Source organism: Acomys russatus, chromosome X, assembly GCF_903995435.1.
Source record: "Acomys russatus chromosome X, mAcoRus1.1, whole genome shotgun sequence".
NCBI lineage: Eukaryota > Metazoa > Chordata > Mammalia > Rodentia > Muridae > Acomys > Acomys russatus.
The window spans coordinates 53,707,906-53,779,994 of record NC_067169.1 but is presented as its reverse complement, the minus strand read 5'-3'; the positions used below and the strand labels follow the sequence as shown (position 1 = coordinate 53,779,994).

At 42.0% G+C, this 72,089-nt stretch overlaps 1 protein-coding gene, 1 non-coding gene and 1 pseudogene across 2 annotated transcripts; 1 reads left to right on the top strand and 2 right to left on the bottom strand.

The window, feature by feature from the left end:
- Window positions 1–29,642: 29,642 nt before the first annotated feature.
- LOC127186058 (small nucleolar RNA SNORA17) lies at window positions 29,643–29,774 on the bottom strand. The gene has a single exon (XR_007830310.1). It is a non-coding gene; the product is annotated as a small nucleolar RNA SNORA17 (small nucleolar RNA).
- Window positions 29,775–40,442: 10,668 nt separating this feature from the next.
- Window positions 40,443–41,423, bottom strand: LOC127184548 (polyadenylate-binding protein 1-like 2). Its single transcript, XM_051140875.1, has one exon. It carries the CDS (start codon window positions 41,304–41,306, stop codon window positions 40,617–40,619), a length of 690 nt encoding a protein of 229 aa, XP_050996832.1. The 5' UTR covers window positions 41,307–41,423; the 3' UTR covers window positions 40,443–40,616.
- Window positions 41,424–71,943: 30,520 nt separating this feature from the next.
- The window catches only part of LOC127184552 (60S ribosomal protein L27-like), a 446-nt pseudogene continuing 300 nt past the window's right edge, over window positions 71,944–72,089 (top strand).

Genomic DNA, 72,089 nt, shown 5'->3' with positions numbered 1-72,089 from the left:
AATGTCCTCTGAGAGTCTTCGCTCAGAAGGGGGATCAGGATAGATACTGGAACTCATTATTGGACTCCAGGTGAGAGTAGTATGGAAGAATGGAGAGATAGAAGGATCCAGAATGTCCAGGAACCCTACAAGAATACCATCAAGGCTGGCATATCTGGACCCACAGGGGCCTTCATAAACTTCTGTACCAACCAAGGGCAATGCATGCAGTAAACCTAGACCCTCCCATTCAGATCTAGCCAGTGCATAGCTCATTCTCCATGGTTGTGTGGAGAGCAGGGACAGCCTCTGACATGAACTCTGGTGCCCCCTATTTAACCACTTCCCCTTGGTGGGGAGGCCTGGTGGCACTCAGAGGAAGGGGAAGCAGGCTAATCAGATGAGACCTGATAGGCTGTGAAATCTTAAAATTTTCAGGCAAATGGATGGAACTAGAAAAGATCATCATAAGTGAGGTAACCCAGACCCAGAAAGACAGGCATGTTACATAGTCACTTATAAGTGGATATTAGTCATATAATACAGGATAACCACACTGCAGTCCACAGACCTAAAGAAACTAAATAACAAGGAGTAACCTAGAGAGGTTGCTTAACTTAATGCTCATTCAGAAGGACAATCAGAATGGACACCAGAAGTGCTTGAAAAGAAAGAGCAGGATGGGAGTCTACCATAGAGGTCCTCTGAAAGTCTCCACCCAGCAGGGGAGCAAAGCAGATGCTGAGACTCAGCCAAACTTTGGGGCAGAGCGCAGGGTGACTTAGGGAAGAGTTGGGAGATAAAAGGACCTGAAGAAGACAGGTGGTCCAGAAGGACAACAAAATCAACAAGGCTGGCCCAGGGGGCCTACAGAGACTGATGCACCAAACATGTACAATGCATGGTAAGGACCTAGACTCCCTGCTCAGATGGAATTGGTAGGCAGCACAGTCTCCATGTGAGCCCTATAATATGGGGAGTAGGGACTGACTCTGACATGGACCCTGCCCACTTATTGATCACTTCGCCTTGTTGGGGAAGACATGGCAGCCCATAGAGGAAGAGGATGCAGGCAGTCCAGAGGAGACTTGATAGGCTGAGGTCAGGTGACAGGGGAGGAGAGCTTCCCTTTCTGAGGACTAGGGGAAGGGGAGATGGGGAAAGAAGGAGGGAAGAGGCTACACTAGGAATGTAAATTGAACAAACTTAATTTAAACAAAGGTCTTAGAAAAAGTGAAATTATACAGGGCCATTATGGTGTCAATGACCAAGGAACAGAAAATACCAAGATTAGACATAGAAATAAACTCTAAAAATATATAAAGTATAAACATTTTTACTATGCTGGAAATTGAACAGTAATTACAGCAGCTTTGGCCTGAAGATTTTTCTTGGGCCTAATGACAATTAACACCTGACTATTAAAAGTTGATAACACACTGTTTGGGACATGACATTCTGCTTAGCCTGGCTTGGAGGGTTTTTGTTTGTTTGTTTTTGTTTTTTCTGTCTAATGCCCTTGAAACCACAAGCGCTACAGCATGGGAACAGGCTGTCATGCTTTGGCAAAATATGTCCTTGAAACTGCAAAATTGTTAAAAGTTGGGTTGTGGGATTTATGAGGGAAAATGATTGTAAAAGATAATTCTGTTCTGTCATGGTTTATCGATGATGACTAAACTTATGACTGAAAGGAAGCTAAAACATGTGTCTGGGACAAATGATGTGATCTACGCTTTCAAACAACATGCATCTATCTCTGCCTACTGAGTCCTGTATAAATAAAGAGGCACTCTGACTGCCAGTCAACCAGGCTACAAATTTCCACTGGATGCAGATCCCCGATCCCATACCTGACTCACCAATCCCGTGTCTGATTCACCCCTCTCTTGCTGCTCTTGCGTCAACCCCTCTTCAGGCCCTGATCTCAGCTGGAGCTGGACAATGGCAGCACTTAGTGCTATGAAATTCCCTCTTAGCACTAGTTTCATTGTGACCCATAAATTTGGTAGGCTGTGCCTTCGTTTTCATTGAGTTCTAGAAAGTCTTTAATTTCTTTCTTCATTTCTTTGCTGACCCGGTGGTCATTGAGTAGAGAATGATCCTACCAATTGTCAGGTCTAGACACAGTCTACCTTGTTACCATTCTTTTAGCTAAAGGACAGTAACTACTTACAGTTTCACCTATTGCTTAAAGCTTCCAAGAAGATGTTTTAAGAAAATGTTTTAAGTTGGTAAATGCAAGTTATGAAGGTTAAAATGTCTAAAAAGGTGTTTTATCTCATCCTGTTGCTTTGCTGTTGTTGTATTAATTGTTCAGAGCATTGACACTGATGAATGGAACTCTAGTTTATTAATCTAACTATAAAAAACATTCTACTATATGATCCTATCATAGTTCCAAGCTCAAGATTTTAAATTTCGTTCTGTTTGCCTTTCTCTTAAAATGTCTCTCATTGTGCTTAAATTATCCAGTCTTCTAAACAGAGGGAATGATTCCCTCTTTCATGGTGTGTACTGATGCTAAACTGAGTTTTTGCCTTCTGCTCTACAGGAGATGTTCCACAGAAGCCAAAAAGGCTTCTGCCTTCCCTAAGCTAACCTAAGCAGATTTATGCTTTTAACACAAAGTTCTTTTCCCAAGCCTCTGCTATATACTGTATGTTTACTGCCTTTTCCTACAATGTGTACATGTCTAACAATGTATGTTTCACTGCAGATTACAGTGATGATGCTAAATTTTTCTCCCCTTATGAATTCAAAAGGATTCTTGTAAGCTACGGAAATCCATCTCTCAGGTCAAATGGAATCCAGACAAGTACTGTCAATACAAAGCCTAAGTTTTTCACCTTTGGCCTATCTCTAAGGGTAGAATTCCTCCCCCTTTTCACTGGTTTTGGGACTCCCCTAAGCACCTGATAGCCACCTTTCTGCACCCAACACCAGCTAAATTACTCCTTCCTAGTTGCATAAACGTTTCCCTTTGTCCGAGAGACTGTCGACAGCTCTCTGGTTCACTGGGAGCTGAGGTACCCAACACCAGTCCTCCTCGTTGACCTACAACTAGGACCATTCCCATTGGGTGATCTTTCAGATGTAGTTTCCTTCCCTCCCCTGTCCTCACTGTCCACAGCCTCTGTCATTGCTGTCTGCAGCCGCTGTCCAAATCCCAGTGCACTGGGTAGCTATGTCTCCGGGCCAGCTCAATATGCCATCGAGCTACACTCTTGGTCGCTGGTCAGGACTGATGAGCAATTGACCAGTCTGTACCTGTTTTGGGGAGATGCCCTAACGGGTTACTGACCTCACCTCCCCATGCAAAACATCCAGATGCCTGTTCCTCCAGGATACTCTAGGATGCCTTCTGAGAACTTCAAATCCCTGAGCCCACATTAAGGGCTTCTAATCTTACACGCCTCTTAACCAAACTTGGACAGATCCAAAACTAAAGCCTTTTAATTATTGCCAGCAATCAGGTAAACTGAAAGGAAGTTCCCATATCCAGACCTTTTCTTTGCTCTCCCAAAACTTTTACACCATTGTCAACATTGTCTCAAGCCTTTTCTCTTTGTTGTCCCAAGAGTTTCAAATGTACACCTAAAGAGAATTTTCTCCCTGACCTACTAACTTTGTCTTCTGCCCCCATATATGTTCCACTATCCTGCCAGACCTCCTACATCTGGGACATCGTCAAAGCAGCTACCCACAAGGTTTCCTGTCCAACCTCAAAAATCATGCCCGCTGAACCTGCATAGTTCCTCATAGCTGGACCTGCATTGCCCGTCCCAGCAGCAGATGTTCTCAAATCCTGGACACCAAATGCAACAACCTGTTTTTCCAGAAGCTACCCCCAATGTCAGCAGGTAGTAGTTGATAATTACTTTGCCCCTTACCCATTTTCTTTTTTTCTAATATATTTTATTAATTTATTCATATTACACCTCAATTGTTATCCCATCCCTTGTATCCTCCCATTCCTCCCTCCCTCCTATTTTCCCATTACTCCCCTCCCCTATGACTGTGACTGAGGGGGACCTCCTCCCCCTGTATTTGCTCATAGGGTATCATGTCTCTTCTTGGTAGCCTCTATCCTTCCTCTGAGTGCCACCAGGCCTCCCCATCAAGGAGACGTGGTCAAATATGAAGCACCAGAGTTCGTGTGAAAGTCAGTCCCCACTCTCCACTCAACTGTGGAGAATATCCTGTCCATTGGCTAGATCTGAGTAGGGGTTCGAGGTTTACTGCACAAATGGTCCTTGGCTGGTGCCATAGTTTGAGCAGGACCCCTGGGCCCGGATCCGCCTGTCATATGTTCTTCTTGTAGGTTTCTAGGACCCTCTGGATCCTTCTATTTCCCAATTCTCCCATGCTTCTCTCATCTAGAGACCCAATAGGAAGTCTTCCCCTCTGTCCCACTTTCCCGGTAAGTGAAGACTTTCATGGGACATGCCCCTTGGGCTAGTGTCCAGATATAAGTGAGTAGATACCATTTGTCTCTTTCTGCTTCTGGGTTAACTCACTCATTATGATCATTTCTAGTTCAGTCCATTTGTCCACAAATTTCAGGAATTCCTTGTTTTTAATAGCTGAGTAGTATTCCATAGTGTAAATGTACCGCAGTTTCTTCTACTGAGGGATACTTAGACTGTTAAGGCTGAAAGCATGTGCTCCAGGCCCAGGACAAACAACTCTAGGTTCTCTCAGCACTCCTTGGTCTCTATCTGCTGCAGGACATGGCTGACATAGCCTCACTTCTACCTTAAACTTTCAGGGCAAAACTTTTCCTTCCCTTTCACTATATAATGTGGACATTTTGTTGCTACTGCTTTTTTTCTCTCTTTTCTCCTTACATGGCAGCCAAAAGCTGCTTCCAATGAACCTACATTTATATACTTAAACTTACCTTATATAAAAAGAATCTAACATTCCTCATTTTTTAATTATAGGTAAAGGTAGGAATGTTAGAGTTCTTCAGTCTGCCTACCTATGATGTCTGCCATGGGGGCGTGGCCCTGTCCAGGGCTATATAAAAGGACAGTCCTACCTCGCTCCTCCCTCTTACTTTTCCTCTCTCTCCCCCCTCTCTTACCCCCCTCTCTCTCCTTCCTCTCTACTCTCTCCTCTTCCTGTCTCTGTCTCTCTCTGGGCTACCCCTCCCACCTTTCCTTCTCCCCCATGCCCATTAATAAACTCCTCTACAACATAACATATGCTGTCTGGTACCTTATTATACCTTATTACCTTATATCTTACTGCATCAATTTTTAAATATAAAACCAATGATGTCATATTATTATCATTTAAATGCTGATATGACATAATAAAGGAGGTACTTAACCTCTGTGGTATTTTTTTAAACAAAGAAACCAGTGGTAATCTCAGGATAATCAGAAATAATAACAAATCCAGAGGATTATTCCACATTATATGAGAACTATATTTCTTCAGATTTTTAAGATCATAAGAAATAAAGACTTAGAGATGGGAAGAGATCAAAGGAAGAGGATAGATATGGTAGTTAAACATATTGTGCAATTCTGGGTTGAATTCTGAAATCTAAAAAAGACAATCATTAAAAATGAGAAATCTGAATAAAGACTGAGTTTGTTCATTTAGTAGTAATACATTATTAATGTTGAAGTCTCAGTTCTGGTAAATATAACATGTATGATGGTCAGTGTTGATTGTCAACTTGACATGGGCCTCTAGGCATATTTGTGATGGCTATATTGATTACATTAATTGAAGTGGGAGGGCCTGCTTACAGTGGGTAGCATCATTGTCTAGCTGGGATCCTGGCCTGTATAAGTGAAGAAAGGGAGCTGAATGGCAGCATGAAGCATTGCAATCTGCTTCCTGATTGAAGATGTGATGCGACCAGTCTCATTAACTTCCCCACCATAGTTGGATGTACCTTGAACTAAGCACCCTGAGGCTGTTTTTGTCAGGGCATTTTGTCTCAGCAATAAGAAAAGAAACAAAGACATATGGTAATATGAAAAGATGACATTGGGAAAACTAGAAAATCAGTGGTGTGAATTTGGAAATTTTCTGTTGCTGTATTATTTCAGAAAACATATAATTATTTATAAATAAAATGCATGTATTAAATAAAACAAGTATTAATAATTTCAAGATAACTTCTAGTTGAGACTCTGGTATGTAAAGAGCTTGAGAACTACCTGTCTCAACATCAAAACAAGGAAGCAGATAAACACAATGAAAATAGAGAGATGTAAATTATTTGCAGTGGATAATCAAACACTTACAATAATCAAGGTAGATCTCTAAGTAAAGATACCAGGTAGGTACTTGAATATCCATGTTTATTGTAGCACTAGTCACAATAGTAAGGCTACAGGATCAGCTTAGATATATGTCAATCAACAAATTAATAAAGAAATTAGCAGGTATATCGAGTAGAGTTTTATTCAGTCATAAGAATGAAATTATGTTGCTTGTTGGAGAACATATGCAAGTGTAGATAATCATATTAAGCAAAATAAACTAAATCCATATTGACAAATTTTGTATGTCCTTTCATTTGTGGATCCTAGCTTGTGCACAGCTGTGCAAAGCTTATAGACAAAGAGAAAAACATAGATATAGATGTTAATGCTACATGAAACTAGAAGAGGAGACTAGGGGGAATGGGTAGTCTCGTGGAAGTTGGGGAAGGGAAAAGGAGAAAAGCATAATATTATGGAAGGCGAATATGGCCAAAGTTCATTATATACTTAAATTGTTTTTAGGGAATCCATCACTATTTTTAGTTAATTCATGCCAGTACAAAGGGCAAGTGACTATAATATTTGAATACTTTTGGAAATACCTCTCACTATGCCATCAGAAGTGCCCTCAGCCCTAGAACATCAGTCTTTCCATTTCAGTCTAAAATGATCAACTCTTTACTGCCTGATGAAATGATAATGGCTTCCCTAGTGGTGGTTGCCATGCATAACAATACTGACTCTCTTCAGGATACTACCATGAATCATTATTTCTAGACCTACAGTTAAATTCATGCCCCAGCAGGCTTCAAAAGATGAAGCAGTATGTGTGAATCCTAAAGAGTTGCATTATACTCAAAATGACCTACAGTGAGCTTCCTAACATATTCAAACAGAAACAAGCCAGCATAGCTAAAACAACCCTGTACAATAAAAGATCCTCTGGAGGAATGTTCATCCCTGATCTCAAGCTGTACTATAGAGCAACAGTAATTAAAACAGCATGGTACTGGCATAGCAATAGGCTGGCAATCAATGGAATCTAATCAAAGACCCAGAAATAAATACACATGCCTATGGACACTTTATTTTTGACATAGAAGACAAGTTTATCTGTGGGAAAAAAACCAGCATCTTCAACAAATGGTGGTTGTCTAACTGGATTTCTACATGTAGAAAAATGTAAGTAGATCTGTATTTGTCACCATGCACAAAACTCAAGTCCAAGTGGATTAAAGACCTCAACATAAAACCAGATACATTAAATCTGTTAGAAGAAAAAGTGGGGAAGAGCCTGGAACTCATTGGCACAGGGGACAACTTCTTGAACAGAGCACCAACATCCCAGGCTCTAAGAGCAACAATTAATAAATGGGACCCATGAAACTGAGAAGTTTCTGTAAGGCAAAGGACACAGTCAGCAGAACAAAGCAACAGTCAACAGACTGGGAGAAGATCTTCACCATTTGACAAAGGGCTAATATCTGAATATATAAAGTTCTCAAGAAACTAAACACCACCAAACCAAATAACCCAATTAAGAAATGGGGCTCAAAGCTAAATAGAGATTTCTCTACAGAGAAATATCGCATGGCTGAGAAACACTTAAAGAAATGCTCAACATCCCTAGTTACCAGGGGAATGCAACTCAAAACAACTCTGAAAGTCCATCTTACACCTATCCAAATGGCTAAGATAAAAAACTTCAAGTGACAGCACGTGCTGGCAAGGATGTGGAGAAAGGAGAGCTCTCTTTCATTGCTGGTGGGAGTGCAAACTTGTACAACCACTTTGGAAATCAATCTGGAACTTTCTCAGAAAATTGGGAATAATTCTACCTCAGGACCCAGCCATACCGCTCCTGGGAATATACCCGAAAGATGGTTCACCATACAACAAGGACATTTGCTCAGCTATGTTCATAGCAGCTTTGTTTGTAATAGCCAGAATCTGGAAACAACCTAGATGTCCCTCAATTGAAGAATGGATAAAGAAGCTGTGGTACGTTTACACTATGGAATACTACTCAGCTATTAAAAACAAAGAAATCATGAAATTTGCAGGCAAATGGACGGAACTAGGAACTATCATCCTGAGTGAGGTAACCCAGACCCAGAAGGACATGCATAGTATGTACTCACTCATAAGTGGATACTCGCCACATAATACAGGATAACTAGACTGAAACATCAACTAAGGACTATGTATGATGTGGACTTTGATCCTCTGCTCAAATGTAGTAGCACAGTCTCCTTATGGGTCCCAAAATGTGGAGAGTAGGTAATACTTTGGACATGTACTCTGGCCACTGAACTTTGAGCACTTCCCCCTGGCATGGTAGCCTTGCTAGGCTACACAGGAAGAGGACACAGGTAGTACAGATGAGAGTTGATAGGCTGAGGTCAGATGTTAAGCAAGGAGAGCTCTCCTTTCTGAGGACTAGGGAAAGGAGGGAGGGTAAATAGGGAGAGTATAAGGGAGGGGGATACAATTGGGATGTAACGAATTTAAACTGAAGAGCAAGCAGGTAACTTATATTGCTAATCCCAGTGTATGGGAATAGCTCTGAGACTGGCTGAGACATTGATGTCTAGGCATAAACAATGCTTCTTGTTGGCTACAGAACCTCTATGAACTATTATGAGATGATATTCTTTGTATGGCATGAATGAAGATTTACAGATGTCTTTTTTCCTGCTCATACAAAGAGCAGAAAACTAGCTTTAATCGTTCTGTGCATCATGAACACTTATACATTTATAATTTTAGGACTGTATAATGCTTGTGAGAAACTATGTTTTCAGAACAAAAGAACCGGACACTGACATTGGATCAGACCTGACAGGATGCATTCCTCACAGCGTGCTGGACACTGACATCCTGCATCCTTCATGTTCCAGCACTAAGTGCTTCAGTTGCTGTTCCTCATCAGAACAAGACAGTTCCCAGGACCCCTTCGAATAAAGCTTCCAATCCCAATTGGTCCAGCATTTCAGACCTTCTCACACAGGACTCTTCAGCCTGGAATTTCTCAACAGTTAGAAACTGGACCAAAAATGCAATTCCTAGCTTGTTTAACCATTTCCCCTATTTTATTTATGCCCCTTCAAAGGTATTATTTGTTCCAAAACAGCCAGAAGAAACCTTAAGAGAATGATGCCCCATTTCCTTTAAGGGGGGTTGAGTAGTTTTTTTGTTGCTTTCTTGGGCTATAGAGGGTTATTTTCAATGGGAGTTGGTTACAAGTTATTATTGGTCTTATTTAGAGAGAAAACAAGTTTGTACTCAAGGATGTCTCTCTTTTCCTTTATGATACATTCTTAGGTTTGGAGATAGATATTGAAAAGAAAGAAGGGGGAATATAGAAATATATAGGGAAGATAGAACTCCTCAACTAAATGCCTCAATTGTCACTCACAAGGTTATTTTTAATTCACTGGTATAGAATTTGTATATAGATGCAAAATAAGTTTAATTTTAGATACAGTGGTATAGAATTCAAATGTAAGATTATTCTTCACACACATTATATATATTTATACTCTAATATGAGGTATTGTACCCATATAACTCTATTATAATACAAGGTTTACTTCCAATACTTTTAAAGTGCTATTGCAGGCTGTTTAGGATAAATAAGTTATACAAGTTAATTGTTAGTTGATTAAATCATGGTCATCTCAATTACTACTCTATTTTTATTACAAGACTATACATCTTATGTGCAACAGATAGATATGATTGTAAAGAAAGATAAGGTAAAATAGTTAGACAAGGTATTCAAAAACCTCAGAGACATACAGATTATGGCATTTTAAAGTGTTTTTTATTATTTTAAAAACTCACTGACAATGAGACAGGTTAACTGCTGACACCACCCATCCTACCTCAAAGAGGATGATGAGCATCAAAGAACCTCCTTATGGAGATGGCTTCAAATATGACAAACAAACCACTGGGGAAAATGTCCTCATTTCTACCACAGAGAGAATTCTGCCTAAAAAGGGGCAAACTTGGATACAGGCAGAGCTGATGGCCAAACTCTGCCAAGACAGGGTAAGCAAGTCCTCAATAATTCCTGCCTCACAAATATGTCTGTCAGATACATTGGGCCAGAAGGCTGAAGATGATGTTTCAACATTATAGAGAGATTTGAGTGGCTCCTCAGGTAGCAAACTGTCTCTGTTACCTTCTCATTTGGAAAGCTACTAACCTGCACTCCCGCTATACTCAGGTAACCAGTTTTATTCCTTCTAGAGTCTCTGATGGTGTTGAAGACCAGATAGTTTAGTTTTACAATTAAGCTTAGTTGTTTAGGGGTTAAGAAGTTTTTAGGTCTAGATAGATGTTTTAAGTTGATAATGATAAAATATGGTATATATTGATTTACATTCAGAATTTTAGACTCACCAAGTGAGGAAAGATGTTTTCTTCAAGGCTTTCAAATACAAATAGCCAAAACAGTAAGAATGTAGCATTTATGTAATTCCTGATTGTGTCATGGTTCTTGCTATACGTAGTTTATTGTATATATGTGTAATAGTATAAAAATAAAAAGTGTTTAATTAAAAAAAGAAATGCTCAACATCCTTAGTCACCAGAGAAATGTAAATCAAAATGACTCTGAGATTCCATCTTACATCCATCAGAATGGCTAAGATAAAAACCTCAAGTGACATCACGTGCTGGCTAAGACATGGAGAAAGGGGAACACTCCTTCACTGTTGGTGAGAGTGCAAACTTGTACAACCACTGTGGAAAGCCATTTGGCTTTTTCTCAAAAGCCAGTTATTCCACTCCTTGGCATAAACTCAAAAGATGCTCTACCATACAGTAAGGACATTTGCTCAACTGTTTTCATAGCAGCCTTAGTCATAATAGCCAGAATCTGGAAGCAACTTAGATGTCTCTCAGTCAAAGAATGGATAAAGAAACTGTGGTACATTTACATAATAAAATACTTCTCAGCTGTTAAAAACAAGGAAATCTTGTAATTTTCAGGCACATGGATGGAACTAGAAATGATCATACTGAGTGAGATAACCCAGATCTAGAAAGACACACATGGTATATACTCACTTATAAGTGGATGGTAGCCCAACATAGATGTCCTCTGAAAGTCTTCACTCAGCTGGGCATGGGGATAGATGCTGGGACTCACTATTGGACTCCAGGTGAGAGTAGTATGGAAGAATGTGGAGACAGAAGGACTCAGAGGGTCCAGGAACCCCACAAGAAGACCATCAAGGCTGGTGGATCTGGACACAGGGAGGTCGGCACAAACTGCTGTACCATTTAGATCTAGCCAATGGATAGCTCATTGTGTGGAGAGCAGGGACTGACTCTGACATGAACTCTGGTGCCCCCTATTTGACCACTTCCCCTTGGTAGAGATGCCTAGTGGCACACAGAGGAAGGGGAAGCAGGCTACCAGGATGAGACCTGGTAAGATGTGGTCATAATGGTAGGGGAGGAGATACCTTTCTTCCAGAGATCTAGGGGATGGGAATAGGGTGAAAGAGGGAGGTATGGGGAAATGGAAAGATACAAGTGAGCAATCAGGATGTAATCTGAATAAATTGTTTTTAAGATATAATTAAATAAAAAATAAACATAAAAAAGAATCACCTGTCTCAATTCTATGTAAACACTGCTCCCCAGTTGCCTCCCTGATAAGCCAATGAAGCAGCTTATAGCCAATTGCTGAGCAGGGGAGCTAATAGGGTGCTCTGGCCCTCCAGGTAAGGAGGAGATAGAGGAGGAAGTAGGGGATTCAGCCAAGGGCAGAGGTTCGGGAGACAGCAGGAGAGATTCAGCTCAGCAGAGAAAGCCACAAAGTGAAAGTCTCTCTGGGATTTATGCTGTGAGGAAGCCAGACTAATTGAGAGGGTTGAGACTAGAGTAATAACTGCTCAGTATTGTGCTGTAAAGCTTTATAAACAAATAATATAATAGAGGCTTAATTATTTGAGTGATAGCCAGGTTAAGAGAGAAACTGAGTAACAAACACAATTTTATAAAAATTACTTTAACAGAAACCATTAGTATTTTTTCCATTTATAAAACTAATAAATATAACACTCATTCTTAGAATGACTGTCATGATTATTGCTTCCTCAAGACTTTTAATGATTCAATGGTAGGGATTCCCAAATCTCCATTAAACTCTCCTATTGGCTGTATAAAAGGCAATTATACCTGGAAGAATAACAGTGGATTATCACAAGCTTAACCAAAGGGTGAATTGGTTACCAAATTGTAACTTCTCTGTAGGAGCATGGGTTCATTGATTAAACAAATTAACATATTCTCTGTACTCAGTACACAGCTACTGATATAGCAAATGCTCTTTACTCTCTGACCATAAGGCCTCCCAGAGGCAATTCGATTTCATCTTACAAGGCAAGTAATAAGCACCAGTTTTTCTCAGATTACATCAGCTGTGAAGCTGTACAAGCAAATTTAGGTTTTTAAAATTATTTCTTTCATCTTTTGAGTTATATGATTACATCATTTTCCTCTTATCTTTTCTCTTTACAAACCTACCCACATACACTTCTTTTCTCCTTTTCAAGCTCTTGGCTTTTCTCCCCCACTAATATTTCTAAATAAATAAGTACAATGGGCTCAAACTGTATAATGTTACTTGTAAGTATGTTTTCTGAGCTGACAGCTTGGTATTAGATAACAATTTGCTGTGCTCCATTGGGGAAGATTATTATACCCATTCCCAGATTTATTTAGTTGTCCATAGTTCTTTGTATAGTGTTGAGGCCTCCTGAGCTTCCCCCATCTACTATAACATGTCTATTGTTTTCCTTGTACAGTTCATGCTTTGGCATTCATGTTGGTGAAATTTTACAGGTGTAGCTTCTGACATGCCTAGGAAACACAGCCTCACAGCAAATTTCCTGTTCCTCTGACTTCTATAGTCTTTCTTCCTGTTCCACATGATTGTCTCCATCCATACAACTCTGGAGTTTGCTTGGTTCTGGTTTTCTATAATGGTCTCCTTCTGTTGCAAAGAGAAGTTTCCTTAATGAGGGGTAATGATTTATCTGTGCTATATATGTGGGTATTGGGATAAATATTTAAAACGCAGTTAGGGACTATGCTGGTTTACTAAAGCGATGGTTCTCTGAGATCTATGATTTCACTAACCCTGGTTGGTTGACTAGCTTTCCAGTATCACACTCTTTGTTGAATGTGTCTTACATCTAATTAGAGAGCTCTTGTTTACCACTGAAGTACCTGTGCCATTACTGCACCTTTACAATTATCAGAGGTGTCATGGTTTAGTAGGAGTGTTGGTTGCTTCCCTTCATTGGAAGCATGCATAGTGCTTTCTGGCCAGTTTCAGCTCAGGGGCATTTGAACCCTGTGTCTAAAGTGCATGGTGTTTTCAATAATTGGGACTTATCTTCCATCTTTTGGGGGTAAATCAAGGCCAGTAGCAATAGTCTGTGATGCTTTGGTACTCTCCTGGCAAACACTGACCAACAACTCAAAAGAGGGCTTTTCATGTTTGCTGTTGGGTTTTTTTTTTTTTTTTTTTTTATTAATTTATTCTTGTTACATCTCAATGTTTATCCCATCCCTTGTATCCTCCCATTCCTCCCCCCCCCATTTTCCCATTATTCCCCTCCCCTATGACTGTTCCTGAGGGGGATTACGTCCCCCTATATATTCTCATAGGGTATCAAGTCTCTTCTTGGCTACTTGCTGTCCTTCCTCTGAGTGCCACCAGGTCTCCCCCTCCAGGGGACATGGTCAAATGTGAGGCACCAGAGTATGTGAGAAAGTCGTATCACACTCTCCACTCAACTGTGGAGAATATTCTGACCATTGGCTAGATTTGGGAAGGGGTTTAAAGTTTACCTCCTGTATTGTCCGTGGCTGGTGCCTTAGTTTGAGCGGGACCCCTGGGCCCAAATCTGCCTATCATATTGTTCTACTTGTAGATTTCTAGGACCCTCTGGATCCTTTTATTTTGCTGTACTCCCATGCGTCTCTCATTTAGAGTCCCAATAGGATGCCTTCCCCTCTGTCCCAGTTTCCTGGTAAGTGAAGGCTTTCGTGGGACATGCCCCTTGGGCTAGTATGCAGATATAAGTGAGTATATACCATTTGATTCTTTCTGCTTCTGGGTTAACTCACTCATTATGATCATTTCTAGCTCAATCCATTTATCCACAAATTTCGGGAATTCCTTGTTTTTAATAGCTGAGTAGTATTCCATAGTGTATATGTACCACAGTTTCTTTATCCACTCTTCTACTGAGGGACACTTAGGCTGTTTCCATGTTCTGGCTATTATGAATAAGGCTGCTATGAACATGGTTGAGCAAATTTTCTTGTTGTGTGCTGGAGCATCTTCTGGGTATATTCCAAGGAGTGGAATAGCTGGGTCTTGAGGAAGCCCTATTCCCATTTTTCTGAGATAGCACCAGATAGATTTCCAAAGTGGCTGTACTAGTTTGCATTCCCACCAGCAATGAAGGAGTGTTCCTCTCTCCCCACATCCTCGCCAGCATGTGGTGTCGCTTGAATTTTTGATCTTAGCCATTCTGATGGGTGTAAGATGGAATCTCAGAGTTGTTTTGATTTGCATTTCCCTGATGACTAAGGAGGTTGAGCATTTCTTTAAGTGTTTCTCAGCCATTTGATACTCCTCTGTTGAGAATTCTCTGTTTAGTTCCAAGCCCCATTTCTCAATTGGGTTATTCGGTTTGGTGGTGTTTAATTTCTTGAGTTCTTTATATATTTTGGATATTAGACCTTTGTCAGATGTAGGGTTGGTGAAGATTTTTTCCCAGTCTGTAGGCTGTCGCTTTGTTCTCTTGACAGTGTCTCCTGCCTTACAGAAGCTTCTCAGCCTCATGAGGTCCCATTTATTAATGGTTGACATTAAGGCCTGGGCCGTTGGTGTTCTGTTCAGGAAGTTGTCTCCTGTGCCAATATGTTCCAGGCTCTTTCCCACTTTTTCTTCTAAGTGAGTTAGTGTCTCTGGTTTTATGTTGAGGTCTTTAATCCACTTGGATTTGAGTTTTGTGCAAGGTGACAAATATGGGTCCAGTTTCATTTTTTTACACATAGACCTCCAGTTAGACCAGCACCATTTGTTGAAGATGCTATCCTTTTTCCATTGAATGGATTTGGCTTCTTTGTCAAAAATCAAGTGACCATATGTGTGTGGATTCATATCTGGGTCTTCGATTCGATTCCACTGATCAACCAGCCTGTTGCTGTGCCAGTACCATGCTGTTTTAAGTACTATTGCTTTATAGTACAGTTTGAGATCAGGTATGGAGATTCCTCCGGAGCATCTTTTATTGTACAAGATTGTTTTAGCTATTCTGGGTTTTTTGTTTTTCCATATGAAGTTCAGAATTGAACTTTCAATGTCTTTAAAAAATTGTGTAGTTATTTTGATAGGGATTGCATTGAATCTGTAGATTGCTTTTGGTAGGATGGCCATTTTTACTATGTTAATTCTCCCGATCCATGAGCAAGGAAGATCACGCCATCTTCTCAGGTCATCTTCAATCTCTTTCTTCAGAGTTTTGAAATTTTTTTCATACAAGTCCTTCACTTGCTTAGTTAGGGTAACTCCTAGATATTTTATATTGCTTGTGGCTAATGTGAAGGGTGTGGTTTTCCTAATTTCTTCCTCTGTAAGCTTGTCATTTGTGTATAGGAAGGCTACAGACTTTTTTGAGTTAATTTGTATCCAGCCAATTTGCTGAAGGTGTTTATCAGCTTTAGGAGTTCTCTGGTGGAGTTTTGAGGGTCACTTATGTACACTATCATATCATCTGCAAAGAGGGATAATTTGACTTCCTCCTTTCCCATTTGGATCCCCTTGATCTCCTTTTGTTGTCTTATTGCTCTGGCTAGAACTTCGAGTACTATATTGAAGAGATATGGAGAGAGTGGGCAGCCTTGCCTTGTTCCCGATTTGAGAGGAATTTCCTTGAGTATCTCACCATTTACTTTGATTTTGGCTATTGGCTTGCTGTATATAGCCTTTATTATGTTGAGGAAAGTGCCTTGTATCCCCGATCTCTCTAAAACTTTAAACATGAATGGGTGTTGAATTTTATCAAATGCTTTCTCTGCATCCAAGGAGATAATCATGTGGTTTTTTATTTTCAGTTTGTTTATATGATGGATTACATTGATGGATTTCCGTATATTAAACCATCCCTGCATGCCTGGAATGAAGCCTACTTGGTCATGATGAATGATATCTTTGATGTGCTCCTGTATTCGTTTTGCAAGTATTTTATTTAGTATTTTTGCATCTATGTTCATAAGAGAAATTGGTCTGAAATTCTCTTTCTTTGTTGAGTCTTTGTGAGGTTTAGGTATCAATGAGACTATGGCCTCATAGAATGAATTTGGTAATTTTCCATCCATTTCTATCTTTTGGAGTAGCTTGAAGAGTATCGGTATTAGCTCGCCCTTAAAGGTCTGGTAGAATTCTGCACTGAAACCATCTGGCCCTGGGCTTTTTTTGGTTGGGAGACCATCGATGATTGCTTCTATTTCTGTAGGGGAAATGGGACTATTTAACTTGTTTATCTGTTCTTCACTCAACTTTGGCAAGTGAACTTGATCAAGAAAATCGTCCATTTCCCTTAGATTTTCAAATTTTGTGGCGTATATGCCTTCAAAGTAGGATCTTATGATTCTTTGAATTTCTTCAGTGTCTGTTGTTATGTCTCCCTTTTCATTTCTGATTTTGTTCATTTCAATACTGTCTCTCTGCCTTTTAGTTAGTTTGGCTAATGGTCTGTCTATCTTGTTGATTTTCTCAAAGAACCAGCTTTTGGTTTTGTTGATTCTTTGGACTGTTTTCTTAGTTTCTAATTTGTTAATTTCAGCCCTGAGTTTGATAATTTCCAGGCGTCTACTCCTCTTGGGTGTTTCTGCTTCTTTTTTTTCTAGGGCTTCCAGTTGTGTTGTTAAGATGCTTATGTGCGATGTTTCCAATTTCTTTTTAAAGGCACTTAGTGCTATGAATTTTCCTCTTAGCACTGCTTTCAATGTATCCCACAAATTTGGGTATGTTGTTTCTTCATTTTCATTGAATTTCAGAAACTCCTTGATTTCTTTCTTTATTTCTTCCCTGACCCAGGTGTCATTTAGCAGAGAGTTGTTTAGTTTCCACAAACGTGTAGGCTTTTTGTTATTTCTGTTGTTGTTGAATTGCAGCCTAAGAGCATGGTGATCTGATAGGATACAAGGTATTATTTCAATCCTCTTGTATCTGTTGAGGCTTGCTTTGTGACCTACGATGTGATCAATTTTGGAGAAGGTTCCATGGGGTGCAGAGAAGAAGGTGTATTCTTTCTTGTTTGGGTGAAAGGTTCTATAGATATCTGTTAGATCCATTTGACCCATGGCATTGGTTAATGATGTTATTTCTCGGCTTAGTTTCTGTTTCAATGACTTATCCTTCAGTGAGAGTGGGGTGTTGAAGTCTCCCACTATTATTGTGTGGGGATCGATGTGTGGTTTAAGCTTTTTAGGAGATCTTTTACATATGTGGGTGCCCTTGTATTGGGAGCATAGATGTTCAGAATTGTGATGTCATCTTGGTTGACTTTACCTTTGATGAGTATGAAGTGTCCTTCCTCATCCCTTTTGATTAATTTTGGTTGAAAGTCTATTTTGTTCGATACTAAAATGGCTACACCTGCTTGCTTCTTGTGACCATTTGCTTGGAATATTTTTTTCCCCAACCTTTTACCCTGAGGTAATGCCTTTCATTATGGGTGAGATGTGTTTCTTGGATGCAGAAGAATGTTGGGTCTTGTTTATGTACCCATTCGGTTAGTCTGTGTCTTTTTATTGGAGAATTGAGGCCATTGATGTTGAGAGATATTAATGACCAGTGACTGTTAAGAGTCTTAATTTTGATGTTGTTTCCAGTCGAGCGTTTGTGTAGTTGTGTTTTTGCCATGGGATAGTTATCTATTTCCTGGGTAGTTTTGGTTGTAGCTTGACCCTTTGGGATGGAGTTTTCCTTCTAGTACCTTCTGTAAAGCTGGGTTTGTGGATAGGTACTGTTTGAATTTGTTTTTGTCATGGAATATTTTGTTTTCTCCATCAATGGTTATTGATAATTTTGCTGGGTAAAGTAGTCTGGCCTGGCATCTGTGTTCTCTTAGGGTTTGCAGGATCTCTGTCCAGGCCCTTCTGGCTTTTATGGTCTCTGCTGAGAAGTCGGGTGTAATTCTGATAGGTTTACCATTAAATGTTATTTGGCCCTTTTCCCTTGCAGCTTTTAATATTTTTTTTTTTTTTTTTTTTTTTTTTTTTTTTTTTTTTTTTTTTTTATTAATTTATTCTTGTTACATCTCAATGTTTATCCCATCCCTTGTATCCTCCCATTCCTCCCCCCCCCCCATTTTCCCATTATTCCCCTCCCCTATGACTGTTCCTGAGGGGGATTACGTCCCCCTATATATTCTCATAGGGTATCAAGTCTCTTCTTGGCTACTTGCTGTCCTTCCTCTGAGTGCCACCAGGTCTCCCCCTCCAGGGGACATGGTCAAATGTGAGGCACCAGAGTATGTGAGAAAGTCGTATCACACTCTCCACTCAACTGTGGAGAATATTCTGACCATTGGCTAGATCTGGGAAGGGGTTTAAAGTTTACCTCCTGTATTGTCCTTGGCTGGTGCCTTAGTTTGAGCGGGACCCCTGGGCCCAAATCTGCCTATCATATTGTTCTACTTGTAGATTTCTAGGACCCTCTGGATCCTTTTATTTTGCTGTTCTCCCATGCGTCTCTCATTTAGAGTCCCAATAGGATGCCTTCCCCTCTGTCCCAGTTTCCTGGTAAGTGAAGGCTTTCGTGGGACATGCCCTTGGCTAGTATGCAGATATAAGTGAGTATATACCATTTGATTCTTTCTGCTTCTGGGTTAACTCACTCATTATGATCATTTCTAGCTCAATCCATTTATCCACAAATTTCGGGAATTCCTTGTTTTTAATAGCTGAGTAGTATTCCATAGTGTATATGTACCACAGTTTCTTTATCCACTCTTCTACTGAGGGACACTTAGGCTGTTTCCATGTTCTGGCTATTATGAATAAGGCTGCTATGAACATGGTTGAGCAAATTTTCTTGTTGTGTGCTGGAGCATCTTCTGGGTATATTCCAAGGAGTGGAATAGCTGGGTCTTGAGGAAGCCCTATTCCCATTTTTCTGAGATAGCACCAGATAGATTTCCAAAGTGGCTGTACTAGTTTGCATTCCCACCAGCAATGAAGGAGTGTTCCTCTCTCCCCACATCCTCGCCAGCATGTGGTGTCGCTTGAATTTTTGATCTTAGCCATTCTGATGGGTGTAAGATGGAATCTCAGAGTTGTTTTGATTTGCATTTCCCTGATGACTAAGGAGGTTGAGCATTTCTTTAAGTGTTTCTCAGCCATTTGATACTCCTCTGTTGAGAATTCTCTGTTTAGTTCCAAGCCCCATTTCTCAATTGGGTTATTCGGTTTGGTGGTGTTTAATTTCTTGAGTTCTTTATATATTTTGGATATTAGACCTTTGTCAGATGTAGGGTTGGTGAAGATTTTTTCCCAGTCTGTAGGCTGTCGCTTTGTTCTCTTGACAGTGTCTCCTGCCTTACAGAAGCTTCTCAGCCTCATGAGGTCCCATTTATTAATGGTTGACATTAAGGCCTGGGCCGTTGGTGTTCTGTTCAGGAAGTTGTCTCCTGTGCCAATATGTTCCAGGCTCTTTCCCACTTTTTCTTCTAAGTGGCTTAGTGTCTCTGGTTTTATGTTGAGGTCTTTAATCCACTTGGATTTGAGTTTTGTGCAAGGTGACAAATATGGGTCCAGTTTCATTTTTTTACACATAGACCTCCAGTTAGACCAGCACCATTTGTTGAAGATGCTATCCTTTTTCCATTGAATGGATTTGGCTTCTTTGTCAAAAATCAAGTGACCATATGTGTGTGGATTCATATCTGGGTCTTCGATTCGATTCCACTGATCAACCAGCCTGTTGCTGTGCCAGTACCATGCTGTTTTAAGTACTATTGCTTTATAGTACAGTTTGAGATCAGGTATGGAGATTCCTCCGGAGCATCTTTTATTGTACAAGATTGTTTTAGCTATTCTGGGTTTTTTGTTTTTCCATATGAAGTTCAGAATTGAACTTTCAATGTCTTTAAAAAATTGCGTAGTTATTTTGATAGGGATTGCATTGAATCTGTAGATTGCTTTTGGTAGGATGGCCATTTTTACTATGTTAATTCTCCCGATCCATGAGCAAGGAAGATCACGCCATCTTCTCAGGTCATCTTCAATCTCTTTCTTCAGAGTTTTGAAATTTTTTTCATACAAGTCCTTCACTTGCTTAGTTAGGGTAACTCCTAGATATTTTATATTGCTTGTGGCTAATATGAAGGGTGTGGTTTTCCTAATTTCTTCCTCTGTAAGCTTGTCATTTGTGTATAGGAAGGCTACAGACTTTTTTGAGTTAATTTTGTATCCAGCCAATTTGCTGAAGGTGTTTATCAGCTTTAGGAGTTCTCTGGTGGAGTTTTGAGGGTCACTTATGTACACTATCATATCATCTGCAAAGAGGGATAATTTGACTTCCTCCTTTCCCATTTGGATACCCTTGATCTCCTTTTGTTGTCTTATTGCTCTGTCTAGAACTTCGAGTACTATATTGAAGAGATATGGGGAGAGTGGGCAGCCTTGCCTTGTTCCCGATTTGAGAGGAATTTCCTTGAGTATCTCACCATTTACTTTGATTTTGGCTATTGGCTTGCTGTATATAGCCTTTATTATGTTGAGGAAAGTGCCTTGTATCCCCGATCTCTCTAAAACTTTAAACATGAATGGGTGTGAATTTTATCAAATGCTTTCTCTGCATCCAAGGAGATAATCATGTGGTTTTTTATTTTCAGTTTGTTTATATGATGGATTACATTGATGGATTTCCGTATATTAAACCATCCCTGCATGCCTGGAATGAAGCCTACTTGGTCATGATGAATGATATCTTTGATGTGCTCCTGTATTCGTTTTGCAAGTATTTTATTTAGTATTTTTGCATCTATGTTCATAAGAGAAATTGGTCTGAAATTCTCTTTCTTTGTTGAGTCTTTGTGAGGTTTAGGTATCAATGAGACTATGGCCTCATAGAATGAATTTGGTAATTTTCCATCCATTTCTATCTTTTGGAGTAGCTTGAAGAGTATCGGTATTAGCTCGCCCTTAAGGTCTGGTAGAATTCTGCACTGAAACCATCTGGCCCTGGGCTTTTTTGGTTGGGAGACCATCGATGATTGCTTCTATTTCTGTAGGGAAATGGGACTATTTAACTTGTTTATCTGTTCTTCACTCAACTTTGGCAAGTGAACTTGATCAAGAAAATCGTCCATTTCCCTTAGATTTTCAAATTTTGTGGCGTATATGCCTTCAAAGTAGGATCTTATGATTCTTTGAATTTCTTCAGTGTCTGTTGTTATGTCTCCCTTTTCATTTCTGATTTTGTTCATTTCAATACTGTCTCTCTGCCTTTTAGTTAGTTTGGCTAATGGTCTGTCTATCTTGTTGATTTTCTCAAAGAACCAGCTTTTGGTTTTGTTGATTCTTTGGACTGTTTTCTTAGTTTCTAATTTGTTAATTTCAGCCCTGAGTTTGATAATTTCCAGGCGTCTACTCCTCTTGGGTGTTTCTGCTTCTTTTTTTTCTAGGGCTTCCAGTTGTGTTGTTAAGATGCTTATGTGCGATGTTTCCAATTTCTTTTTAAAGGCACTTAGTGCTATGAATTTTCCTCTTAGCACTGCTTTCAATGTATCCCACAAATTTGGGTATGTTGTTTCATCATTTTCATTGAATTTCAGAAACTCCTTGATTTCTTTCTTTATTTCTTCCCTGACCCAGGTGTCATTTAGCAGAGAGTTGTTTAGTTTCCACAAACGTGTAGGCTTTTGTTATTTCTGTTGTTGTTGAATTGCAGCCTAAGAGCATGGTGATCTGATAGGATACAAGGTATTATTTCAATCCTCTTGTATCTGTTGAGGCTTGCTTTGTGACCTACGATGTGATCAATTTTGGAGAAGGTTCCATGGGGTGCAGAGAAGAAGGTGTATTCTTTCTTGTTTGGGTGAAAGGTTCTATAGATATCTGTTAGATCCATTTGACCCATGGCATTGGTTAATGATGTTATTTCTCGGCTTAGTTTCTGTTTCAATGACTTATCCTTCAGTGAGAGTGGGGTGTTGAAGTCTCCCACTATTATTGTGTGGGGATCGATGTGTGGTTTAAGCTTTTTTAGGAGATCTTTTACATATGTGGGTGCCCTTGTATTGGGAGCATAGATGTTCAGAATTGTGATGTCATCTTGGTTGACTTTACCTTTGATGAGTATGAAGTGTCCTTCCTCATCCCTTTTGATTAATTTTGGTTGAAAGTCTATTTTGTTCGATACTAAAATGGCTACCCCTGCTTGCTTCTTGTGACCATTTGCTTGGAATATTTTTTTCCAACCTTTTACCCTGAGGTAATGCCTTTCATTATGGGTGAGATGTGTTTCTTGGATGCAGAAGAATGTTGGGTCTTGTTTATGTACCCATTCGGTTAGTCTGTGTCTTTTTATTGGAGAATTGAGGCCATTGATGTTGAGAGATATTAATGACCAGTGACTGTTAAGAGTCTTAATTTTGATGTTGTTTCCAGTCGAGCGTTTGTGTAGTTGTGTTTTTGCCATGGGATAGTTATCTATTTCCTGGGTAGTTTTGGTTGTAGCTTGACCCTTTGGGATGGAGTTTTCCTTCTAGTACCTTCTGTAAAGCTGGGTTTGTGGATAGGTACTGTTTGAATTTGTTTTTGTCATGGAATATTTTGTTTTCTCCATCAATGGTTATTGATAATTTTGCTGGGTAAAGTAGTCTGGCCTGGCATCTGTGTTCTCTTAGGGTTTGCAGGATCTCTGTCCAGGCCCTTCTGGCTTTTATGGTCTCTGCTGAGAAGTCAGGTGTAATTCTGATAGGTTTACCATTAAATGTTATTTGGCCCTTTTCCCTTGCAGCTTTTAATATTTTTTCTTTGTTCTGCATGTTTTGTGTTTTGATTATTATGTGGCGGGCAGTTTTTCTTTTCTGGTCAATTCTATTTGGTGTTCTGTAGGCCTCTTGTATGTTTATAGGCATCTCTTTCTTTAGATTGGGGAAATTTTCTTCTATGATTTTGTTGAGAATAGTTTCTGGGCCCTGGAGTCTGATGTCTTCTCTTTCTTCAATGCCTATTATCCGCAAATTTCTTCTTTTCATGGTGTCCTTAATTTCTTGGATGTTTTGTGTCAGGAGTTTTCCAGATTTGGCATTTTCTTTAATGGTTGATTCAATATCTGTGATTGTATCTTCTAGCCCTGAGATTCGTTCTTCCATCTCTTGGATTCTGTTAGAAAAGCTCACCTCTGTGTTGCTCGCCTTCTTCTCTGAGGTCTCACGTTCTCGTTTTTCTTCTGTCTGTGTGTTTATCATTGAATCCATTTTCATTTTCAGATCTTGAACTGATTTTTTGATTTCTTTCATCTGATTTTTTGTATATTCCTGAGTTTCTTCCATTGCCTCTTTATAGTTCTTCAGAGCTTGAACCGTTTTAGTTATTTCTTTCATCTGGTTGTTTGCATTTTCCTGCAATTTTTCCAGTTCCACTCTATGTGCTTCTTTTATGTCTCTCACCTGTTTGTCTGCGTCTTCCTGCATTTGATTACGAATTTTATTTGTTTCCTCCATTATCATCCTCATTACTAAGGATCTGAGGTCATTTTCTTGTATTTCCGTTGTATTTGAGTTCTCTGGGTGGTTTTCTTTGGGATAGCTGGAAACTGGAGACGCCATGTTGTTTTGGGGTTTTTGCGTATGCTTTTTCGTTGTCCTTTAGACATCTTGCCGTCTTTGTTTTTGTTGGGTAGCTTCCAGAGTTGAATGGAGGGTGTCTGATGATAGATTCACTTGTTTTCTTACGATTTCCCTAGGCTGCGAGCTCAAAGCTTCACTGGTGTGGATGTTAGGAGGTTAGCCCTGTTGTTCTGGTCTCTCACAGCCAGTGATCCTCAGTCCCTCTCTGCTGTGGATCCTGCAATTGTTCTGGGTCTCTGAATGAGCGTTGGTCAGGCCAAGGTATCCACAGCCTTCTGTGTTCCCTGCCAAGTCCAGCCAGGAGCACTGGGACCGAACCACGGGCAGAACTCAGCTAGATTCTCAGGGCCAGAACCGTCTGCCAAGCTCAGCTAGGGACTTTGGGCCCAAAATGCACACAGGGCCCAGCCAGAATTTTTGGGCTGGGACTACGCACCAAGCTCCACTAGGGCCTTTTGGCCCAAAGTGCGTGCTGTGGTCAGTTATTGACTCAGGGCCCGAACTGACCACCAATCTCAGCCAGGAATTCTGGATTCAAACTGTACACTGTGTCCAACCAGAGTCTTAGAGCTGGTGGAACCGAGAGCTCTGTCCAGCCTGTGCCACAGCAGGAGAACTGCGGCTGCTCTGAGTTAGCGCCAGTGGTGGAACAAGTGCTCCGCCCGCACTGTGTCCCCGCAGGGGAGCTGCCGCTGAGCTGAGGTGGTGCCTAGGATGGAACCGCGCACGCCACCAAGCCTGCGCCACAGCAGGAGAACTGCGGCTGCTCTGAGTTAGCGCCAGTGGTGGGACAAGTGCTCCGCCCGCACTGTGTCCCCGCAGGGGAGCTGCCGCTGAGCTGAGGTGGTGCCTAGGATGGAACCGAGCATGTCACCAAGCCTGCGCCACAGCAGGAGAACTGCGGCTGCTCTGAGTTAGCGCCTGTGGTGAAACCAAGTGCTCCGCCCAGACTGTGTCACCGCAGGGGAGCTGCCGCTGAGCTGAGGTGGTGCCTAGTGTGGAGCAGCGTGCTCAACTAAGCCTGCGCCACAGCAGGGGAGCTATGGCCACGCTGAGTTAGTGCCTCAGGCAGAATTGTTTGCTGGGCCGGGCCAATACCCAGGACTCTGGGGCCGAACTGTCCGCCGAGTCCAATCTGGGTCCAAAGGCTCCACGCGACCCAAATCCTGCCCCGAGTCCCCTCTCCCGCAGCAATTCCCACCAGCCACCACACCAATCGCCTCCACCGGAAGGCTATGAGCTGCAAACCTCAGCCGCCGCTGCTGGTGCCGCTGGTGCTGCCGCCTCTGCCGCTGCCGCTCCGATCAGAGAAAAACCACGCTCCTCCCGTGTGCAGGGGCACGCAGGTCCTCCGCACCCTGGTCCCTCCGAACCATGGAGCACTCCTGCTGCCGTGATGTTCGGACCTCGGTGTTCCTGGCTCAGAAATCTGTGCAATTCCCTGAATTGTTCACTGGAGCCTCCAAACGCGGTCCACACTGCTCGCCGCCATCTTGGATCCTCTTGGGTTTTTGTTAGATGGTCTTTGGCTTTTAGACTAAGCATTGACAGCCCAGATGGGGAAACTTCATTTAAACTATACAAGAAAAATACAAGTGCATTATACATTGACTTATGTGTATTATAAGTATTTTAATGTAGCTAATTAAATATGATTCCTATGACCTTTTCAGACATCATTCTTGTTACTTTATTCACCTCCCTCCTTCTTCTGTCCACATTTCCTCCATATAACTCCTCGTACCCCGCTATCACCTTGCCCCCACCCTACCCCAGCAATGAACAATTTTCATTTTCCTGGTTCCTGTATTCACACCTGAAGATTTGGAGTTAGGAGCCTCAGATGAGGGAGAACATGGTACATTTGTCTCTCTAGGTATGAGCTACCTTTTCTAATTCCAACCATTTACCAACAAAGTTCATGATTTAATTTTTCTTTACAGTATTCCATAGACTATATGTACAAATTTTCATTATCCATTCATTAGTTGAAAGATATTTAGGTTGTCAATTTCCTATCTTTTGTGAATAGCGCAGCAACAAAACATGCGTGAGTAGGTATCTGTGGAGTAGGTTGTCAAGTGTTTTGGGAATATGCCAAAGAGGAGACTAGGTTTTTCAACTTAATGGAATACACATTTTTAAGGTGTTGCCTTAAAATGTTCTGAATGTCTTTGGTGTCTGTTGTAATATTTCTTTGTTCATTTCTGATTCCACTAATATGGGTCCTCTATTTCTTTCTTTTGGTTAGTTGGGTCAAGGATTTGCCAATCTTGTTTATCTTCTCAAAGAACCAGCTCTTAAATTCATTCATTATTTGCATTGGTTTTTGTTTGTTTGTTTCTGTTTCATTAATTTCTGTTCTGATTTTCATTATTTCTTGCCATCAACTGGGTTTGGATTTGAGTTTTTTCAAAATTTTGAGCTGCATCAACAAGTCATTTATCTGTGCTCTTGATTATTTTTAATATAGTCTCTTACTAAAACTTTCCCTTATAAGATTGCTTTCAATGTGTCACAGAGGTTTTGTTGTATAGTGTTTTCATTTAGTTTCAGGATTTAGTTTATCTTCTGTTTTGATGTCTTCTTTGACCTACTCATCATTCAGTAATAAGCTGCTTAATTGACATGAGTTTGTGCATTAACTAGATATTTGTTTGCTGTCAAGTTTTAAATTTATTTCATTGTGGTCAGATAGAGTACAGGGAACAATTTAAATATTTTTGAATTTGTAAAGTTGTCTTGTGTGTGCCCCAGAGTGTGGTTTATTTCAGAAATGTCTCCATGTGCTGCTTAGAGAATATTTGTTCTTTGGCTTTTGAGTGATTCTGTAAATGTCTGTTAAGTCCATTTGCTGTATAGTGTCATTTAATCCTGGTTTTTGTCTAGTTTTTGACCAGATGATTTGTCTGTTGGAGAAAGTGGGATATTAAAATCATCTGCTATTAATGAGTTGATGATAAGCTGTGTCTTGAGATGCAGTAGTATGCATTTTATGAAATTGGATGCACCAGAGTATATTGCATAGGTGACCAGTGTCTTCTTGGCTAACTGTTCCCTTGATTAGAATGAAGCATCCCTCTTTATCTCATCAGATTGATTTTAGTTTGGCGTCTATTTTGACACATAATTGGAATATTGATGTTTGTTTGATTCTAGGTTCTGTTTGATTAGAATATTGTTGGAACACAGTCCAAGAATGGAGTTATACAAGGGGAATTCTGAATGCTTGTGAGAAAACTCCAAGAAAAAGACAAGAGTCTTGTGGCATCAGTTTCTTCAAAAACGTATACTTGGTCTTGAAATGTGTTTTCAAGCCCTCTCAAGTGTAGCAGATAAGAGTGTTTACTTCATATTATTCATTACAGATGACTATTGTTATTTTTTATATTCCACTATAGAAGACATGGTTTTCCCATGTGTGGCTTCTCTCCCATTTGCAGTTTGTCCTTGTGATTGGACACTTTACTCATGTTACTTCTTAGTCCTCAGTGTATAAATTGTCTGACGCTCTGAATAAAGTTGACTATTGCATGAGACTTTTGTCTGTCTCATTTTTAGGATCCATTCTCCCAGGTTCCACCCGCTCTAGAGCAGTCAAGTACATTTATCCATCTACTTATTTTAAAGTGGTGCTTATCTCTAAAGCTAAGTTGTACTTCTTGTAGACAACAAATACATGGATTTTGTTTATTTTCTTTAACTTTTTATTGGTTCTTTGTGAATTTCACATCTCCCACCATCTCCTCCTCACCTCATGCCCACTCTCCATCCTTGCAACCTCCCTCCAACAGAGAAAAAACCACTTGTTGTGGAAGCTATAGTGTGTCACAGTGTGTCTCACAGTGTACCCTTTTGTTCATACTTCTTTGCTTGCAAATGTTAATTGCAATGACTCTTTGGTCTGGCATGAGGCCTCTGGCTTCTGCTACACCATCAATATTAGAATCTCACTAAGACTCCCTCTTGGATATCCTCTTGTTGCCCTATGTCATGGAGATCCTGTAGTTTTGGATCAGTAAGACTATCCCCTTCATACACTCCAGCAGTTCATCAATGGGGTAGATGTTGGGGTGGGCCAATTCAAAGCCTTGGGTCTGGGCCTGAGAGGTAGCTAGGCTGGTCAGCCTGCCAGCTCTCCCACTTTCATGCCCTCACAGCTGGCTCACTTGCAAACCCCAATACCAGGGCCAGCTATACCCTGCTGCCCAAGTGAAGTGCAAGGCCTGCTATTTTGAGTGTTGCAGCCAGTGAGGGACCAGGCCAGTGCTCCCACTCTCATGACCCTGGGGCCAGCTCTCCTGCCAGCCATAGATGGTGAATGACCGGTCTGGGAAGGAAGGCTTCTCTCCCTCATCCACACTATCACCTAGCAAACCGAAGGCAGAGCTGGCTCCTCCACATTCACATCCTTAGAGCTGGTTTACCCATATCTGGGACCAACTCTACTGTGCTGCTCAGGTGAGGTTACAGCACCCACTCTCCCAAGTGTTGTAGCTGGTAAGAAACAGGGCCAGTTCTCCTGCTCTCATGACCCCATGACCAGGTCTCCTACCTGCTTCAGGTAGGGAATGGGGAGAAGGTATCTCTCCCTCACCCATACCAGCATACTGGAGATAGCCAAGTGGTAGGACCAGGTCTCCCATACTTCTAGGAGGCCAGCTCATGCACAACTCCAGTGGGGGGGCACTCTCCACAGTATTGTAGCTGAGAAGGGGTAGGGTCAGCTCTCCTGCTCTCATGTACTCAGGGCCAGCTCTCTCACAATGGCCAGGTGAGGGGTGGGGCCATTCTGCACAGCCCTTAGCCATCAGCATGTCATCAGGAGGCAGTTCAGACCAGGGACATCTGCCTGGCATTTGGTGGTAACAGACCCTGCTCCTGCAGGGTCATGGACCCAGAAATGGCCCCCAGTAGCAGCATAGGCCAGGGCCCCACCATGGTCCTAGGTGGCATTACTGGCTACTCACATCAGGTTGTTCCTCACTATCCTGGGGTCTCCAATTCTGCTTGCCTTCATTCTTTTTCTTTCTCTTCCATTTATCCATCACTAACTTGTTCCTTTTAGTGGCACCTGGGGTCTCTGAGTGTTTGGGGTCATCTCAAGAGTGGTCTCAAGACTGCCATACCCCACTTGTGCATTATGGTGCTGCGCAGGGATCATCTCAGTCATGATCTTCCCCCCCAGGCCTATGGGGTGTTCAACTGGTAGTTGCCCCAGGCTAGCTATCTAACCAGGCCCCATGGCTCCAGTTTGGTGGTCATCTTAGGCTCACTTATCATTGGGCCAGCTCTAGTGGTCTCTTGCAAGGGTTGTCTGTCTCAGGCTCACTCCCACCTGTGGCCCTGGGTCCCAGGTTAGGTGTTTGTAGTCTCCCACTTGCTAGGGTCCTGGGAGACATCCAGCCCTGGAAGCCATTGAAACCTGCACAGCAATGGACTGGGGGCAGTCTCAAGCTAGCTCTCTGTCCAACGTCTGTGGTGTCAGACTGATGGTCCTTTTGGGCTCTTTTGATTTTTTTCAGGGAGTGTTAGGTTACTAATCATTCTGATGTTCACAGGTCAGAACACTGAGCATAGACATAGCCTCTTTCTTCTCTGCCACCTACTGATGCACATATGACATAGCAGCCATACCTGCAATGCTCCTAGGGGCAGGGGATTTTGTTTCTTGATCCATTTAGCCAGCAGGTATCTTTTGACTGGAGAATTGAGGCCATTAATATTTAGTTATTAATGTGTGTGTTAATTATTGTTAGTGTGCTGTCAATTTTTAGTGTTGTTTGTACTCAGAGGTACTTTGGGTTTCAGTAATTATAGCTTCATTTTCCTTTCTGTAGTCTCTGGACTATATTTTTCTCTTTAGACAGAAATATTGCTCCTTGCATTTTCTTTGAGTTTTGGTTTATTGGACTTTTAAAAAATTAGAATGTTTACACTCTGGAAGGGTTTTCTATCCCCCCTAAAAGTATGGTGGATAGTTTTTTAAGTATTTTAGCCTAGGTTGGCCTTGGTCATCTTTTAGGACTTGGAATTTAATGCACCAGGCTCTGACTTTCTAAGTTTCCATTGAGAAATCAGCTGTTATTTTGTGGATCTTTCTTTATATGTTCCTTGTATGTTTTCTCTTGCAGCTTTCAATGCTCTCTTGGTAGGTACACTTAGTATTTTAATTATAATATGCCATTGGGATTTCCTTTTCTGGTCTTATTTATTTGGTATTCTGAGTGCTTCTTGTGTGTATATTGGTATATCTTTTCTTTTTCTTTTTTCTTTTTTGGTCCCATCTTTTGTTTTATTTTATTTTTAATTTGTTCACTTTACATATCCCAATTGTAGTCCCCTCCCTCATTGCCTCCTGATCCCTCCCTCATACCCCTTCCCTTCCTCCCCTAGTCCTCTGAAATGGGAGCCCTCCTCCCCTAGCATCTGACCTCAGCCAATCAAGTCTCATCTGGGTGTCCTGTATCCTCTTTCTCTGTGGTCTGGCAAGGACAGCCCAACAGGAGGAAGTGATCAACATGTGGGGTTTAGAGTTCTTGTCAGAAGTAGTCCCTACTCCCCATATTATGGGACCCACAAGGAGACTATGCTGCCTATCTACTCCATCTGAGCAGAGGGTCTAGATCCTCACCATGCATAGTCCTTGGTTGGTGCATCAGTTTCTGTAGCACTCCTCCTCCACCCAGATTGGTTGGCTCAATTGGCCTTCTTGTGGAGCTCCTGACCCCTCCAAGTCCTTCTATTTCTCAGGTCTTCCATAAGATTCCATGTGGTCCAGCCCGGAGTTTAGCTGTGTGTCTCAGCATCTGCTTGGACCCCCTGCTTGGTAGAGTCTTTCAGAGGATCTCTATAGTAGCCTCCCTTTTTTTTCCTTCTCTTCAACTGCTTCCAGTGTCTATTCTATTTGTCCTTCCTTGTTATTTAGTTTTTTTAGGTCTGTGTATTGTAGTGTGGTTAGGTATGTTTTTTTCTTAGTTGTCTTTTCTACAGTTGTTTGAAGACCCACTCTGTTATTGACTTGGGATTCTTCTCCCTCACCTATGGTTATAATTAAAAGACTTGCTCTTCTAAGACTAGGCATCCCAGGGACTTAAGGGAAACTCAAGTACTACTGTTCTATTAAATGATGGTAGCAATAAAATGACTCCTAATGCCATTCTGTTATACATATTGATCAGTTGTCTTATTCAGCCATCATCAGAGAAGCTTCCTCCTGCAGCAGACGGGAACAAATACAGTGGCCCAGAGCCATACATTTTGTAAAGAGGGAGGATAGGGAAGAAGGGAGGGATGGAAGAGGAGGAGGAGGAGGAAAAGGAGGAGAAGGAGGTGGAGGAGGAGGAGGAAGAAGAAGAAGAAGAAGAAGAAGAAGAAGAAGAAGAAGAAGAAGAAGAAGAAGAAGAAGAAGAAGAAGAAGAAGAAGAAGAAGAAGAAAGGAGAAAGAAAGACCTTGAAACACTCAGCCCTATACAGGATGTCTTCATCAAATCCCTCCCCTCAAAGCTCAGAGAACTCCAGAGAAGAGGAAGCAGAAACAATGTAAGAGCCAGGAGGATGGAGAATGCCAAGAAAACAACTCCCTCTAAATCAAGGAGCAAAGCTCATATGAACTCACTGAGACTGAAGCAGCATGCACAGGATTGGCACAGATCTATACCAAATGTGGTCCTAGACCAGAAAGGAGAAATGAAAACATGCCTCTACCCCTAACCCTGCTCCCAAATCTCCAATTGATAATCATTTGAAGCAAAAATTTAGTTTCTCCAAGGGTGTCTCACTGGGGGAAGCAAACAACTCCTAAGGGTAGGCTGTGTGCATGATTATCCCTGCTTGTCTCATAATGTCATGTCAGAGCTTTTCTGGTTTTTAAATTTTATCTTATTTTTTAAATTTATACAGTGTGTGTGTGTGTGTGTGTGTGTGTGTGTGTGTGTGTGTGTGTGTGTAATTCTCTCTTTTTACCCTATATGTCCTTTGAGTATATATTATGGCTTCCAGTTTTGGGTTTTTATGGGATTCTTGAGTGTACAAATGAGTGGGTATCTGCATCAATATTTGTTTCTTGGACTCTTTTCCTTCTGTTTGTTTGTTTGTTTGTTTGTTTTGTCCAGGTCTGTTGTGGTAGATTTTGGTTTATCTTATTATATTTTATTATTATCCCTTAGAAGCCTGTTGTTTTTAATGAGTAACAGAAAGAGGGTGGATTCAGATGGAACAGGATGTGAGAAGGAACTGGAAAGAGTAGAATGAGGGGAAAGCATAATCGGGATATATTATGTAATAAAAATCTATTTTTAATATAAGTTTAAAAAATAACTTTTGGTCTTTTCATGATGTCCCACAGTTCTTGTATGTTCCTTTCTTGTGTTTTTTGTAATATTTCATATTTCTTATTTGGTCTAGACTCTCTACTTTATCTTTGAGTTTTCATAGTCTGTGTTCTGCCTGATTTATTACAATCACAAGATTTCTTTTGAGTTTTCTAGTTGAGTTATTGGACTTTTAATTCCATCTTTATTTCACCTTGGTTCTTCAATGTTTCTCTTTATTGAATTCCATTTTCAAATTGTCTTAGGGTTCAGTTACTGCAATGAAACACCATAACCAAAGAAACTTGCAGAGGGAAGGGTTTATTTGGATTATACTTCCACATCACTGATCATCAACAAAGGAACAAAGTCAACAAAATCAACAACAAATCATCAACAAAATCAACAAAGTCAGGGCAGGAACATGAAGGTAGGTGCTGATACGAAGGCCATGGAAGGATACTGCTTATTGGCTTGCTCCCTCATGGCTTGCTTGCTTGCTTTTTTTCTTTTAGAACCCAAAACCACAAGCCCAGGGGTGGCACAATCAACAATCAGCTGTGTCCTTCTCCATCAGTCACTAATTAAGAAAATTCCAGACAGGCTTGTCTGCCTGCTTCCCAATCTTGTGAGGACATTTTCTCATTTGAGGTTCTCTCCCCTTAGATGATTGATTTTAGCTTGTGTCAAGCTGACATAGAACTAGCCAGAACACAAGTCCTTGATTATCTTAGTCATTTCTACCAGCCCTATGTTTATATTTTCTTGGGCATATCTCAGGCATTTTCTCCTTAAGTTCCTCCTTAGTTTCATTGAGCTATTTCTTTGTGTCATCTTTAAATCCCCTGAATTCTTTAGTGAAGTCTATGATTGTTCTTCTAAATTCTATTTCCTGGAGTTCATGTAGGTAATTCTTATTGAGAAACATGGGACTGATAGGTTTAAGAGAGAAGGTACTGGTTGTATATTTCATGTTCTGTTTTTATGGTGAGGTTTGGCATGTGGACATCTTTTATAAATTCTGATATGGACAGAACAGGTTGGGCAGAAGAGAGGATGTGTGGGTGGTACGTGCCTATAGATTGGAAATGGCTTAAGTGAAAGAAGTCAAGTTAACAGTGAAGACTGAGATGGTGTGTAGGATATGTATGCATTCTGGTTTAAGCTTGGGCATGGAAGTAGATCTGCCTGGGTAAAAGTGTTGGATTTGGCATAGGAGGATCCTGTGGGTCAGAGCCAGGCAGAGTGGGTTCAATAGGAAGCCTATAGATTGGTTGCAGTACAGGCAGGGATGGCCAGACTACACAGGAACACTGGATGTGGGACCAGGGCTAGCTCTGAAGATTTAGGGGGAATACATGGAGAATAAAGTCAAGAAGATCCACTAGAGAAGGAAGTGTGATGTGGTTAGGTTGAACAGTTGGATCAAGAGAAATTACTTTAAAGAAATCTTGACCTACACTCATGCATTACATTGATGACATTATGCTGATGGTATCTAACAACTTCCTTTGACGTAAGGATAAAAGCATTTGTCAGAGACTGTTGGGGGATGGTCTGATGTATTTTGATGCTAATTACTGCTTGCAGTCTCTGTGACCCATCTTTTGACTAATAAAAGGCCATCACCTGGGCAGGGCAAAGGAGATAGGTGTGGCTAAGGTTCCCAGGCATGGACAGAGAGAACCCTGGGAAGGAGAAGAAGAAAGACCAGAGGACAGGGTCCAGAGAGGAAGGAAAAGGTTGCCATAGGGTAGATGGAAGAGAAGCATGTGGCCGGCGTGGATGGTGATTTGGCCCAGATGAAGAAAATTAGCAAGTATATGGGATTATGGATGGGAGGTAGTTTGATAGATGTTAGTAGAAACAGATGACATGGGATTGGGGCAGGTACCCCATACCTGCCCCACTATGGGAAGTAGTTTAGAGGATTAATGTTTGCCCTGCCCCAGGTTAACTGAGGCTATTTTAAAATATAACAGGTGTCTGTGTCCTGATTGATTGCTAGCTGGGCATACTGATAATACTGATAAAATTAAAACAACAAGAGAAGAGACCGGGAAGTAAATCTAAATAAAACACAGCATCTTTTCTGTTTTTAAGAAATTTCAATAAATTCAGGGATAATGGGGGCATGTTGGGGTAAATTGTTACATCAGGCCCATCCCATAACTAAGAAAAAGGTACAATGGCCAGTGGGACTATTTAAATCTTTAAGGGAACACATTTTTTTTTTTACTTGACTGTATTACTCTTGCCAATTCATTAATTGATTTAAAACTGCTAGTTATCAATAGAGCCCAGGATAAGAATATGCTATGAAACATGTCTAGGATGCTGTGCATGCTGTTTTTCCCCTTGTGCCAAATGATAGTCATGTCTTTTGGAGTCTTTGATCAGCCTCTATGTAGTACAGTATTTTAGGATTTTTGCAGCTAGGTCATGCCATCATCTAAACTAATTACATTCCTTGAGAGATAGTTCTTGACCCTTAAACAATTACAAACTCCCAAGTAACCATGTATCTTGAGTTACCCAACATGAAGTGAGTTATGTGAGACCCACAGAGTCATAAAGTTAGGCTTGATAGTAATGTTCCACTATCAAATACAGCAGGTCCTGAATGTGCATGCACGCCCATGTGCACGTGCGCGCGCGCACACACACACATACACACACACACACACACACACACACACACACACACACACACACACACACAAATACACAGAAAATGGCCTGACTGACCATGGTTCCCTCTCCTGTTAGGCTACCTTATTGTTGCAACATTCTGATTCCTCAACTTACAGACAGAAGACTGTTGAACTGTTACCCTCCATAACCATGGCAGTCAACTCTCAAAATAAATCATGTAACATGTGCTCCTGCTGCTTTCTCTGCAGAACATTAATATACAGATCCCCTTTTGTATTGTATTCATTTTTACATAAAGAAGTGTGAATATCATACATTTATAATTTTAATTATGCATTTTCTCAGTGGTAAAATTATATTTATGTTCTATGTTCATTATTATTTTTCTAGGCTTACCTACCAAATGAAAGAAAAAGGGTTATTCTAAGTAGACTTTTAAAGCATGTTTATGTTTTATCCACTGGTAATATAACAAAACCAAAATTAAATGTAGTTGTTACGAGCCTTGTACAAAAAAATGTGTACATTTTTAGATAAGAAAAACACAGAAAATAAGTCAATACAATTTTGAAAATAGAAATTAGATCACAAAATAAACATTCTTTAAAATGCATTATAATGTTTCTGTTATACAAGCATTTGTTGTGGAAATGATTATGGAAATAACTATGAATTAAAAAGTCAGTTAGACATTTGAAATTAAAGGCAAATTAAGAATAAATAAAACATCTGACAATGTGGAAATGAAAAATAAGTCAATCTATATACACAATATTTGAAAGCATTTGAAGTGATGTGAAAAAATAAAAACACAAATGTCAGATACTTAATACTGACATTTCAATATACTGACAATATCATGACTGAATAAAGATTGTGAATCATCCAGGCAGTGGCGGAGCATGCCTTTAATTCCAGTACTTGGGAGGCAGAGGCAGATGGATCTCTCTAAATTTAAGGCCAGCCTGGTCTATAGACCAAGTTCCATGGCACCTAGGACTACACAGGGAAATCTTGACTTGAAAAACAAAAATGAAAAAGAAAAAAAACTAAACAAAAGATTGTGAATCAATGTAAAGATGTAAATCATGGTTTGATATTTCACATACAAGAAATGTATTAATTATAATATGCAATAAAATATATATATACATTCTGGTAATATGCTGTCTAGCACTAAGGATCAACTTATAAGAAATTGCTAGTGTTTATCATCTATTACTAGATGTATATGAAATTATAATCACTATATAACAGCAATGCAAAACTCTAAATTTCTTATGAGAATGTTAAGGGAAAAATACTAATTGAGAACAATGAATATCTTAGCATCTTTTGTTTGAATGAGGAAAATAGAAACAATAGGCATACATTAAAATTAATCAAAAGGAGGCCAGATGAAGATCAAGCCCACTTATAATAGATCAAGAGGTGATCGTAAGAGGTAGAATAATCATTGATTTTTTGTAACTTTATATTTTAAAATGAATTTATTTGAATCACAAGAAAAACTTTTTCATAAAAATGAAAGCAAACAAAAAATGAGATATAGTTTTTATAGAATGATATTAGCAAGAACAGTTTCTAATAACTAGGGAGAAATTGGGGCAGGAAAATGGATATTCATCTAACATGTTAGATGTAAATGATGCAGCTAGAGTGGAACAGTCAAGAAATTTAAGGCTTCTATTTTTTAAATTTATTATTATTAATTTATTCTTGTTACATCTCAATGTTTATCCCATCCCTTGTATCCTCCCATTCCTCCCCCCCCCCCATTTTCCCATTATTCCCCTCCCCTATGACTGTTCCTGAGGGGGATTACCTTCCCCTATATATTCTCATAGGGTATCAAGTCTCTTCTTGGTATCCTGCTGTCCTTCCTCTGAGTGCCACCAGGTCTCCCCCTCCAGGGGACATGGTCAAATGTGAGGCATCAGAGTATGTGAAGACTTCTATTTTTCAGTACAACTTTTAGGTACTTAACTTAAGCAAATAATACACTGCTGAAATTTTTGGGTAAATTTCAGGTAAAGAAACAGTTAAGGAGGGGGAGACCTGGTGGCACTCAGAGGATGGACAGCAAGTAGCCAAGAAGAGACTTGATACCCTATGAGAATATATAGGGGGAGGTAATCCCCCTCAGGAACAGTCATAGGGGAGGGGAATAATGGGAAAATGGGGGGGGGGAATGGGAGGATACAAGGGATGGGATAAACATTGAGATGTAACAAGAATAAATTAATAAAATAAAAAAAAATAAAAAAAAATAAAAAAAAATAAAAAAAAAATTATGATATGCTTACTGCACATATTGTCCTTGGCTGGTGCCTTAGTTTGAGCGGAACCCCTGGGCCCAGATCTGCCCATCATAATGTTCTTCTTGTAGGTTTCTAGGACCCTCTGGATCCTTTTATTTTGCTATTCTCCCATGCTTCTCTCACCTAGAGTCCCAATAGGATGCCCTCCCCTCTGTCCCACTTTCCTGATAAGTGAACATTTTCATACAGGGGGAGGAGGTCCCCCTCAGCCACAGTCATAGGGGAGGGGAGTAAGGGGAAAATGGGAGGGAGGGAGGAATGGGAGGATACAAGGGATGGGATAAACATTGAGATGTAACAAGAATAAATTAATAAAATATATTAAAAAATAAATAAAAAATTATGATATGCCTATAGAATTTGTGAATTTGGGGAAGTATTAAATGCCAAAATGTGTATTATGTGTTTATATAGAAGAAATTTCATAGCATACAATCAATATAAATATTTAGAAAATATATTTAATATAAAATATATGCAATATGATTTGGTGTTGGCTTTAAAGTATATTAACAGGCAGGAATATAAGTGCTTACTTTAAAGCAGTTGGGTGTATGTACTATTCATGCCATTAAAAAAAAAAAGCAAAATTATCTGCAAGCCTAATAACTGTCTCATGACTTGAAAATACTAACATAAGAAAAGAAAGTATGAACTATTTTGTACTGTTAATTGGCATACATTTTATGGTAAGATATATATATATATATATATATAAAATGCAATTAATTCTACCTAGAAAGTACTACAAATACTTACAAGTACTTTCTTCATACTATTGACCATACTGGGCCCCAAAGACTAGAACCATTGAAAAATATGATAAAGGTGGAGTTACTGAAATTATACCTCACCCATAAAAAGGGAAAGTAAAAACATATGTGTATACTTAATATTTGAAGATGTAAATACCCAATTAGTGAAAATACCTCAAATAAGACATATAACTCATCTTATGTTTTTGGAGAGATCAGCTTGTTTTACACCCACATTCTGTATGTTTCAAATTTTATGTGGTCAAGTGGTTGAGTGATTTTTGATGTTTTATGAGGATACTGTAAGTACTTATATTAATTTAATAAAATATATTACTTAAATATAAATTAAATAAAATAAATCTCAGGCTGCCCTGAATAAATGCTATAGGTATGCAGAAGTGAATGCCATATATACGTCAGAAAATAGACAGGACGTCTGAGACTTCTGGCCCTTGAGTCAACCTGAGAAAAAAACAAGACTAGATTAATGAATGGGCCTTTACTATAAAAAAAATTGAGACCATTGACATTTCAATTTTACTTTGAACAATATTTGACAGGGAAAAATGTCTAAGGATAAGGAAAGACCCTTTAAGTTTTGGCCTTCAAAGCACTAATATACAAAAGGGAAAACTAATCACACATGTCCAGAAAAAAGGAAGAAGTGAAAGCCTAATGAATATCCCCTAATCTGTGTGTACATGTTGATGTACAAGCATGCATACACCAGTACCATGCACTTGCTTCATTCACACACTGGAACACTAGAAAAGCACAATAAATATTTTAAAAGAATATTTAATGACAATGAAAAGAAGTTCAAGAATATCTATACATCTATGTCTATAATCTATATTATATTTTATGCATGAAAAAGCAGATATTGAAATATTATATATATTAAATACACACACATATATATATATCACATGAAAAACACTGGCACATACAGATGAGTACAATTCCAGAAGGCAAGGGAGTCATTAGGATTGGTAGCTGATAGCATTCAATTTCTCCTGTTAAATCATCTGCTTAGTGCTTTTTGCTTTTTCCTGCAGCCTAGCTGATTTATTTTTCTGGCAAAGGGGAAAAGGAAGGAAAGCAGGAATGCAGAAAAGGGTAATTAACAGCATTCAATTCCAGTGAAATAACCACAACAGTGAAAATGCCATTTGCAGCTCATGACACTGCATGCGCTAGCGCGCACCCACCCACACACAGACACACACACACACAAACACACACGGGGGGGGGGAGGGAGGGAACCATGAGACTGTGCAGATGACATGTGGATACTCATGGGTTTTTGTTTTGTTTTGTTTTGTTTTTTTCTTTTTCTTTTTACTAGCTGCACTGGCTGGCTGGCACAAATACAAACTGGTACAATGCTTATGAAAGGGAGCCTTTTGGCATCACACAGGGAAAGTCTTTGAAACATCTATATGTGGATCCTGCAAGTCCACAGCTAAAGGGAGACCATCCAGGATGCTAGCCTAGATTTGTCTTGACAAGGAGGGACTCACTCATCAGGGCACGCAGTGTTGGTTTTAAACACAGGGAAAGAACTAGGCACCACCTGAATGTCCAACAATGCGGGAATGATTACAGAAATGTTAAGGTCCATGGATACGCAGGAGCACTCTGCAGGCACTGAAGATGACGTTCCATAAGCCTGTTGAATAGCATGGAAAGAAGTTCAATGCGCTGATTTCTGTTTGGTTTTAGTCGCTGAAAAAAGCAGGCTAAGAAACACCACACACATGAACCACTCTACAAGAATGTTAAAAGGGAAGGTGGGTCTGGGGTGAGAGGGAGAGAAAGAGGGAGCAGAGAGCCTGGAAAAACAGCACACCAAAGAAGATAAAAGAGGTTCTCTCTGGGTATTAGGATGGTGGGAAGCAATTACACTCTTGGTTCTTTCTCCCACATCAGACTTCCTTCTCCTTCCAGACAGTTCTACCATGAATTGCATCACCTGTGCAGTAAACAAAGAGACAGAAAAAAACGCTTTTAAGAATCAGACCAACCACCTGGAGAAGAGGCTGCCTTTAACCTCTCAAATGGCACAGATCAGTGGGATTATTCCCGGGGCGGGGGCGGAGGGGTCCCTTCCTGTGGTTGAGGAGAAAGGGAGGGGGGAGTCGAGGACAGGAGAAGGCAGGGGCAGAGATGGGATGGGGACGCTAGCTGGCGCTGCGGGGGGGGTGTGGGGGGAGGAGGCGGGGAGGGCGGAGGGGAAGCGAGGAGAGGGGAGGGAAGAGAGAGGGAGAGGGGCCAAGGGAGGGAGGGGGAAGAGGAGGTGAAGGAGGGAGGGTGAGAGGGGGAAAAGGGAGAGAGAGAGAGAGAAACCTGCACTCCCAATACAATACACTGCTGGTGGGTTGGGGGTGGGGTGGGGGCTGTAAACGGGGTGGGAGCCAAGCTTTGGCTCTACTGGCTGGGTCCTGGGATGTCTTCATCGAAAGGTGGCCTCGTCATCGGAGTCATCGTCGAAATCCTTGAAGTCGGCGCTGGTGGACTGGCGGGCCCAGGCGCCCCTTTCGGCCTCTCTCTCCTTGTGGGACTTGAACCTCCCCACGAAAATCTTGCGGTAGTTCAGGAACATGCCATTCAGCGCATCTATGGCCCGCTCTGCCGACTCCTGCTTCTGGAAGTGCACGAACCCATAGCCTTTGGGCCCCTTTTCGTCACAGGCCACCTTGCAGGACAGGATGTTGCCAAAGGCAGAGAAGATGTTGTACAGAGCCTTGTTGTCGATGGTCTTGCCCAGGTTCTTGATGAAGACGTTGCCCACGCCGCTCTTGCGGAGCGACGGGTCCCTCTGGGACCACATGATGCGCACCGGCCTGCCATTGATAACGTCAAAGTTCATGGTCTCTAGGGCCCGCTTGGCGTCCACCGGTTGCTGGTAGTTGACATATGCGTAGCCCAGGGAGCGCCGGGTGACCTTGTCCCTGCAAATGCGGATGGACAGGATGGGCCCGGCCGGGCTGAACTTCTCATACAGCATGGACTCGGTCACCTCGGGGTGCAGGTCGCCCACGTACAGCGAGGCCGTGGGAAAGTCTGGGTTCCCATCATCCGAGCCCCCGGCCGCCGCCTCTTCCTCCTCTGCAGCCAGGGCCGCCGCCAGCTCTTCATCCATATCCACCCTCCCGTAGGAAGGCGACGCAGCAGCCTCCGCAGCGGCCCCCGTGGCCTCCGCCAGGCCGGCCTCCTCCAGGCTGGCCTCCGCCAAGCTGGCCTCCGTGGCTGCCACCGCCGCCGCCGCCGCCGCCGCCGCCGCCGCCGCTGCCTCTGCCTTCTCCCCGGCCAGGGCCGCCGCCGCCGCCTCCCCGAGGCTGGCCTCGGCCGCCGCGGCCTCGGCCTCCACCTCAGCCTCCACCTCTGCTTCCGCCTCCGCCACGGAGGCCTCCGCCACCGCCTCCGCCACGGTCGCCGCCGCAGCCTCTGCCGCTGCCGCCGCCGCCGCCGCCGCTGCGGCGACCTCCGCCGCCACTGTCGCCGCGGTCGCCACGGTCACCGCTGCCACCAGGCCGCTGCCGCGACCCTCCCTTCCCGCGAACTGAGGGGGCGGAGAGGCGGCGAGAGCCGGTGGGCGCCGGATGCCGGGCCGGGGGCTCGCGCGGCGGCAGCTGCGGACCGACAGGCACCCGGTGGTCTGGCCGAGCAGGCGGGACCGAGTCCCCTGGGGTGGCGAGCCGAGCGCGGGCCGCTAGCTCGCAGAGCCCCGCAGTCTCCGCAGCCCGCAGCCTGCTGCCGCTTGGTCGTGGGCTGGCGTGCGGGGCGCGGGCGGGAGGGCGGCGTGTGGTGGGGGGCGGGGGGTGTTGGCGTCTGTGGTCCGGGCAGCTGGGAAGGCTTCTGTCTCTTTGGTTCCCCCTGTGGCTGCTGCGGGGCTGCGGGGCTGCGGGGCTGGCGCAGGCTCTAGGGCGGGCGCGGGCGCGGGGGTGAGGGCGGGGTGAAGGTGGGGTGGGGGTAACAGTGCGCTGGGCGCCCACGCGCTGGGGAAGAGGATGCCAGGGACAGGACTGCGCGCTGGACCAAAGGAGTTCGGGTGCCATGTCTGTGGCGGGGGTGGCTGTCTGAGTGGGTGGGTGGTGCTGCTGCTGCTGCAGGGGGCACTTTTCGGCCCCTTCCCCCATAAGGGAAGGTTGCCATGATGCCAGTGAGAACCTTGCAAGAGTGGGTGGGGTGGCCTTGAAGCTAGGCTAGCCCTGCCCAAAGAAGCCTAGAAGCAGTGTTCCAAGATGGGGGTAGGGGGGTGGGGGTGATGTCTTCCCCCTCTAAAGAGGCGCATGCTCATCTGCACACACACACACACACACACACACACACACACACACACACACACACACACACAAGCAGCATGTGCATTCTCTCTCTCTCTCTCTCTCTCTCTCTCTCTCTCTCTCTCTCTCTCTCTCTCTCTCTCTCTCCATTTGTGTGTCTCTCAAACTGATAGAGCCTCAAGAGCATGCACTCTCTTTCTCTAATTCTCTCTGTCTCTCTCTCTGTCTCTCTCTCTCTCTCTGTCTCTCTCTGTGTCTCTCTCTCTGTCTCTCTCTCTCTCTCTCACACACACACACACACACACACACACACACACGCGCGCGCGCGCACACACACACACACACGTCACCACCACCACTGACACCCAGGAAAGCATGAGTCTTCCCAGCTCCCCACGCAGCCTGCTGAGCCATTTTCTCAGCCTGCTCCCCCTTCCCACCCACCACACACACACACTCAGCAACATTTCCAAAAGAGAGAAGAAAGAATGCTTCCTCATTCATAATGCCCTGCCACAAATACTCTACATAGAGCCTGTGCCAGTCCCTGGGGATGCAGAGGTCTGGAAGCCTTCGAGCTTCTCCTGAGGAGCAGACAACCTGGACTGGAAACTGTACCCCACTCTACCCTCAGCCTCTCCAGGATTCTGCCCCAGCTCCTGGACTACTGTGAACCTGGAGTTCTACACAGCGTCAACTCCCACTGCCACCTGGGAAGTGAAAATCAAGAGCACCTAGTCTCTAGGGCAGCCCCCAATGGTAAGTTAAAGAAAGCCAAGCAGGGGCTGGGCAGGTTGGGCAGGGGCTGAGAAGGGCCTGGTCCAGAGCCAGCTGCTCCTTTACTTTGGGCTATGCCCTTGAGGCTCTGGGGTCCCCGACCTAGAAAAGAAGCCACACATCTCTGCCCAGGAGGCAGATGGGAACAGGACCTGGAATCTCTCTTTAGAATGACAGGCAGTGTCCCTGGTCAGCAGCTAGTGCTCCTCCTGGCCTTGGGGACCAGGAGTGTAAGGACACAGTGTGGAAAGGGAACAGGTGGGTACTGGTGTGCTGCTGGTGTGGAGAGAGCAACGGGAGCACAGGGAGCCACATGCTGAGGGGACAGGCCAGCTGACAACCTTCAGAGTAGAGATCAAACCAGGGACTCGCGTCCCAAGTCCTCCAGAAAGGAGGACCAGATGTTAAGAGTTCTGGCAGGAGTCAAGGGCAGCTGTGCTGAAGAGAAAATGCCCAAGTAGGTTGTGAAGGGGAAGTAGTGGTGCTCCATCCTGAGGAAGGAGGGGAGGCATGCAGGCAAAGGGAGCACTCTGTGCCCCGGGATATGACAGCAATGGCACCCCTCAGCCCCTTGGTCACTGGGGCTCATACCACATGGCCGAGTGTGGAGAAAGTCTCCAGGGCTGCAGAGCGGAAGGTGGCTCTCTGTATCAATGAGCTTGCTCACAAGTCAGCATGAGCAAGGAGAGGGGTGGTGCGATCAAAATAGCAGAGAGTTATTTGAACATCAGTGTGTGCGTACAAGTGTGGGTGCCCACACACAAATCTGTGGCAGAACATAAAGAAAACTGTCAGACGGAACTGGCTCCAAAAGAGTCAGAACAAACTTTCCCTCTGTCTGCACTGCCACTTCTGAAATAGGGGTCTCCCTCTTACCACGAGCCAGCGGCACAGGATATGGCAAAGAGAAAAGACAGTAAAAATACCCGAACCAGGGTGCCTTTCCTCAAGACTTCTTGACTGCACTACAGTAGCTCAGGCTGCCCCTTCCCACAACAGAATTGCCCCACCCCCACCAAGAAGACTGAATTGTGTCTTTATAAACCTTTTTATTAAAGAGGTGAAATGTGTTGGAAAACATTAAGTAATGGGTTTCATCTAACAGGTGTCATTACACTTTGATGTCCTTCACCATGACCCTGCCTCCTGCCATGCCCAGTCCCACTCCAGGTTATCCCTTCATTCTCCTGTTAACCCCTGCCTTTCCTTTGTCTTCCTAGACTCTGGGTGCCACCTTTTGAAGATCTCTTCCTCCCCACTCATAACTCTCCTCTTAAGTCACTCTCTCTCTCTCTCTCTCTCTCACACACACACACACACACACACAGAAGCACGCATGCATGCACACACATGCACACAACTGAAGTCACTCACTTTTCTGAAACTGGATCCCCAGTAGCATCCCTTTTCCTGCAAATGCCAATATTTCATTCCTCTTTATGGCACCTTTAAATTTCATCGTGTGTGTCTGTGTGTGTGTGTGTGTGTGTGTGTGTGTGTGTGTGTGTGTGTGTTCGCAAGGACCCTCCTTCCGTTAAAATTCCATCAGGTGTGTGCAGGCCCTTTTTTCTCATGCGCTCAGCTCTAGCCTAGGAGCCTGGGCTCCTTCTAATTTGTGGCTATTTTGCGTGGAACAGCCATACCTGTGGAATGCACAAATGTCCTTGTGCTATGAGTGCTTAGTGCCTTTAGGACCCACTGCGGCAAAGCTGGCTCATAGGATAGATGTATTTCAGATCTGCGAGGAGTCGGCATACTCATTCCCACCATGGTTGCCCAAGTTCACACTCTAGCCAGCAGTGAGCACGTTTTCCCCCTTTTCCCATCCTCATGACCGCTTGTTGTCCTCAGCGTCCTTCGGGGGCTGTTCTACTTGTGTCAGAGGGACTGCAGCAGATTCCGTATGTGGTTTACCTATGGCTGGAGAGGTTGAAGCCTTTTTCGGGTATGTGTTGGCCCTTCAAACATAGTATCCCATCAGGTCTGGGGATCCACATTACAGAGGCCCTGGGATTTCACATGCCAGCACATGCATGTTCCTGTCATAGCACTCCGGCCCACCTTCCATATATAAGTATCACTGCTTTCTCTCATGACAGAAGCCACCTAGGATAGGACAACATGACCCCGCGGGGCGGGAGGCAGGACTCTGCGTCTCTGCCAGAGAAGCTTGTGGAAGGGTATGGACCTTGCCCTCTGGAAAAGCTCAGTTCTCTGTGCCTAGACAGGGCCTACCTATATGGTCATCAGAGGCATGGAGCAGGAACCTAGGGCTCGGGTGCATGATGCCATCCTCTAGTGGTCTGGGATGGGATGCTTGCAGACAGAGGGGATAGATGAGCTGTGCCTCACCATTCAGGTGCCTACCCAAGATGGAGGGCAAGAGAGAAGCCAGGACCACTGTGTGGGGCTGGGTGATATGATGACCCATGGGGCCCAGCAGTGGAGCTTCTCTTGGCAGGAGAAGGAGACAAAAGACACGGGGAAAGATTGAGAGGACAACTCCAGGGCTAGGGCTCAACCAGACAGATTCCACTGCCCCTGTCTTCGATATGCCCACTGAGTCCACAGACGTCAGGGGCACGGCTGGAGAAATGGCTGTGGGAGGTAGGGCCAAAGTCTGAGAGTCTGTCCTGGCGACAGCCCTCAAGATCTCCCAGTCTCAGTAATGAGACAAGTAAAGTGACTGAGGCAGCAGCTGGGTGCTGCCCATGTCCTTTCTCGACAGCCTCCATGAAGGTCCTGTGTCTGCTTTTACAGTTAGTTTGGGGTGAGTTTATCCCACCTGTCATCAAAATTGTTCTGAGCTCTAAGGCCTGTGACAGAGGTAAAGACTGTCCAGTATCCCTGGATGGAGGGGGGACTTTCAAATGGCAGGGCGCGCTGCTACTGCTGCCCCTCATTTCATGACGCACCAGTGTTCCTGGAGGGGCTAGCGGGATACCGTGTCTTCTCCTAGCCAGGCTGTACTCGGGGAGCTTATCTTCCACCGGGAACGAGGCAACACACTTGTCAGGAAACATGAAAGCAGAGACAAAACTCTTCGGGGCATGAAGATGATGGTTGGTTGCACATTTCCCTACAGTCCAGGAGGCTGCAAAGAAGGACCATGGAGCCCAGTTGAAGGCCTCTCTGTAGATAATGATGAACTGCCAGTCTTGCATGGAAAACACCTCGCAGACAGAGCTGCAATGTCCCCAGTCTCTAGGGCAGAAGTCCCAGGTGCTCGGGGAGGGGGGAACCTCTGGGGTGCCTGCCATCCATGGAGATCAGAAATTGGTGTGACAGGAGGAAGAAGAAAGGGACTAGGGAGGCGGGTGGAGGGGTGGGCAGCTGCCCAGATCAAGGTCTGGCCTTGGTCAGTTTGCTGTGGGCTATCAGGAGAGCGCTGAGCCTGGCAAGTGGCAGCATCTACACTGACTCACTTCTCTCTCTGATTGCTTGCTCTGTGGCAAGTATTGCTGATGAGAGAAGGGCACAGAGATAAGCAGGGAGACAACATGCTAAGCCCCTACCACCCGACCGTCATTCATCCGGGAGACTGCAATGTCCTCTTTCAGACTTAAGCTGGAGTCTACAGGCCAATGCATAGATTCCCAAGGCATTTTGCAAAGTAGGAGATGGCATTTACTGTCCAAGGCTCTGAAACGCCAGTTAGTGTATGAATGAGAGACAGTCAACTCCCAACGCTGCCCCTCCCCCAGAAGTCTTCTCCGAAGGATAATGGATAAGTAGTGTCCATCCAGGGATGATGATGAAACAGTGTCAGGGAGACACCCTATGGCCCTCTCACTCCATATGAACCTGGAAACACCCATCTCTCTATAGGCTGACTCTGTGGACACAGGCTACCAAATGTGAATGGAAGCTCTTACACTCTACTGCCATCGTGTTCCCTGCATTCCACCATACTTTCCTCACTGCTCACTCCTATCCTCCAAACACCCAGCTCTACTCAGTGGCCAGACTCCTCTATAAGGTGAATTATGACATCCGTGGACTGACCTAAATGGTCAGATTGCCTGCCTGTTTCGCTTTGGTGCAAGGCAAGACTTCTTGGCAGGGACGATATATGATGAGCTCTGGCCAAGAGACCCTCTTCTGTCCTCTCTGTGCCCTGGCCAACTGGAGTCCTCTGAGAGCCCCTGACACACCTCTCACCTGTGACCTCTACTCTTGCTGAGGGCTCCCACCTTCTTGCAATTTCTGGATCCTTCTAAATAGTGGGCAAGTGTTTAAATTAGATTGCTACAGCTGTTCTCATAACCCATGCTCAGATACCTGCCATTCAGGACACTACAACAACAACAACAACCGCATAGTCTGTGTTTTTAATATTGCAGGTATTTTGATAAGAGATAAGCGATGAGATTACTACCTGCCTTGTGACTCTTTGCAATTCCTTCGCCTGTGCCTCTCTGTTCATAGAGAGGACACTAGGTGTCTTCAGAGTGCATCTAAAGACAGAAGAAGTAAGATCTTGGTCTGTCTAACCATCTGAATCCTCTCCCTCCTTCTGCCCTCCTCACTCACTTCCTCTCTGTGTCCCCTGATCTGTGCCCCTCCTTCCCCACGAATTTGGGAATCCCCATGACTCTTTGCTCTTGGTCCTGCCTGAGCAGCCACAGTGCAGGAGGTGGGATGCCATTTGACCTCAGGATGGGCAGAAGATGTATAGAAGCATGTCGTTCTGGCAGCTCTCACGCATGCCGGCCACCTGCTCCTTGGAGCATGTAGAAGATGGGCCTTGGAACAAAACTGGCTGGGATGCGAATCCTAGAGACTCTTATGCAACCACTCTGTGCTTTCAGCCACTGGCAGTTGGTATGTTTGCGACTCTCTTGAAGGATCCTGGCAGTTTTCCTTCAGGGTGTTCGCTGTGCCCAAGCGTGCTTTGAACCAACAGGAGAGAGTGACCGGGACTGGAGCTTGTGTCCCAGCTTCCCAGGGTTTCTCTGTTTCTTTGGCTACCAGTCCACCTTCCTAACATGTGCTTCGAAGGGCTCACTGGCCCTGCCTTCCACAATCTCGGCAGTTTCCAGGAGTGGTCAGACAACAGTGTACCTAAGGTGCCGCAAAGGCCAAGGCTGAGGAGCGGTGCTTACCTGGACACGGAACTGTAAGCTCTCATCTTTGCCTTAGATTTGGAGTCCTGGGCTGGACAAAAAGATATTTATGAGCACGAAAAGTGGTCACGTATGGCCAATGTTTTCTTCGCCAATGCCTGGCATGCATTCAATGCCCAGTACAATAGGCTCCTTATTAGTCTCATCTCCCTCTTTCCAGAGGATTGCTTGTTTGTCTGGTTGTAGAAGCCAGTGACTTTTCCTTCTGCTGCCCTTGGAAGCCTGGAATATTCCCTCTGGCCAGGATCAAAGGGTCAGGACAGGTGGCATCTGACCTCCTGCCTTCAGTACTTGGATAAAGGCCATGGTTCACTCCATGCTGCTACCTGATTGATTCTCTGGCCTCAACTCCCTAGATTACACCCTCTGTAGGTCTTCCTCCAAGCAGAGCACCTTTAGGATCCATTGACTTTTTTTCTGGGTGGTGGGTGGGGGAGGGTGGGGGCTAAGGGCTTTGCACATTAGCATGTGAATGCCTGGCACTTCTATCCTCCCAAGAGGTGTGAAACTACCTCCCTGTTCAACAAAACCAAAACCCTCTCTGGGCTAGGAGTGTTTTCTGTACTCACCTTCAGAATCTTTCTGGCACCCATCTGGGCACACTTCACAAAAGCTACTGCTGTGCTGCTGCAGCGCAATGTACTGGGTGCCTTTTCGATGCTGCCATGGCATCTTGGGGACAGTATTGCCCATGCTTAAGGCTGTGAAGGGGCAGTTCATGGCTTCCTAAAGTGTGGCTACTGCAGGCTGTCCTGCAGTTCAGGTTCCAGTTTGCCTAACAGACAGGCCCTTGACTCTCCCTCCCCCAGTGAGAGAAGGTCTCATTCAGTCAGGTCTCCCTACATTTGTAGTGTCCAAAAGGCACACAGGAGGTGAACTGCCCTCGTAGTTTGTATCTTTTCCTTATCCCGTGATCATCTTCCAGTTTGAAATCTGCGAGTTTAATTTGCAATCAATGTCTGAGTCACCAAATACACTTCCTGTGTCTGCCTCCTACCTATAGAGGTCCTCAAAGGCAGGCAGGCAGGCAGGCAGGCAGGCCAAAGATCACTAAACTACTTGGCTTGTAAGAGCCTAGGGCATTGGAGTTCACAACATCTCCACTCTACTTTTGACAAGACTCTGGTGCTGTGCACTTCAACCCCTGGCCTGAGTGCAGACGCTGGTATGTATAGAATATTCATCACAAGGCGCTCTTGTTCCACTGCTGCCCATGGAAGGCTCCATGTTCTCCTGCTCTGAGCTAAACCCCTGCTGTCACCACAAAGGCCATAGCTACACAGCTAGTTAATGATTAGCAGTCCCCACAGAGCCCAGCTACTTGAAGTTACAGAGAATGCAGGAATCTGTGGCTTTGTATGGGTTTTCCGAGCTCATACAAATTCCCACTTGGCCCTCTCTATGCCTCATGCTTATGGATCAAGTTCTGAGCTATGGGAGCTCAAGTGTGTGGCTCCAGCACCATGCCTGCCTGCTGCCATGCTCCCCGCTGTGATGGCCATGGCCTAATCCCCTGGAAGAGCAAGCAAGCTCTAGTAAACTCTTCTCTAATCTGCCTTGGTCATAGTATTTCATCACAGCAATAGAAAAGCAACTGAGACACACACACACACACACACACACACACACACACACACACCCGCCTTTAGTAGTCTCTCTGTACTTCCCATTTGGAAGCCATTTTCTCTTTGCCAGTCCTTTGTATAGGTTTGCTTGCAGCTTTGTTTGCTTCCCAGAGCTGTGCTTTTCTCATTTAGCCTGAGGATTGTGCCATTTCTAACACTGTCTCTTCTGCTGGTATTGCAGCCCTCAGTCCCCCCATCCCCCGCCTCCTTTTTCTCCCCCTATTCAGAGACAACAAGCAAGCAGATCCCGTGAGTTCTTGTTTCCCCACAGCTTAATGAGGTTCTTCATGGGTTTTCTTCTCTTGACTTTTTGAGGCCGTATTGAGATGTTTCTGACACAAAACAAAGTGCTCCTACTTCAAGTATGCGATGGGTAGGTTTGACACGTGACCCAGAGACTATTCACCACAGCTGAAAACATGTTCTGGAGCCCTTAGCAACGCTTCCCTCTCCCTCACCCTGACCTTCTCCTCTCTGTCTGTAGGCAAACACAGATATGCTTTCTGGAAATGAGGGCTTCTTTGTATCTTCTGGAGTTACGCACAAATGGTGACTGTCCATTCCTCGCAGACACACACATACCACGGTATGGACCCTTTGATGCGTCTGGCTTCTTTCAATCCTAAGAGTAATTATTTTCAGATTCTCTCCTTTTGTTGCCATGGTCAAGGTTCTGCCTGCACTCGTTGCTGTCTAGTGTTTTCCTGCATAGTTACCCACTAGCTTGTGTCTGTGCTGAGCTTCTGATGGGCGTTTGGAAGTTTCTAAGCTATGGTTATTATAAATCAGTGTTTTATTCACTTCCATTTACATTGTTTATTTGGGTTGTAGCTGTGTATTCAAATGTTCAGCGATCAGCAAGATAAAATGTGACTTGTAGTATTTCTGGTTTGACAGTCTTGATTGAGACCAGGGTAAGTAAAGATGGGGGGTAAGTAAATAGTATATGATTCTCACTGTTTAATTTACCAAAGCCAGATAAACACAATGTAAGAAAAGAAACCTATAAACAATATTTTTCTAGAGAAGTCATGTATAAGTTAGTCATAATTCTAGTCAGTCAAATTCCACAGTATAATAGCATCATACATGATAACGAAGTGGAATTTCTTCCTTTAATGCATATGAAAATCATGGCTGGAGATATTTCTTATTGCTTTTGTAGAAGACACAGATTTATTTCTGTGTGCCCATATGTGATCTGATTGTAACTCTAGTTCCTGTGGATCCAGTGCCCTGGTTTGTCCTCCACAGTCTCCTGTAATCGCACAATGCACATAAACTCACCAGGCACCACACAGATACACATATATAACAAATAAATAAATCTTTGAAAAAATATCTGAGCTGGGTATGGTGGTGCACTCCAGTAATCCTAGAACTCAGAGGCAGAGGCAGGCAGATCTGTGAGTTTGATGCCATCATGGTCTACAAAGCCACTTTCAGGACAGCCAAGGTTACACAAAGGAACCCTGTCTTTAAAAGAAAAAAATATCTGCCAGCAAGATGGAAATACAGTGAATACTTTAAATTTTAGAAAGTGATAAGCATTATTTAGGCCCAAGAAAAAGGATAGTAAGCATCTCAAAGTCTACTACATTTAGTTCTCCCTTAAAATTCTAACCCCAAGAAAACATACGTAACCAAAGACTAACTGGAGTCTCTTCTAGGAGAAGGAAGCAATCAACTCCAACCCATTCTATTATATATTTTATAAACATAATTGTTTTCCTGTAGTAAGGTCAGACATAAAAGCACAGATTGTGGAAGCTCAAAGAAAGCTGAACAAAACCAATGCTACAAAATTCACATAAGAATTTTATTTTCAAATGGAGAAAAATCAATGAGAGCAGGTAGGATGCCTTAATGGGTAAAGAAACTTTCCACATGAGTCTTGTGACCTGCACTTGACTCTTGGGATCCAGGTAAAAGTGGATGGAGAGAATTCACTCCACAAAGTTGTTCTCTAGCCTTCATATGCACACATGGTTTACATTGTCACGTTCGTGTATCGTATACTCTCCCACACTAATAAAACATAGTTTCGTTTTAGATTTTTTTCTGTGTATGAATGTGTTGTATGTATGTCTCTGTACCATGTGTATGCATGGTGCCCTCAAACTTCACAGAAGCGTGTTGGATCCCCTGGAACTGGAGTACAGATGAGTGTGAAACTCCATGTGCATGCTGGGAATTGATCCTAGGCCCTGCAGAAGAGCAACCAGTGCTATTAACTGTTGAGTCATCTCTACAGTGCCCAAACACATTATTAACTATATATCATATGTTATATATTAGCTCCCCAAACTTTTTCATCTCACATAAAACAATTTTAACCTGTCATTTATATTACCCTAGCTTTCCCCCATAATCCTATTAATTTCTTCCCTGCCTATGTTTCAATGTGTTTGATCTCTTTTAAATCAGAAGTAATGCTTTCATCACAAGAATGTCAACTTTTTTGAACTATTTGAGATGATAAATATATTAATTGTATTTGTTGTAACCATTTGACCATATGTTTATACACATGCATGTTCATATATCAAAACCATAATGTGGTACAACTTAAATATTTAAAATAAGAAAGAAAATAAAAGATAATCTCAGTAGAAGAGTGGATAAAGAAACTGTGGTACATATACACTATGGAATACTACTCAGCTATTAAAAACAAGGAATTCCAGAAATTTGTGGATAAATGGATTGAGCTAGAAATGATCATAATGAGTGAGTTAACCCAGAAGCAGAAAGAATCAAATGGTATATACTCACTTATATCTGCATACTAGCCCAAGGGGCATGTCCCACGAAAGCCTTCACTTACCAGGAAACTGGGACAGAGGGGAAGGCATCCTATTGGGACTCTAAATGAGAGACGCATGGGAGAACAGCAAAATAAAAGGATCCAGAGGGTCCTAGAAATCTACAAGTAGAACAATATGATAGGCAGATTTGGGCCCAGGGGTCCCGCTCAAACTAAGGCACCAGCCAAGGACAATACAGGAGGTAAACTTTAAACCCCTTCCCAGATCTAGCCAATGGTCAGAATATTCTCCACAGTTGAGTGGAGAGTGTGATACGACTTTCTCACATACTCTGGTGCCTCACATTTGACCATGTCCCCTGGAGGGGGAGACCTGGTGGCACTCAGAGGAAGGACAGCAAGTAGCCAAGAAGAGACTTGATACCCTATGAGAATATATAGGGGGACGTAATCCCCCTCAGGAACAGTCATAGGGGAGGGGAATAATGGGAAAATGGGGGGGGGGAGGAATGGGAGGATACAAGGGATGGGATAAACATTGAGATGTAACAAGAATAAATTAATAAAAAAAAAAAAAAACAAACAAAAAAAAGATAATCTGAAACTTTGAGTCAAATAAAATATTTTACCTTTTTATATTGATTACATCAAGTATTTTGGCACAGTGATTGAAAATTGATATCAGACAAAGAGTTAATAAGATACATTTTTCAAACTTATTAACAGTCATGTTGGCGAGACATTATGGGTGTAGCTTCTTGAATTCCTAGGAGACACAATCTCACAGAAAGCTCCATGATCCACCAGCTCTTATACTCATTCTGCAATGACCCCTGGGCCTTAGGTACAGGAGTTATGTTGTAGATGTATCTGTTGAGACTAAGCTCCACTACTCTGCATTTTGATTGGTTGTAGTTTTCTGTAATAATCTCTGCCTGTTGGAAAAAGAAGCTTCCATGATGGGGAGTGAGGACTGCATGCCTATAAAGTCTCACCAACATGACTGACTAAACAGGACCTAAACAAGGACAACAGTAGGCATGCTAAATGGACAGGGAAAGCCCATGATGCCTCAGACTTAGGCAAAGAATTTCAGACAACTAAGGAATGATAAGAGGGAAAGAAATAGTCTTCCCTAGGGAAAGCACACCAATTGGTTGTCTAATACCAAGTGGTCCAGACTGAAACACACAAGTAACATCATACACAGACTGAGAAACCATTAATGAAAAAAGAGGACAGGAATTTGAAAGAAAGCAGGGAGGATTATATTGGGAGGGTTTGAAAGGATGAAAGGAAAGAAGAAATGATATAAGTCCATTATTAGCTCAAAAAAGAAAATATTTTTTAAATTAAAAAAAACCTTAATCATAGAAGATAAATACCAAAATGAAACACCAATGACCAACATGTATATTTTTAAATGCATAAGAAGTATCACTATCTGAGAAATGCAAATCCAAGTCACAATGATGTGTCATTTCATGCCACTGTGAATAACTATTATAAAAACCATAACAGATAAGCAAGTGCTACAGAGAAAAAGAACATTTGTACAGTTGGTGAGAATATAAATAATAGAACTATTGGAGAAAATAGGAAATTCCTTAAAATTTTGAAAATAGAGTTAACATGTGATATGGCAAACAATTCATCTACTAGGTATGTATCCAAAGAAAATGAAATGACACTGTCAATAATTTATACTCTCATATTACATTTATAATACATTATAAGTGGAAATAGTCTAAATCCCATCAAGTAATGAATGAATACATAAAGTATTGTACATATGCACAATGGAATATTATTCAGCAAGAAGAATGAAGTCTTACTGTGTTGGTTAATCTCAATTGTCAAACTGATAAAATCTAGATACATCTGGGAGACAGGCAGCCTTTGAGGAATTAGTTTAGTTGAGGTGGGAAGACTTCCACTTGGGTGGCATCGTTTCCTGGGGCTGGGATCTTGGGACTATTTAAAAAATTTAAAAACATATGTTGAGTACAAACATTTTTCACTTTTGCCTCTTGACTGCAAATGACGTCTAACCAGCTGACACAAGCTTTTGCCAAAATAAACTATTTCTGCCTTAATTTGCTTTGGTCAGATATTTCACCTGGTTTCACATGTCTGGCCTATTTTGAGGCCAATGAGATAGTTCAGTGACAAAGGTGCCTGTTGCACAAATCTGGAGACCTGGATTTAATTCCTCATATTCATACAAAGATAGAAGAAAATTAACTCCATAAAGTGAACTACACACAACACACACATGATATATATATATATACACACACACACACATACACACACACACACAGACAAACACAAATTTTAGTTGGTTTCATAGAAACTGAAAGTAGAATTGTGGTTAACAGAAGCTGGAATGGTGGGAATGGGCAAGGTTGATCAATGACTATTAAAGTAGTCTCAGATGCAAGTAAGGAGTTCTGCTGTGATACTAATCAGGTTGAGGAACTATATTTGACAATAGGTTCAAAACAGTAAAGTAAAATATGTTATATCTTTTTACCATGAAGATGTAATAAATATATTTAACTTTAACTAAATAGTTGTATTGGAACATGATAGTTTCTCATGGATTTGTAATTTTTTGTGTATAAACTAAAAATAAATTTAATTTAAAAAGAATTAGAACATGAAATAATGAAATTGAATGCATGTAATTAACAGAAGTAATCAACACACCAAGAATATGATTCTTTGAGAAAATTAATAAAAACTATGGGTCTAGCCACACTAAGAAAGAGATCACAAAATACTAATATTAGAAATGGAAGTGACCTCTCTGGCAATGAGCAAAGATTGGTGGTGGTGTTTTTTTTATCAATCAGGGGCAGAGAAGATGTCAGTCCTTTGTTCATCCTAGCTTGATGCCTGGCTTGATGGCCAAAGTTGTCTTTTGCCTAGGACTCATAAAAATCAAATCAAATCCAGGCAGCTCAGTGCAGGAGAAGGAAGACAGACCTGCTTTCCAGCACATGGCACAAGTCATAGACACCTGCTTGCTGCCATGCCATGAAGCACAAATGGAAGATGTTGCCTAGAGGCCCACCAGCCACCTGATCAGCATGGATGCACAGCCACAAAGCTATCCAGGGGTCCTGCATAGCTGGCCTCACTCTTCACTAAATACCCCAATCTGGAGAGTGGGCCCCATCTCTCACTAGCAGCAGCTCTTGGGAGAATGGAAGAACGGGTCCTGCACCTCACTCAGGCAGCACAGTGGAGACCGTCTTGTTGGTGGGCTGTGGGTGAGCCAGCCTTGAGGGCATGAATGTGAGTGATCTCACCATGCCATTCATCTGCCATGGGGTGGCACAAGTGCAGAGGTGATGCCCCTACCTCTTGCTATCTCCGACTAGTCAAGAAAGATGTCCACAGGGTCATGAGCTCGGGAGAACTAACCCTGCTCCTCACCAGCTACAGCATTCAAGACAGTGGGTCCATCACTTCACATGAACAGCACAGCAGAGTTGACCCTGGTGGTGGTGGTGGTGGTGGTGGTGGTGGTGGTGGTGGTGGTGGTGGTGGTAGGTGCGCAGGTAAACTGGAGATGAGAGCAAGGAAAGGCAGCCCCACCAATTGTCTGCCATGAGGTGGTGTGGGTGTGAGAGGTAATTCCCCCCTCCTCACCCCTCACCACCTGCAGCAGTGGCAGATCTGGCCCTAGGGTCATGAAATCAGGAAAGCTGGCCTGCCTCTTTCTGGCTGCAGCACACAGGACAGCACAGCCTGAGGTGGCATGGGGTGGCATAGGTGCAGGGATGATGCTGTCCCCTTCCCTCTCCCACCACCTGCAGTAGCAGGTAGAGCTGACCCTGGGATCATGAGAGTAGTGGGAGAGCTAGTTCTACCCCATCACTGGATGTAGCACTGGAGAGCAGACCCTATATCTCACCTGAGCAATACAGTGGAATTGTCCCTGTTGACAAAGGGTGGGCAAACCCCAAGGCTGTGAGAGCAAGAGAGCTGAACTAGCCCCTCATAGGCTGTAGTTCTTGGGAGAGTGGGCATAGAGCCTAGACTGGGCAGCACAGTGGCACTGGCTCTGGAGGTGTGGGTGTGAGTAAGCCGCTCTGAGGGCATGAGAGCAGGAGGGCTCATCCTGCCTGCTGTTGATGGTACCATTGGGTAGTCTAGCCTTAGCAGTGCTGGAGAGCTTGCTTTGGTGGTGCAGGTAAGGACATAGTACAACTTCCACGATGAGATGTTTTCTATGCCTTGTTTGTGTTTTTTTTATTTGGGGTAGGTTTCAAGGATGAGAGGTGGATATGAGGGGACAGGGAGATAACTGAGACTGGGGTGCATGATGTGAAATTCACAAAGAATCAACAAAAAGTTAAAAAAATAAGAAATGGAAGAGAACATTACTACAGATCCATTCAAGATTAAGGACAGTAATGAAATGGTCTCACCAACTCTAGGTCCACAAATTCATATTTAAATTAAGTTGACCAATTCTGAGATACAGTTAGTAAAAATTTATACAGCTCATGGAAGATGAAACAACCTAGTGTTTCATCTATTAAAGAAATGAAATAAATAATTAATAACTTTCAAAACAAAAAGTAACAAGGACAAAATGAGTTCATTGGTGAATAATATCAAATGTTAAGGAATTAAATCAATTCTTTCATAGAAATAGAAGGCTACTTTCCTAACTCAGATCTTGCAGGCAATATTATTGTAAACCAATCGCAAAACCAAAGACATTACAGAAAAAGCAAAACTACAGCCCAACATGTCTCATGAACTTAGACATAAAACCAAATAATGTATTAACAAATAAAATTCAGCAACATACAAAAAGAATTGTGTACCACAACCAAATGGAACTTACCCACTTATGCAAGGGTGGTTAAGTAAAATTTCTCTTACAATCAATGTAAGCTATCAATGAATCTAAAATTTATGTGGAAATGAAAAAGGCTCAGGATAGGGATTATAGTAGTAATGAAAGAGAAATTGATCATGGAAATTTTCCAATGGAGAAAAAATTCCAATGGGGAAGAAACCTACCAAACAGCAATAGAGAACAGTATATCTCAAGCTTTTCCTGATAACTAAAGAGGTAAAATATTTCTTAATTCCTTATGAACCAAGAATCAGCAACTTCTCATAATTTTATATAGCTTTGGCATTAATTTTGAACATAAATTGGACTTTCTCAAATGAGGAGTGAGACAGAATTTGATTCTCTGTATCACCCCAGTCCTCCGTATGATTGACCCAGTCACCTGCTTTCTCTGGCTTCTAATGACCACCTGCCTTGGGTATATGACAATACAACATACTTGACTTGCTTTCTTGATATACACACCCAATACAGTACAGATATACTGTGGTTACCAACTTGGAGTCACTTCACAAAATTGTTCTCTAACCCTATGAATAAATATTTTTCCATAGGGTCTTAGAATGTAGTTCAATTGGTAGAGTACTTGCTTAGTATGCAGAAAGCCCTAGGTGTGATCACCATCCCTGCATAGACTGACAGTGGTGGTGCATACCTATAGTCCAAGCACTTGGGTAATGGAGTAAGGAGGATCAGAAGACTGAGGTCATCTTTGGCTAATTAGAGAGGCATTAAGACAGTCACACGAAAATAATAACCAATAGAGGCCATTGACACACTATATGCTTTGCAAGATGGTTTTGGCTTCAGTTTGTAGCTCCAGTTTAAATTATTTTATATTTAAGACAAAGGCCTAAAATGATTAATCTATATTACAAAGTGTGCAATATCCAATGCATAATTTGAGGCAGCAATAATATAAAGGGTGTGCAATATGAATGACTAGTGTTTATGAGATTAAATTGTTACCTTTTTTAAAGGAAATTGTAACATGTTGGAGGAGGATCTTGTACACTGTGTTTTCAGATGCTGATCTCAGTGCCCTGAAATCTGGTTTCTGTCCTGTCACAGTCATTGTTATGTATGTTGAACCATCTCCTGTATGCATGTGATGTAAGGAATGCTCCCCAATCATTCCTGATTGCCCAATAAAGTTGCTGACGGTCTGGGCTGGGTAGAAAAGAGAAGATGGAGTTGAGGTTCACAGTTGGGGTCTCAGGGTGACCACAAGGAGAGAAGAAGGAGAGGGACAGTGATGGTGAGAAGACAGGAGGTTACTGTGGGGTAACCAAGAGCATGTGGCCAAGAGCAGCTTGCTCTGAGGATTGGCCTGATGAGGCAGAAGCAGCCCAAATGGAACATGTGCACATTTTTGGTATTTTGAATGGGAAGCAGACAAGATGGCTTAGAGGGTTGATATCTGTCCAACTCTAGTGCTTTAAGGCTTATTATAAATCCAAGAAATCTGGGACACTATAAAAACACCAAACCTAAGAATAATAGGAATAGAAGAAGAATAAGACTCCAAGATCCATGGCAAATCATAGAAGAAAACGTCCCCAACCTAAAGAAAGAGATACCTATAAACATACAAGAAGCCTACAGAACTCCAAATAGATTGAAAAAGAAAAGAAACTCTTCCTGCCACATAAGAAAAAGGCCTAGTCAAATATAAAGGCAAACATATCAAAATTACACCTAACTTTTCAACAGAAACTGTGCAAGTCAGAGGGCCTGGACAGATGTTATGCAGACACTAAAAGACCACCATGTCAACCCAGATTACACACAGCAAAAATGTCAATCACCATACATGGAGAAAACAAGATATTCCACCACAAGCCAAGTTCAAACAGTATCTAACCAAAACTCCAAAACTCCAGCTCTACACAAGCTACTACAAGGAAAACTCCAACCCAAGGAGGTTAACAACATCCACAAAACACAGTAGATAAGTAACCCCACATGCAAAACCAAAGTAAAGGAAGAAAGGAATCTCTCTCTCTCTCTCTCTCTCTCTCTCTCTCTCTCTCTCTCTCTCTCTCTCTCTCTCTCTCATCACCAACATCAAAATAATAGGAACTAACAACCACTGGTCATTAATACCTCTCAACATCAATGGCCTCAACTTCCCTAATAAAAAAGACACAGACTAACAGAATGGATGTGACAACAGGATCCATCATTCTGCTGCAAAGAAAAAACACACCTCAGCAATAAAGACAGACATTACCTCAGAGTCGAGGGCTGGAAAAATGCATTCCAAGCAAATGGATCTAAGAAGTAAGCTGGATTAGCTGTTCTAGTACCTAATAAAATAGACTTTCAACTAAAATTAATCAAAACAGATGAGGAAGGACACTTCATACTCATCAAAGGAAAAATATGATGCCTCAATTTGGAACATATATGCCACAAACTCAAAGGCACCCACATTTGAAAATGAAACATTGCTGAAGCTTAAGACAGAATAAATCCCACACACTAATAGTGGAAGACTTCAATACCCCACTCTCACCAATGTACAGATCATCAAAACAGAAACCAAGTGGAGAAATAATGAAACTAATAGACCATCATGAATCATATGGACCTTACTGATATCTACAGATAATTTCAGCCAAATACAACAGAATATACTGTTTTCTTAGCACATCATGGAACCTTCTCCAAAATTGGTCATATACTTGGTCACAAAGCAAACCTCAACAGATACAAGAAGATCAAAATAATCCCTTGCATCTTATAAGACCACCATGGATTAAAGCTGGAATTCAACAACATCAGAAACAACAGAAAGCCTACAAACTTATGGAAACTGAACAACTCAATGACTTCTGGGTCAGGGATGAAATTTTTAAAAATTAAATACTTTGCATGATTCAATGAAAATGAAGGCACAACATGCCCAAACTTATGGAACATGATGAAATCTGTGCTAAGAGCAAAGTTCATAGCACTACATACCTTCATAAAGAAATTGGAGAGATCCCATAGTAACAACATAACAGCACACCTGAAATCTCTAGAACAAAAGGAAATAAACACACCAAAGAGGAGTAGATGACAGGAAATCATCAAACTCAGGGCTAAAAGCAATAAATTAGAAAGAAGGAAAATAATTTAAAAAATCAACAAAACCGAGAGCTGGTTCTATGAAAAAAATCAACAAGATAATCAAACCCTTAGCCAAACTAAACTAAAAGGCAGAGGGAGAATATTCAAATCAACAACATTAGAAATGAAAAGGGAGACATAACAACAGACAATTTTCCTAAAGAATCATCAGGTCTTACTTCAAAAGTCTATATGCCACAAAATTTGAAAATCTAAATGAAACAGACAATTTTCATGATAGATCCCAAAATTGAATCAAAATTGAATCAAGATCAGGTAAACAAATTAAATCATTCTATATCTCCTAAGGAAATAGAAGCAGTCATCAAAAGTCTCACAACAACAACAACAACAATAACAACAACAACAACAACAACAACAACAACAACAACAGACAAGGCCGGATGGATTCAGCACAGAATCCTACCATACCTTCAAAGAAGAGCTAATACCAATATTATTCAAACTATTCCACAAAATAGAAACAAAAGGAATATTACTAAATTCATTCTGTGTGGCTGTACTCACCTTGATATATAAGCCACACAAAGACCCAAAAAAGTAAGGAAATTTCAGACCAATTTCCCTTATAAACATTGATGCAAAAATACTCAATAAAATACTTACAAACAAAATCCAAGAACACATCAAAAATATCATCCACCATGACCAAGTAGGCATAAAGGGGTGGTTCAATATACAGAAATCCATAAGTGTAATCTACAATATAAACACACTGAAAGAAAACACATTATCATCACATTAGATGCTGAAAAAGCATTTAACGAAATCCAACATCCATTCATGTTAAAAAGTCTGGGAGAAATCAGGGACACAAAGCACATACCTAAACACAGGAAAGACAATATACAGCTAGCTTATAGCCAACATCAAATTAAATGAAGAGAAACTTAAATCAATTCCACTGAAATCAGGGACAAGTCAAAGCTGTCCACTCTCTCTGTATCTTTTCAATGTAATATTTGAAGTCCTAGCTAGAGGAATAAGACAACCAAAGGAGATCAAGTGGATACAAATTAGAAAGGAAGGAGTCAAAGTATCACTATTCATGGATGATACGATAGTTTACATCAGTGACCCCAAAAATTCTACCAGGGAGCCCCTACAGCTTGATACACACCTTCAGCAAAGTTGCTGGATACAAAATCAACTCAAAGAAATCAGTAGCCCTCCTTTATACATAAGACAAACAGGCTGAGAAAGAAATTAAGGAAACAACACCCTTAACAATAGCCACAAAAACACCCATAAAGTATCATGGTGTAACTAACCAAGCAAGTGAAAGTCATATGAAAAAACTTCAAGTCTTTTAAGAAAAGTTGAAGAAGATATCAAAAGATGGAAAGATCTCACAAGCTCATGGATTGGTAGGATCAACATAGAAAAATGGCCATCTCACCAAAAGCAATCTATAGAATCAATGCAAATCCCATCAAAATGCCAACACAATTCTTTACAGTTCTTGAGAAAATGATTCTCAACTTCATATGAAAAAACAAAACATGCCAAATAGCTAAGACAATCCTGTACAATAAAAGATCCTCTGGAGGAATCTCCATTCCTGCTCTCAAGCTGTACTATAGAGCAACAGTAATAAAAACTGCATGGCAATGGCATAAGAACAGACTGATGGATCAATGGAATTGAATTAAAGACCCAGAAATAAACCCACATACCTATGGACATTTGGTTTTTGACAAAGAAGCCAAAAGCATACAATGGAAAAAATAATGCATCTTTAACAAATGGTGCTGGTCTAACTGGATTTTTACATGTAGAAAAATGCAAATAGATCCTTATTTATCACACTGCACAAACTCAAGTCAAAGTGGATTAAAGACCTCTTCACAAAACCAGACACACTAAATCTGTTAGAAGAAAAAGTGAAGAAGAACCTTGAACTCATTGGCACAGGAGACAACTTCTTGAACAGAACACCAAGAGCAGAACACCAACAGCCCAGGCTCTAAGATCAACAATTAATAAATGGGACCTCGTGAAACTGAAAAGCTTTTGTAAGGCAAAGGACACTGTGAACAGAACAAAAGGACAGCCTACAGACTGGGAGAAGACCTGCACTAACCCTACATCTAACAGAGGGCTAATATCCAATACATATAAAGAACTCAAGAAATTAAACACTAACACACCAAATAACAAAATCAAAAAATGGCATACAGAGCAAAATAGAGAATATCAAATGGCTGAGAAATACTTAAAGAGGTGCTCAATGTCCTTAATCATTAGAGGAATCCAAATCAAAACAACTCTAAGATTCCATCTTACACCCATCAGAATGGCTAAGACCAAAAACTCAACTGACAGCACATGCTGGTGAGGATGTAGAGAAAGGGGAACACTCCTCCATTGCATGTGGGGATGCAAACTTGTACAACCACTTTGGAAATCATTCTGGCGCTTTCTCAGGATATTGGGAATAATTCTACCTAAAGACCCAGCCATACCACTCCTGGGAATATACACAAAAGATGCTCCAACATACAATAAGGACATTTTCTAAACTATGTTCATAGCAGCTTTATTCATAATTGCCAGAATCTGGAAACAATCTACATGTTCCTCCACTGAATAATGGATAAAGAAACTGTGGATCATTTACACAATGGAATATTACTCAGCTATTAAGAACAAGGAAATCTTGACATCTGCAGGCAAATGGATGGAAACAGAAAATATCATCCTGAGTGAGGTAACCCAAACCCAGAAAGACTGGCATCATATATACTCACTTATAAGTGAATATTAGCTACATAATACAGGATAACCACACTACAATACACAGACCTAAAGAAGCTAAGTTATAAGGAGGACACCAGGGAGGATGCTTAATTCTCATTCAGAAGGGCAAATAGAATAGACACCAGAAAGTGCTTGAAGAGATGGAACAGGACAGAAGCCTACCATAGAGGTCCTCTGAAAGACTCCACCTAGCAAGGGATAGAAGCAGATGCTGAGAATCACAGCCAAACTTTGGCGTGGAATGCAGGGTGTCTTATGGAAGAGTTGGGGGGTAGAATGACCTGGAGGGGACAGGAGCTCCACAAGGAGACCAATGGAACCAACAAATCTGGGTGGTGATAGTGCTGCTGCAGAGACTGATACACCAACCAAGGACCATGCATGGTGAGGACCTAGACGCTCTACTCAGATGGAGTTGATAGGTAGCATAGTCTCCTTGTGGGTCCCATAATATAGGGGAGCAGGGGCTACCTCTCACATGGACTCTAGTACCCACTTGTTGATCACTTTCTCCTGGCATGGTGGCCTTAGCTGGCCACAGAGGAAGAGGATGCAGGCAGTCTAGATGAGAATTGATGGGCTGGGGTTAGATGATAGGGGAAGAGGGCTCCCCTTTCTGAGGACTAGGGGAAGAGAGAATAAGGGAATGAGAGTAGCATCAGTAGGAGATGAGGGAAGTGGGTACAATTGGGGTATAAAATGAATAAATAAAAAGAAATAGAAATAAGAAAAATAAAATAAATAAGGTTTAAAAAAGTATAAATGAGTGGTGGAGACATGGCTCAGATGATAGAGCACATGGCTGATACAGTAAAAAGCTCTAGGTTCAATCTCCAGTACTGCAAAAAGGAGGGCAGAAGATCACAAGATGACAGAATAGAGAGCGACAGGACTTTCCTATATCCCCACAAATTTGTAGGGAATACCCGATACATGAATGCAGACAGAGGCTTGAGACTAGAAAAGTAAGAGAGGGTCACAGTAAATAGTAGACTGGAAGAAAATAGACTAAGATCCAGAAATATTAAAGGTTCACTTTACAAAAGAAACAAAAGGCCAACTTAGAGCACTGAATCGAGCAGAAGGAAGAAAACATTTGGCAGTTTCAAATAGAAGAAAGGAGGACAGTGTTAAGAAGCAAATTCTGAAAGAACAGTGCTTTATTTGGAAGATCTTTGTGGCACCTGGGATCCTTGGATGTGACCTGTGACCTGTCTCTCTTGGTCCTAAGCTGGACTAAAGGAAGGAACTGTTCCCAAGAAAAACTCTATCACTAAATTGTTCTTCTAAAAAGAGCAGAAAATTGAACATTACTGTATCTCCAAACCCAGCCCCCCCTTTACCAACCAGGCAAGTTATATCACTAACAACTACACTAACATGAGACCTGGAGTAGGCAAAACTAACACAGACTTGTGAACACCAACAAGTTAGATTTGAATTATTGATGGGGAAACACCCAGGGTTCTGGTAAAATAAGAGCAGCCACCTTCAAATCTAAATATTAGGGCAGACAGCTCTCTCCATTTCTGCCTTAGAACATCGGACACTGGAAATATGTGTGGAAACTGTGACCATCCAGTGCACCAGAGAAAATGCTGTGGGGCATTTTTTTAATGGTGCCATTGTGGATGGCACCATTCCTAGTCAGGGGAGTATAAGAAAGTACGTTGAGCAAACCAGGGGAAGCAAGTTAGTAAACAGAACTCCATAGCCTTTGTATCAATTCCATCCTTGAGGTCCTGTCCCAGCTTCCTCAATGAGAGACTACAAGACGTAAGATGAAATAACCCTTTTCTTTCCTATGTTGCCTTTGGTCATGTTGTCTTATCACAGCAATAGAAAATGACTAAGGCAGAAACTGGTAACAGGATTGAGTTACTACTTTTGGGAAGATCATGTAAGGACATTGAAACTTTGACCTAGAGAAGCCATTGAGTATCCAATGTTTAATTAGATGTTGTGGGAACTGAACTTAGAAGACAATGCTGATCACAAAACAGGCAATGGAGGCCTGGCTTTAGAAATTCCAGGGCAAAGTTTGAAAGCCCATTAAAGTCTGTCTTGGCCATTTCATTACACACATACACATGCAGGCATGCACGCACACATGAACGCACACACACATGCATGCATAGGCACACACACACACAAGCAGCATGCACATTTATATATGGAGAAAATTTTACATACATATTTATATATTGAAAAAGATATATAAGATACCTACACATACACATGACACCTCCAAGACATAGTAAAAATGTTAAAACTATGAAAAAAACCCAAAATATATAAGAGAAAAAAATCAGCTCACCTGCAAAGACAAACACAATAGAATAACATCATTTTTCATCACTAGGAAAAAGCCAGAAATGTATGAAATAAAGTATTTCAAGTTGTGAAGCTGACAACAAAGATTACTACATCCAACAGAGATATCTTTTAAAATTGACAGAAAAATAAAGACATCTCAGGTCAAGAGCAAACTAAAATAATTGATAGCCACTAAGCCAGTTGTACAGACAATACTTAAAAGACTATACTATACACAGAGCACAAAAATAATGAATTCATGAGAAAAATAGATTGACAAATGAGAACTAAGGAAGAATTCATTAGCGTAACATGTGAAAATAGCAAACCCAAATATTAATAGAGTAGAAATAAGTGAGCAAATAGTAATTCAAAGAACAGTAAAACAGCCAATACAATTGCAGGAATTAATAAACATCTGTCTTAGTTACTATTTTTCATTGCTGTGATAAGACCAAGGCAGCTTATGAAAAGTTTTTTGACTCATAGTTGCAGAAGGTACCAATTTCCGTCTTATTTATTCATTTATTATTTTAATTTTTGCTGCTGTGGTAAGACATGACAACCAAGGAGAGTTCTAAAATGAAGTGTTAATTTGAGACTTAACACTTTAGAGGATGAGTTCATGACTGATTCGGAGGGGAGCATGGCAACAGGCAGACAGGTATGGCTGTGGATAAGAAGCTCAGAGTATACATCTTGATCCATAAGCAAAGAGCTAACTGGCATTGTTCAGATCCTGCTCCCAGTGACATATCTGCTCTAACAAGATAACACCTCCTAATCCCATACAATCCCAATAATTGGAGGCCAAGTAATTAAATATATGACCCTATGGGGCCATTCTCATTCAATCCACCCATACATCTCTCTATAATAATCTTAAATGTAAATGGTCCCAACTTATTCAAAAGATGCAACTGACTAAATTAAAGAAGAGCTAGAACTCACTATTGTGTTCAAGAATCACACCTCATAGACAAAAACACCCACAGAATGAGAGTCAAGAGAAGAAAGTCACTCGGTCAAACAAATGGAAGCCAAACCAAAAGTGATGTAAAGAAAAATGAGAACAAAAAGGGAAAAAATATAATGTGTGTGCATGTATGTTTATGTGTTTGGGGCTTTCAATTTCATAAAATATACACTAATTAACATAACAATTCTTATAGTAGTTGTGATGAATTTCGGTTTCCATTTTCATGTTTTGATAGGTCCCACAAAACTAAAATTTGGGAGATGCTGTGAAACCAATGCTAAAAGGGAAATATGAACTAACAGATTAAAAATAAATTTCTCATCTATAGTCTAACTTTTTATATTAAACAAATAGCTAAAAAGAAAAAAAGAGAAACAACAAAAAACTAGAATAACAAGAAAAATAAAGATTGTAACAGAAGATTAAAAAATTAGAGGCTGGGGCTAAAAAGTTGGATCAGCAGTTAAGAACATTTGTTGAACTCTCCCAGCTTCAGTTCCCAGCAACCACATGGCAGCTCATGGCTGTCTATAAGTGCAGTCCCAGAGAATGAGATGCCTTCTTCTGGTCTCTGCAAATACCAGGCATCATACACATGGTACACACACACACACACACACACACACACACACACACACACACACACACACTAACTCATACATGTAAAAATAAATTTATAAAATTATAGGCTCTCAAAAAAAATTAAAGGCTCTCAAAGAAATCAAGAGTTAGTTCTTTAAAACAGTTAACAAAATTACCAAGTGTTTAGTGGTACTAATAAAAAAAGAGAACAGACATAAGTAGTTAAAATAAAAAATGAAAGAAAAGACATGATAAATGATTTCATAAAAATTAAATAGATAATATAAGATTATAAATAACTTGGTATCAACTCTTTGATACGTAAATATACCTAGAACCAAACTTTCTCCTAAGAGTGGATCATGAAGAAAGAATGTGGCAGAGCACTCTAGTAATTACAGCAGAGAATGCATTAGCAATTCAAACACTCCTGTTAAGGAAAAAAAGACAGAACCAGTCATGAATTCCACCAAACATTTAGATAAAATTAACATGGATTCCCCTCGAACTCTGAAAAAAAATGAAGAAGAGCAAACATTTTCAAACTCATTTTATGAAGTAAGAATCATAAAGCCAGACAAAACCACTAGTGAGTTGCTTATGTTCCAATGGATAGTTCCAAACCTATGGCCACATGAGTGGCTCTGCTTATACATAGTGGATCAAGATAGAATTCTAAACAACAACAACAATGCTAGTGAATAGAATCCAACAACATATATATACTATAGCCAAGTGGAAACTGTTAGTGTGTGAAAGTGGATTATAAAAAAAGCCATCATAGATGCCATTCACGAATAAAATGGAGTGAGGAGATCACAAAGAAACCATTCTGGTTGAAAAAATACAAGTTTCAAAATTGTAGCACATGTCCAACTCCCAAAGTACAGAAACATAACGCTCATCTTGAAATTATATATTCTCTGTTTCTGAAACTTCAGATCCAACCAACCACAAATTGGAAACATTTGAAAAAACGTTTTTGTATTTAACATGAACAGAATTTTACTCATATTATCCCTCAAACATTACAATATGCTAACCATTTACATAGTATTTCTAGCATATTTCGTGCTATTAATAATCTAGAAAAATATCTCCTTTTGGTGCAAGCAGCTAGGACCCCAACTCCTTGCAAGCGCGTTACTACAGTGGTTGTGCTTGCTTTCTGCCAATCCATCCACCACTGCTCCTCTGAGGAACATGACTCCTGACAGGTACCACGAGTCTCATTAGAATAAAACCAAGGAGCCGTGCAGTGAGAGCAAAAGACACAAGTCAGAACATGGCTAGTGATCAGACCTGAGCTAAGAAACCAGGTCCTCATTTCTGTCTGCTTGAGCGCCACCATGTGGTTTAAAGAGGCATGGAGGACTGCTCCTGGGGAAGAGGCTGTGGTTCCAGGAAGCCATCTAGTGGAAAGGAAACTGGTTGTTTGTTCTTGTTGTCCAGTGTGTTTCAGCTCTTTACGCTATGGTCGTTCTGTTCAGAAAGTCTTTTCCTGTGCCAACGAGTTCAGGACTATCCTTCACTTTCTCTTCTATCAGGTTCAGTGTATATGGCCTTATGTTGAGGTCTTTGACCCAGAAAAGCCATGGGTGCCAGGATGACCAACAAGGGAGAAAGAAGAAAAAGAAAAAGTGCGAAGGGAAGATTATTGGACGACAGAAATAATGACTGCCTTCAAAATAAAATGCCACCTTAGGAGTCAAACAGCTCCTGTGGGTTCCTTGGGACATGACGCAATGTACAACAGTGTCAAGCATAACTCGGGCCAAGGGACAGAGCAGGAAGACTTGACTTGCTTCTTCTTCCCTCTGCATTTCCCTGATATTCCCTTCCCTTCCCTTTCCTTCCTTGCCCAGGCCCTCCCTTCTCTCCCTCTTTCATAGTGATCCATCCGTCCATCCGTCCATCCATCCTTCCTTCCTTCCTTCCATAGTTAGTCCTTCATCGGACACTCGCTCACCACTGGAGCCAGGAGCATGCCTGTCTTAGTTAGGCTTTCTTTTGCTGTGAAGGGACACCTGGACCATGGCAACGCTTGTAAAGGAAAACATTTGATTGGGGCTGGCTTACAGTGCCGGGATTTAGTCCATTATCACCATGGTGGGAACCATGGCAGCATCCAGGCAGACATGGTGCTGGAGGAGAGTTCTATATCTTGCTACAAAGGCATCAGAAAGGAGGGTGTGTGCCACACTGGGTATAGTTTGAGCATAGAAGGCCTCAAAGCCCACCTCCACAGTGACACACGTCCTTCAGCAAAGCCACACCTACCCAAACAAGGCCACACTTCCTAATAGTTCCACCCCTCATGAGCCATTTTATTTTTATTTTTTAAAAAGTTTATTATAATTTATTCAGATTATATCCCGATTGTTGTCCCCTTACTTGTAAATTCCCGTTCCCTCCCTCTCTTCCACCCTATTCCCCTCTCCTACACCCCTGACAGAAGGGGACCTCCTCCCCGACCATATGACCACAGCCTATCAGGTCTCATCTAGATAGCCTGCTTTCCTTTCCTCTGTGTCCCACCAGGGCTCCCGATCAAGAGGAAGTGATCAAATTGGGGGCACCAGAGTTCATGTCAGAGGCAGTCCCCCCTCTCCTGGCAACTGTGGAGAATGCGCTGTCCATTGGCTGGATCTGAACAGTGGGTCTAGGTTTTTTGTATGCATTGTGCTTGCTTGGTGCAGCAGTTTGTGCAGGTCCCCGGAGCCAGATCCGCCAGCCTTGATGGTCTTCTTGTGGGGCTCCTGGACCCTCTGGGTCCTTCTGCCCCCTGTGCCTCCATACTACTCTCAGCGCTCCACCTGGAGTCCAGCAGCAAGTCCCAGCATCTGTCCCAATACAATGCTCTGCTGGGTGGAGTCTCTCGGAGGACCTCTATGTTGGGCTAATATCCACTTGTAAGTGAGTATATATCATGCGTGTCTTTCTAGGTCTGGGTTACCTCACTCAGGGCTATCATTTCTAGTTCCATCCATTTGCCTGCAAATTTCAAGATTTCTTTGTTTTTAAACCACCACAGTGCCTGTATCTGAAACAAGGGTGAACGCATCCCCCAGGGAAACCGAGCAGCAGTTGAGTAGGAGGGTATCAGAAAGGACTGCAATGTTTGAGTCAAGTTGGACTTCACTTGGGATGGGATGCTGTTAAGGAGAAGGGAGATCCTATGAATGAGTATCTTAGTAAAATTTAAATATGTATTCAATTTTTATGTGTATGATGTGCATATGTCTTGCCTTCATGTACATATGAAAGCCTGGTACCCTCAGAAACCAGAGGAGGGCGTCAAATCCTCTGGAACTGGAGTTACAAGCAGTTGTGAGCAGTTACGTGGGTGCTGGGGACCAAACCTGGATCCCCTATGAGAATAGCAAACGCCTTTAACTGCTTAGCCACCTCCCAAGCCCTTCGTGGTTACTTTTACTTAGCAGGAAGGAAGAAGACCTGCAGGCTAGAGCTGCCAATGAGAAAAAAACAGTAGTCACTAATACTGGCTGAGCGAAGGGGATGTTTGTAATTTTGTGGTTTTGTTATGTGTTTGTTTAACATGAGCACTCTTTGTGATTGCTTGGTTTCATCAGAAAAAACATGTCTTACTTAAGCTATAACAATGGCCCTACGTGTCAGACCAGTTGCCAAGGATGCTTTCCTCTTTCTTTGGCCTCTATTGGAAAGATAAGGTTAGAATACAGGGCAGCAATCCATGATGTCCACACATATATACGTACTCCTAACTATAGCCCACTCAGTTCATAAACTGTTACTTGACTCCAGGGCTATAGATTACACTCCGGACACTCTGCTTGTATTATGGCTGGGCCCTTGTGTAAAAGCCAAACATTACAAAAGTTTAAAAACGTACATCAATTTTACAGAGGTTCCTGTACAGCCAGAAAAAAATGTCTAAATACAGAAACATTCAGATACACAAACACAGTAGAGTGTGAAAGTATGGATGCTTTACAGGTCTATAGACCCTGGCAATTATGTAATACTGCAAGAATAGCCCATGTTTACTAACTTCCAAAAGGATAGAAATAAAAAAGAAGCTGCCTCCTCTACTGAATTAAGTCAACCGTCTTATGAAAACAGTAAAAAACAAAAACAAAAACAAAAAAACAAAAACAAAAATAAAACCAGGCCTCCATATGAAGACTTACTTACTTCTTGTTTTTGAGGTGACTCTCGAAGAAAAATTTGGTGTCATATGTTGAAACAGCTGTAGAAAGACCATAGCCAATTAAAATCTTCTCTAGTGACATCATACAAATTAGGGATAAGTTTGCTTCTTAACTCTGCAATGGGAAGAAAAGAAATAAAGAGATGCTTATCCGGGAAGCAATGCAGTTTTAGATGGCATGTCGCCATGAGACCAATATGGTACCAGGATGGCACCTGTGCATCTTGGTACCAGTTTGGCGGGAGGCCAATTATCTCTAGTTGAGGAGTTGTGTACGTGTGTGTGAGAGAGGAGGGGGCATTAGAAACAATGAATTCGCCTTTCTGCTGGATTCTGGCTGCTTGCTGCCAAAATGGGCAAGTTCATGAAAGCCGGGAAAGTGGTGCTGGTCCTGGCTGGATGCTACTCCGCACACAAAGCCATCACATCGTGAAGAACATCAATGTTGGCACCTCAGACTGCCCTCACAGTCATGCCCTGGTGGCTGATGGCACC

Coding starts and splice junctions, on each gene's coding strand:
- LOC127184548 (XM_051140875.1), bottom strand. CDS start 41,306: ATGGATGAAGAGCTGGCGGCGGCCCTGGCTGCAGAGGAGGAAGAGGCG.